This window comes from Oncorhynchus gorbuscha, linkage group LG19, assembly GCF_021184085.1.
Source record: "Oncorhynchus gorbuscha isolate QuinsamMale2020 ecotype Even-year linkage group LG19, OgorEven_v1.0, whole genome shotgun sequence".
Lineage (NCBI taxonomy): Eukaryota > Metazoa > Chordata > Actinopteri > Salmoniformes > Salmonidae > Oncorhynchus > Oncorhynchus gorbuscha.
In genome coordinates, this window is record NC_060191.1 from 75,603,135 (window position 1) to 75,675,223 (window position 72,089).

Here is a 72,089-nt window from a genome sequence, read left to right on the forward strand (position 1 = left end):
TCTATGCTACGTAGTTCCTCTATGCTACGTAGGTAGTGACATAGTTCCTTTATGCTACGTAGGTCCTATGCTATGTAGGTAGTGACATAATTTCTCTATGCTACGTAGGTAGTGACATAGTTCCTCTATGCTATGTAGGTAGTGACATAGTTCCTTTATGCTACGTAGGTCCTCTATGCTATGTAGGTAGTGACAGTTCCTCTATGCTACGTAGGTAGTGACAGTTCCTCTATGCTACGTAGGTAGTGACAGGTCCTCTATGCTACGTAGGTAGTGACATAGTTCCTCTATGCTACGTAGGTAGTGACATAGTTCCTCTATGCTATGTAGGTAGTGACATAGTTCCTTTATGCTACGTAGGTCCTCTATGCTATGTAGGTAGTGACAGTTCCTCTATGCTACGTAGGTAGTGACAGGTCCTCTATGCTACGTAAGTAGTGACATAGTACCTCTATGCTACGTAGGTAGTGACATAGTTCCTCTATGCTATGTAGGTAGTGACATAGTTCCTCTATGCTACGTAAGTCCTCTATGCTACGTAGGTAGTGACATAGTTCCTCTATGCTATGTAGGTAGTGACAGGTCCTCTATGCTACGTAGGTAGTGACATAGTTCCTCTATGCTACGTAGGTAGTGACAGGTCCTCTATGCTACGTAGGTAGTGACATAGTTCCTCTATGCTATGTAGGTAGTGACATAGTTCCTTTATGCTACGTAGGTCCTCTATGCTATGTAGGTAGTGACAGTTCCTCTATGCTACGTAGGTAGTGACAGGTCCTCTATGCTACGTAGGTAGTGACATAGTTCCTCTATGCTACACTACAGTTGATGTCAGAAGTTTACATACACCTTAGCCAAATACATTTAACTCACGTTTTTTCACAATTCCTGACATTTAATCCTAGTAAAAATCCCGTTTTAGGTCAGTTATGATCACCACTTTATTTTAAGAATGTGAAATGACAGAATAATAGTAGAGAGAAGGATTTATTTCAGCTTTTATTTCTTTCATCACATTCCCAGTGGGTCAGAAGTTTACATACACTCAATTAGTATTTGGTAGCATTGCCTTTAAATTGTTTAACTTGGGTCAAATGTTTTGGGTATCCTTCCACAAGCTTAAATCCACCCATTCCTCCTGACAGAGCTGGTGTAACTGAGTCAGGTTTGTATGTCTTCTTGCTCCCACACGCTTTTTAAGTTCTGCCCACAAATTATCTACAGGATATAGATATAGGACAACGGCTGTGTTGTCCCATGGTGTTCATACTTGCGTAATATTGTTTGTACAGTTGAGCATGGTACCCTTCAGGCGTTGGACCAGACTTGTGGAGGTCGACAATTTATATTCTGAGATCTTGGCTGATTTCTTTTGATTTTCCCATGATGTCAAGCAAAGTGGCACTGAGTTTGAAGGTAGGTATTGAAATACATCCACAGGTACACCTCCAATTGACTCAAATGATGTCAATTAGCCTATCAGGAGCTCCTAAAGCCATGCCATCAGCTTCTGGAATTTTCCAAGCTGTTTAAAGGCACAGTCAACTTAGTGTATGTAAACTTCTGACCCACTGGAATTGTGATACAGTGAATAATATGTGACATAATCTGTCTGTAAACAATTGTTGTAAAAATTACTTGTGTCATGCACAAATTAGATGTCCTAACCGACTTGCCAAAACTATAGTTTGTTAACAAGACATTTGCGGAGTGGTTGAAAAACAAGTTTTAATGACTCCAACCGAAGTGTATGTAAACTTCAACTGTAGATAGTGACGTGGATCCTCTATGCTACGTAGGTAGTGACATAGTTCCTCTATGCTACGTAGGTAGTGACATGGGTTTTCTATGCTACGTAGGTAGTGACATAGTTCCTCTATGCTACATAGGTAGTGACATAGGTTTTCTATGCTACGTAGGTAGTGACATAGGTCTTCTATGCTATGTAGGTAGTGACATAGGTTTTCTATGCTACGTAGGTAGTGACATAGGTCTTCTATGCTACGTAGGTAGTGACATAGGTCTTCTATGACTAAAGAGTCCATCATTGAAACCAAACCCTAGTCACGGTGTTACCTAGGCTCGGGTTTTCAAGACTATCTACTAGCCATACAAAGTAGGGGGCTCTGGTCACAACAATAATAACAATATATGCCATTTAGCAGACATTTTAAATGTATTTACCCAAAGCCACTTAGTCATGTGTGCGTACATTTTACATATGGGTGGTCCCGGGAATCGAACCCACTACCCTGGCGTTACATGTCTCTACCGACTAAGCTACAAAAGACCTGTTACGGAGTAGGAATATTCTAGACATATCCTATGGACTAGGGAAGCATTTGGGACGCACAGTACCAGCCGAGGTGAGATTACGACGGCTGGATACCCAAGACTATCTATGGACCGGACTGTGTGTGTTTTATTATGATTAATATTAAAAACAGTATCTTGGTGGTTTTTATGAAACATTATACGAGTGATTCGTTTATTAATTATGTTTGAAATACTGATTTACAAATAATACATAAAACTACTTCATTTCGTTTATGAATGGTTTTATTGTGTTGTGTTACCACTTACCGGACAGAAACACAGAATATAAACATGTGAATGTGAAACTAAATCGTTTACACTTCAGTAATGAAACAGACATCGTATAGGGGTTCATTCATCTGTTGTATTGTTGTCATATTGTTGTTGTTGTTGTTGTTGTCCAATAAAAACACATGCTGACAGGATTCAACACAAAGATAAACATTTTAACATTAAACTTTTTTTTACAACAATAAAAAAAAAGGTTTGTTGCAATAAACAAAACAACTGAGTGGCCAAACTAGTGGACTAACTAGTGGACAAACTAGTGGACTAACTAATGGACTAACTAGTGGACAAACTAGTGGACAAACTAGTGGACTAACCAGTGGACTAACCAGTGGACTAACTAGTGGACTAACTAGTGAACAAACTAGTGGACTAACTAGTGAACAAACTAGTGAACAAACTAGTGGACTAACTAGTGGACTAACTAGTGGACTAACTAGTGGACTAACTAGTGGACCAACATTCTGCTGTTAGTGGACAAACCAGTGGACTAACCAGTGGACTAACTAGTGGACAAACTAGTGGACAAACTAGTGGACAAACTAGTGGACTAACTAGTGGACCAACATTCTGCTGTTAGTGGACAAACCAGTGGACTAACTAGTGGACTAACTAGTGGACTAACTACTGGACAAACTAGTGGACAAACTAGTGGACTAACTAGTGGACTAACTAGTGGACAAACTAGTGGACAAACTAGTGGACTAACTAGTGGACTAACATTCTGCTTTTAGTGGACTAACTAGTGGACTAACTAGTGAACAAACTAGTGGACAAACCAGTGGACTAACTAGTGGACCAACATTCTGCTGTTAGTGGACAAACCAGTGGACTAACATTCTGCTTTTAGTGGACTAACTAGTGGACTAACATTCTGCTGTTAGTGGACTAACTAGTGGACTAACTAGTGAACAAACTAGTGAACAAACTAGTGGACAAACCAGTGGACTAACATTCTGCTTTTAGTGGACAAACTAGTGGACAAACCAGTTGACAAACCAGTGGACAAACCAGTGTACTAACTAGTGGACAAACCAGTGGACAAACCAGTGGACTAACTAGTGGACAAACCAGTGGACAAACTAGTTGACAAACCAGTGGACAAACCAGTGGACAAACCAGTGGACAAACCAGTTGACGAACCAGTGGACAAACCAGTTGACAAACCAGTGGACTAACTAGTGGACAAACCAGTGGACATACCAGTGGACAGACAGCAGAGGGGGGAACACACACAACAGGACAGCGATACAGGCAGAGATACAGACAGCAGAGGAGGGGGGGGACCACACACAACAGGACAGCGATACAGGCAGAGATACAGACAGCAGAGGAGGGGGGGACCACACACAACAGGACAGCGATACAGGCAGAGATACAGACAGCAGAGGAGGGGGGGACCACACACAACAGGACAGCGATACAGGCAGAGATACAGACAGCAGAGGAGGGGGGGACCACACACAACAGGACAGCGATACAGGCAGAGATACAGACAGCAGAGGAGGGGGGGACCACACACAACAGGACAGCGATACAGGAAAAGCCTGGTATTTTCCTCCTCTGTAAACAAACATGCTCTTATGTGTGTCTAGGGCTTTTAAATCTAAAACATTGAATGAACTAAAAAGGAAGTGGAGTTTGTGGACGGACGGACGGACGGACGGACGGACGGACGGACGGACGGACGGACAGACAGACACAGACAGACAGTACATCCACATTCAGGCATAGTTCAGAGGAAGATGTTTCTCTTACATGTCTGATCTACTCTACACGTTGGCACAGTCAATTAAAAAAGGACCCAGACACACTGGGTTGACGCTGGCTAGAAGTAAGCTGCTGTTAATGTGTGTGACATCGATGAGCTCCCCCGCCTCAAATAAATAAATAAAACATTTTTTGGTGGGAACAATAAATTTTATTGTGGGGCATAAACCGCCTTTCGTTGACCCCTGCTGTTAAGGTTAGAGGTCAGAGGTTACTGGGAGGAACCTGATGCCCCCTGACCTCCCTGCCCCTGTGAACCCTGACCTTGTTGACCCTGTCCCTGGCCGGCATAGTTCCCATACTGGCCGTAGTACTGGTTCCACTGAGACTGGTTCTGGTAGTACTGCTGCCACTGCTGGGCATACTGCGAGAGAGCGAGGGGGGCAATACAGTGATTAAATACCCTATCTCTCAGTGATTAAATACCCTATCTCTCAGTGATTACATACCCTATCTCTCAGTGACTAAATACCCTCTCAGTGATTAAATACCCTATCCCTCAGTGATTAAATACCCTATCCCTCAGTGATTAAATACCCTATCTCTCAGTGATTAAATACCCTCTCTCAGTGATTACATACCCTATCTCTCAGTGACTACATACCCTATCTCTCAGTGACTAAATACCCTATCTCTCAGTGACTAAATACCCTATCTCTCAGTGATTACATACCCTATCTCTCAGTGAATAAATACCCTATCTCTCAGTGAATAAATACCCTATCTCTTGGTGATTACATACCCTATCTCTCAGTGATTACATACCCTATCTCTCAGTGATTAAATACCCTATCTCTCAGTGACTAAATACCCTATCTCTCAGTGAATAAATACCCTATCTCTCAGTGAATAAATACCCCCTCTCTCAGTGATTACATACCCTATCTCTCGGTGATTACATACCCTATCTCTCGGTGATTACATACCCTATCTCTCAGTGAATAAATACCCTATCTCTCAGTGATTACATACCCTATCTCTCAGTGATTACATACCCTATCTCTCAGTGATTACATACCCTATCTCTCTGTGATTAAATACCCTATCTCTCAGTGAATAAATACCCTATCTCTCAGTGAATAAATACCCTATCTCTCAGTGAATAAATACCCTATCTCTCGGTGATTACATACCCTCTCTCAGTGATTACATACCCTCTCTCAGTGATTACATACCCTATCTCTCAGTGATTACATACCCTATCTCTCAGTGATTAAATACCCTATCCAGCTGAAGTTTCTAAAATGATTAAATACCCTATCTCTCAGTGAATAAATACCCTATCTCTCAGTGAATAAATACCCTATCTCTCAGTGAATAAATACCCTATCTCTCTGTGATTACATACCCTATCTCTCAGTGATTACATACCCTATCTCTCAGTGATTAAATACCCTATCTCTCAGTGAATAAATACCCTATCTCTCAGTGAATAAATACCCTATCTCTCAGTGAATAAATACCCTATCTCTCAGTGAATAAATACCCTATCTCTCGGTGATTACATACCCTCTCTCAGTGATTACATACCCTATCTCTCAGTGATTACATACCCTATCTCTCAGTGATTAAATACCCTATCCAGCTGAAGTTTCTAAAATTATTAAATACCCTATCTCTCAGTGATTAAATACCCTATCTCTCAGTGATTAAATACCCTATCTCTCAGTGATTACATACCCTATCTCTCGGTGATTACATACCCTATCTCTCGGTGATTACATACCCTATCTCTCAGTGATTACATACCCTATCTCTCAGTGATTACATACCCTATCTCTCAGTGATTACATACCCTATCTCTCAGTGATTACATACCCTATCTCTCAGTGATTACATACCCTATCTCTCAGTGATTACATACCCTATCTCTCAGTGATTACATACCCTCTCTCAGTGATTACATACCCTATCTCTCAGTGATTAAATACCCTATCCAGCTGAAGTTTCTAAAATGAATAAATACCCTATCTCTCAGTGAATAAATACCCTATCTCTCAGTGAATAAATACCCTATCTCTCAGTGATTACATACCCTATCTCTCAGTGATTACATACCCTATCTCTCAGTGATTAAATACCCTATCTCTCAGTGAATAAATACCCTATCTCTCAGTGAATAAATACCCTATCTCTTGGTGATTACATACCCTATCTCTCAGTGATTACATACCCTATCTCTCAGTGATTAAATACCCTATCTCTCAGTGATTAAATACCCTATCTCTCAGTGATTAAATACCCTATCTCTCAGTGATTACATACCCTATCTCTCGGTGATTACATACCCTATCTCTCAGTGATTAAATACCCTATCTCTCAGTGAATAAATACCCTATCTCTCGGTGATTACATACCCTATCTCTCAGTGATTACATACCCTATCTCTCAGTGATTACATACCCTATCTCTCAGTGATTACATACCCTATCTCTCAGTGATTACATACCCTATCTCTCAGTGATTACATACCCTATCTCTCAGTGATTACATACCCTATCTCTCAGTGATTAAATACCATATCTCTCAGTGATTAAATACCATATCTCTCGGTGATTAAATACCATATCTCTCAGTGATTACATACCCTATCTCTCAGTGATTAAATACCCTATCTCTCAGTGATTAAATACCCTATCTCTCGGTGATTACATACCCTATCTCTCTGTGATTAAATACCCCATCTCTCAGTGAATAAATACCCTATCTCTCAGTGAATAAATACCCTATCTCTCAGTGAATAAATACCCTATCTCTCAGTGAATAAATACCCTATCTCTCTGTGATTACATACCCTCTCTCAGTGATTACATACCCTATCTCTCAGTGATTAAATACCCTATCCAGCTGAAGTTTCTAAAATGAATAAATACCCTATCTCTCAGTGAATAAATACCCTATCTCTCAGTGATTAAATACCCTATCTCTCAGTGATTGAATACCCTCTCTCTCGGTGATTAAATACCCTATCTCTCGGTGATTAAATACCCTCTCTCTCGGTGATTACATACCCTATCTCTCAGTGATTACATACCCTATCTCTCAGTGATTAAATACCCTATCTCTCAGTGATTAAATACCCTATCCTATAACTTCAGGCTGATACTGGAGGTTAGCTGAAGCAGGGTTACCCAAGTTCACCTGAATCCTGGTATACTACCGTTGTTGCTACTATGGTAACCACCTGCTGGTACTGCTGGTTGCTATGGTAACTACCTGCTGGTAGCTATGGTAACTACCAGCTGGTACTGCGGGTTGCTATGGTAACTACCTGCTGGTACTGCTGGTTGCTATTGTAACTACCTGCTGGTACTGCTGATTGTAGTTCTGCTGTTGGCTGTAGGTCTGTCCTGCGGCAGCTGGCGTAGACTCGCTGTAACTCTGAGTTTGGCTGTATCCTGGGTACTGACTGTAGCTGCCATAGTTGTAACCCTGTTGGTAGTTGCCTTGATTATAGCTGCTGGGGTTGTAACTCTGAAGGAGAGAGAAAGAAAAGCATGTCGGATAACAAAAACAGACTCCATTACTACTTTTAAACTATTCGACGTTAACCAAAAATATGGGGTACATTAGGGTAATACAGTAGGGTCCTGGGGTAGTTTACTAATACAGTAGGGTCCTGGGGTAGTTCACTAATACAGTAGGGTCCTGGGGTAGTTCACTAATACAGTAGGGTCCTGGGGTAGTTTACTAATACAGTAGGGTCCTGGGGTAGTTCACTAATACAGTAGGGTCCTGGGGTAGTTCACTAATACAGTAGGGTCCTGGGGTAGTTCACTAATACAGTAGGGTCCTGGGGTAGTTTACTAATACAGTAGGGTCCTGGGGTTTACTAATAGTAGGGTCCTGGGGTAGTTCACTAATACAGTAGGGTCCTGGGGTAGTTTACTAATACAGTAGGGTCCTGGGGTAGTAGGGTCCTGGGGTAGTTCACTAATACAGTAGGGTCCTGGGGTAGTTCACTAATACAGTAGGGTCCTGGGGTAGTTCACTAATACAGTAGGGTCCTGGGGTAGTTCACTAATACAGTAGGGTCCTGGGGTAGTTCACTAATACAGTAGGGTCCTGGGGTAGTTCACTAATACAGTAGGGTCCTGGGGTAGTTCACTAATACAGTAGGGTCCTGGGGTAGGGTAGTTTACTAATACAGTAGGGTCCTGGGGTAGATTAGGGTAATACAGTAGGGTCCTGGGGTAGTTACAATACAGTAGGGTCCTGGGGTAGTTCACTAATACAGTAGGGTCCTGGGGTAGTTCACTAATACAGTAGGGTCCTGGGGTAGTTCACTAATACAGTAGGGTCCTGGGGTAGTTCACTAATACAGTAGGGTCCTGGGGTAGTTCACTAAAATAGTAGGGTCCTGGGGTAGTTTACTAATACAGTAGGGTCCTGGGGTAGTTTACTAATACAGTAGGGTCCTGGGGTAGTTTTTTAATACAGTAGGGTCCTATTGGTAGTTCACTAATACAGTAGGGTCCTGGGGTAAATCACTAATAAAGTAAATTACTAATAAAGGGTCTCAGTTTACTAATACAGATCCTGGGGTAGTTTACTAATACAGTAGGGTCCTGGGGTAGTTTACTAATACAGTAGGGTCCTGGGGTAGTTCACTAATACAGTAGGGTCCTGGGGTAGTTCACTAATACAGTAGGGTCCTGGGGTAGTTCACTAATACAGTAGGGTCCTGGGGTAGTTCACTAATACAGTAGGGTGAATCAAATTGACCAATGGGGTAGTTCACTAATACAGTTTAGGGTCCTGGGGTAGTTTTTCTAATACAGTAGGGTCCTGGGGTAGTTCACTAATACAGTAGGGTCCTGGGGTAGTTCACTAATACAGTAGGGTCTCTGGGTAGTTTGGGTAATACAGTAGGGTCTGGGGTTTTATATTCTAGGTTTTAGTGTTTGGCCTGGTACTAATACAGTAGGGTCCTGGGGTAGTTCACTAATACAGTAGGGTCCTGGGGTAGTTTACTAATACAGTAGGGTTGGGGTAGTTTACTAATACAGTAGGGTCCTGGGGTAGTTTACTAATACAGTAGGGTCCTGGGGTAGTTTACTAATACAGTAGGGTCCTGGGGTAGTTCACTAATACAGTAGGGTCCTGGGGTAGTTCACTAATACAGTAGGGTCCTGGGGTAGTGTATTAATACAGTCATTCACGTGTTTCTAAAATATTTAAATCTCAAAATAGGACGTTGCCCCTTTAAGAGAAATACTTTTCAAAATATATATAAATCTGGCTACAGTAGTCTAGCTAAGACGAATGCTAGGTGTATTTTTTGTAGCTTTCTTTTTGCAGACTATCAACAGTAGTCAGCATATTGCTAGTATGTTCACTATTGAAGGTTTACGTTTGTAAATCACTTTCCCTTAAAAAATAAATTAAAAATAAACTCAGCGAATAGATTGATGGGCGCTTCTTTTTCACTCTGGACTGCCCACTGTGTGGAGGCATCAACTCACATACTGCTCCGAGAAGTTGCGACTCGCGATGAGCGTAGTTGAATGAATGGCCAATCATATTACTCAAATACAAATAACATGACTTTTCTGACATTTAGTCTTCAATGGTTTTCAAATCGGTAGACTGCGACAGAGCAGGTAAATGTTGAACTGGATTGCCAAAATGCGCCGAGAAGCTACTTTTTTTATGTCTCTGTTTTAGTTTGGTCAGGGCGTGGGTTGGGGTGGGCATTCTATGTTTTTATATTCTAGGTTTTGTATTTCTGTGTTTGGCCTGGTATGGTTCCCAATCAGAGGCAGCTGTCAATCGTTGTCTCTGATTGAGAGCCATACTTAGGCAGCCTGTTTTCCCACTATGATTTGTGGGTAGTTGTTTTCTGTTTAGTGTGTTGTTTCACCTGACAGAACTGGTTCGTTTCTTTCATTCACTTTGTTATTTTGTGTTGTGTGTATATTGCTGCATATTGGTCCGATCCTTCCTGAGGACCATCGTTGCAAGCGAGCTATAATTTTAATATTTAATATTTAATTTATGTCGGACCCTGATTCGTAGTACAGTTTTTTCCTGACTATTTCACCTGACCAGGAAAACCTCTAGTTGATGGGCTATAACTATGACACAGAGTTTTTCCTGACTATTTCACCTGACCAGGAAAACCTCTAGTTGATGGGCTATAACTATGACACAGAGTTTTTCCTGACTATTTCACCTGACCAGGAAAACCTCTAGTTGATGGGCTCAGGTAAAACTCATATCCTCTCCATTAATGTGCAGACAGACAGACAGACGGGCGTATCCATGGTTACCTGGTTGTATCCCACTTTGCTGTAGGGCGCCGGGCGGTTGTAGCCTCCTGACTGTTGGTTACGGTTGTACCCTCCCCTCGGAGCCGACGACCCCCCCTCACGGTGGTTACCGTTCCCACCCCAGCGGTTGCCGGTGTAGCCGCCACGGTTGTTGCCTGAAACAGAGCGAGGAATACAGGCACATCTCTTAGAGCAGGGCCTAGCCCAGACACGGTGAAAAGCAGTGGATTGGTGTAAGCAACAACCACCTTAAATCAGTCCCTCCCTCTTAAACCCCCCCTGACGGGAGAGTGTACGAATGCACACTTCAGGAGAAAAGTGTGAGTGACTGACCTGGGGAGGAGTCTGTTCCTTCCTTACCCCTTCTGTATCCGCCTGCGTCTCTACTCTGGTATCCTACGCCGCCGCGAGGACCGCCACGGTCGTCATAGCGCTGGTAGCCTCCGCCGTTGCCACGGAACCCTCCCGGACGGTTGTCATGGCGTTTGTCGGGGGGTGGGCCGGCCTTGCGTCCCTCCTCGTTGTATTCCTTCACCAGATTGAAAGCCTCTTCCCGCTGTAGCTCCACAAAAATCACCTCTTCCAGGAAGTCACTGGGCTCAGGGAGCAGGAAGTTGGCTGGAAGCCAGGATGGAGAGATGACCCCCCGAGAGAGACAGATGGAGGAGACGGACCGGTCCAGGATGACAGGATAGAGAGAGAGAAAGAGAGAGAGAGAGAGAGAGAGAGAGAGAGAGAGGTTGTAGCGAAGGCCAGATCAGCCAACACCACCGGGAGACAAAATGAAAAGATAAATTATTATCACATAATGATGAGGGGAATCATAGAAAAGAGAAAGAACTGGGAGGAGGGAGGCTGAGGGTAGACTGTGAAGGCTGAGGGTAGGCTGTGAAGGCTGAGGGTATGCGGAGGCTGAGGGTATGTGAAGGCTAAGGGTATGCGGAGGCTGAGGGTAGACATTGTATGCTGTGTAAGCTGAGGGTGGACTGTACGCTGAGGTTAGGTGGGGGAAGACTGATTGTATGCAGTGTAGGCTGAGGGTAGGCTGAGGGTAGACTGTGAAGGCTGAGGGTATGCTGTGAAGGCTGAGGGTATGTGAAGGCTGAGGGTAGGCTGTGAAGGCTGAGGGTATGCGGAGGCTGAGGGTATGTGAAGGCTGAGGGTATGCGGAGGCTGAGGGTAGACATTGTATGCTGTGTAAGCTGAGGGTGGACTGTACGCTGAGGTTAGGTGGGGGAAGACTGATTGTATGCAGTGTAGGCTGAGGGTAGGCTGAGGGTAGACTGTGAAGGCTGAGGGTAGACTGTGAAGGCTGAGGGTAGGCTGAGGGTAGACTGTGAAGGCTGAGGGTAGGCTGTGAAGGCTGAGGGTATGCGGAGGCTGAGGGTATGCGGAGGCTGAGGGTAGACATTGTATGCTGTGTAAGCTGAGGGTGGACTGTACGCTGAGGTTAGGTGGGGGAAGACTGATTGTATGCAGTGTAAGCTGAGGGTAGGCTGAGGGTATGCTGTGAAGGCTGAGGGTGGGAGCGTTCTGTAGACTGAGGGTAGGAGGGGTTCTATAGACTGACGGTAGGAGGGGTTCTGTAGACTGAGGGTAGGAGGGGTTCTATATACTGAGGGTAGGAGGGGTTCTGTAGACTGAGGGTAGGAGGGGTTCTATAGACTGAGGGTAGGAGGGGTTCTGTAGACTGAGGGTAGGAGGGGTTCTGTAGACTGAGGGTAGGAGGGGTTCTATAGACTGAGGGTATGAGGGGTTCTGTAGACTGAGGGTAGGAGGGGTTCTGTAGACTGAGGGTAGGAGGGTTCTATATACTGAGGGTAGGAGGGGTTCTGTAGACTGAGGGTAGGAGGGGTTCTATACATTTACATTTAAGTCATTTAGCAGACGCTCTTATCCAGAGCGACTCTATAGACTGAGGGTAGGAGGGTTCTGTAGACTGAGGGTAGGAGGGTTCTATATACTGAGGGTAGGAGGGGTTCTATAGACTGAGGGTAGGAGGGGCAGGGAAGGAGGCAGGGGCTATAGACTGAGGGTAGGAGGGGGGCTGGGAGACTGGCAGGGAAGGAGGCAGGGGTTGGGTAGGAGGGGTTCTGTGGACTGAGGGTAGGAGGGGATCTGGGACTGAGGGTAGGGAGGGGTTCTAGGGGTACTGAGGGTAGGAGGCAGGGGAGGCAGACTGAGGGTAGGGGAGGGGGCTATATACTGAGGGTAGGAGGGGTTCTGGGCAGACTGAGGGTAGGAGGGGGGAGGGAAGGAGGCAGGGAAGGAGGCAGGGTAGGAGGCAGGGGGCAGAGAAGGAGGCAGGGGTTGGGGGAGCAGGGAAGGAGGCAGGGGTTGGGATGGGGGCAGGGGGGGCAGGGGTTGGGAGAGCATCTTCCAAGATTTGATTTTAGAGACAAAAACATAGAAAAAAGTAAAGTAGATCTGTTGTTTTTTTTGTTTTATTGGTTGGTTGGTTTTGTTTCCACGTGGTTGTTCCTACCTTTCATTTCTAACACAGCCTGATCTGGCACATCCTTCCCCTGTTCATCAGTTTGTCTTATCGTTCGCTCTTTAAAGTCCTCCTCCGTGGGACATATTACAATAGCCTTGCGCTGAAACCCCTCAAAAGGACGCATTTTTCGTCTCTGGGCTGATCCATATACATTTGTCTAGCAATGGTGACACAAGGAAAGAGGTAGAAGGCTGTTTGTTATTGTTTACTTGCTGTTGTTTACTTGTTGTGTTTATGGGCAGGCTTTGTTTTCCTCTGGCAGGGAAGCCGGGAACCCTGAAAGGTAGAGAGGTGTTTTACGGCTGGTTGGATTCTAGGTTTTTACTCTTTGGGTGGTTAACTAGCGGGTGTTATTTCACTCTTCTCTCCCCAAGCCACAGACCTACCTTCCCAGAATGCACCTCTCCACATCGTCTTCAAGATCCTGTTACTGTCACAGAGTGAAGGGGACCCTTTAAAAAACTAGCCTGGTTGTTATAAGGTGCCCTGTATCTTTAAAGGTAACATTTCTTGAGATTTGGGTAACGGTGTGGCGTGCGGACGATACCGTTGATCATGAATGCGGATATTTAACTCTTAAATTCTCATCTACAAGTGGCACTAAAACGACTACAGTCCTAAACGAGTTTCGTGGTTAACTTCGTGTCCTCAAACAGTCCTTCCCATGATTCAGTTATCTGGTTGATTCTGATTGAGAATGGGGCGGCAGTGTAGCCTAGTGGTTAGAGCGTTGGACTAATAACCGGAAGGTTGCGAGTTCAAACCCCCGAGCTGACAAGGTACAAATCTATCGTTCTGCCCCTGAACAGGCAGTTAACCCACTGTTCCTAGACCAGTTAACCCACTGTTCCCAGGCCGTCATTGAAAATAAGAATATGTTCTTAACTGACTTGCCTGGTTAAATAAAGGTAAAATAAAAAAATAAAAAATGATTGACTGGACACTAGTGTATCATGTGCATCTACACCTGCCAGGGTCCCCTTGACTTACCTGTGCCTACCTGGTTGTCACGGTCGTCCTCCTGTCCCGTAGACACACACACACACAGATACAACCTACCCGTTGCTACTCACGGTTTCCACGGTTACCGGCAGACACCTCTGTTAGACTGACTTACCGTTAGTAACCGCAGCAACGACATCTCACTGGAAAACTTTTTAAAAAATGGTTAAAGTCTCCTCACCTTTTTCACTTACCTTCAGGGGGTTAATTCATTTAACAACAGAAAACACGGTCTAATACTGTTTTATCACTAAGGCTATCAACGGTCGGTCTGTCTCGTTACAGTTACCATAGCAACAGAAGTTTTTTGTCTTTACTCACCAGGCAGAGTTCTACTGTTTGTAAACATCTTTACAAAGTCAACAGGACTACAGATGCATAAAAACACATAAAATACTGTAGTAATAATACAGTAAAATACTGTAGTAATAATACAGTAAAATACTGTAGTAATAATACAGTAAAATACTGTAGTAATAATACAGTAAAATACTGTAGTAATAATACAGTAAAATACTGTATTAATAATAATAATACAGTAAAATACTGTATTAATAATAATACAGTAAAATACTGTATTAATAATAATAATACAGTAAAATACTGTATTAATAATACAGTAAAATACTGTAGTAATAATACTGTAAAATACTGTAGTAATAATAATAATACAGTAAAATACTGTAGTAATAATACTGTAAAATACTGCATTAATAATACTGTGGTAATAATACTGTAAAATACTGTAGTAATAATACAGTAAAATACTATATTAATAATAATACAGTAAAATACTGTAGTAATAATACAGTAAAATACTGTAGTAATAATAATACAGTAAAATACTGTAGTAATAATACTGTAGTAATAATACAGTAAAATACTGTATTAATAATAATAATACAGTAAAATACTGTAGTAATAATACTGTAGTAATAATACTGTAAAATACTGCATTAATAATACTGTGGTAATAATACTGTAAAATACTGTAGTAATAATACTGCAAAATACTGTAGTAATAATACTGTAAAATATTGCAGTAATAATTCTGTAGTAATAATACTGTAAAATACTGTAGTAATAATACTGTAATAATAATACTGTAGTAATAATACAGTAAAATACTGTAGTAATAATACTGTAGTAATAATACAGTAAAATACTGTAAACGAACAACAAAAGGGTCGTAGCGGAATAATACTGAGACGGATGGAAGATAACATAAAGGACCTAATAAAAAGTTTTTCCTTTATAAAATAGAAAAAGACTGTATAAATGGAAACAAGATGGTCAACAACCATAGTTTCTTCTACTCTATCATCAACATGACCTGCAAGATAAATAAATAGTTCATTAGAGAGATCAGAGGTCAGCAGAGCCGTATCACACACACACACAGGAAGCAGAAAGTACTCAAGAGGAAGTGGTCCGTACCTGGTCCAGGATGTAGTTGCGTCTCTTGCGTGCGGCGATCTGGATGAGGCGGTTGAGACACTGAGTAGCCTGTTGGATCAGAACGTCCCAACGACCAGCGTAGTTCTTCTGGCGACGCAGACCCATCACCTGGTAGGAAGGACACACTAGAGAACTAGATAACACACTCAAGCCTCGCAGTAAACACACCTCATTCAGCTTCTAGTTGACTAAATTGACGATTGTGAACTACTGAATTAGTTGAATCAGTTGTGTAGCTCCACCTGTGACCTCAGAGAGCTGAAGGTTATGACAGGTTATCAGGGTCATGAAGGCTTACCTTCATCTTCTCCATGATGGCGTTGGTTCCCAGGGTGTTGTATTTCTTCTCAGGGTGACTCTCGGTATGTTTTGAGGCCCAGGTGGTCTTGCCACAGGCCGGCAGACCCACCATCATGAGGATCTAGACAGAGACAGGGATGAAAATGAAGATAGCCCGAGGCTAGTACTTTTCAGACACGGCTAGTAGTAAATAACTAGCCCGTAGCGTTGGGGGGGGTCGATACCGTTACATAGCATATGATTTTTTAGGACATTTTTGGATATTATATTGATACTTTGACTCCAATTGTTGATTCACTATATAGCATCAGCTAGCGCTAGTTGAAAAAATATCTATATTTTTAAAAAAAATGTTTAATTGTCTGTCCCTGAGCCAAAACTCTGGTATTGTTCCTCCTGCAGTTGGTTCTCCATCTTGTTTTTAAAACAGTGAACAACATGTTCTAAGCACTTTTATTTACATAACTGATCAAAACTCATTGTCTCGTTGCAGCAGACATATACATTTTGGTGGCGGCAGGGTAGCCTAGTGGTTAGAGTGTAGAGGCGGTAGGGTAGCCTAGTGGTTAGAGTGGAGGGGCGGCAGGGTAGCCTAGTGGTTAGAGTGGAGGGGCGGCAGGGTAGCCTAGTGGTTAGAGTGTAGAGGCGGTAGGGTAGCCTAGTGGTTAGAGCGTAGAGGCGGCAGGGTAGCCTAGTGGTTAGAGTGTTGGACTAGTAAGTGGTTAGAGTGTTGGACTAGTAACCGAAAGGTTGCAAGATTGAATCCCCGGAGCTGACAAGGTACAAATCTGTCGTTCTGCCCCTGAACAAGGCAGTTAACCCACTGTTCCCCGGTAGGCCGTCATTGTAAATAAGAATTTGTTCTTTAACTGACTTGCCTAGTTAAATAAAAAAAATTAAAAAATGTTTTAAATTCAGCAGATCCAGAGTGCCTTGTTCAAGGGTACATCAGATTTTTCATTTAGTCAGCTCTGGGATTCGAACAAGCAACCTTTCGATTACTGGCCCAACCGCTTAAGTGCTAAGCTACCTGCCGCCCCATATAGAGAGCAATATGTTTGGGACATCAACTCACAATAAAATCACGGTATCGAAACGCAAAAACACAAGAGAATCGTAATACCAATCAAATCGGGACCGAAGTATCGAGACAATGAAGTTTAAAGTTGTACTTTTTGAAGAATTGAGGACCCATGCCAAATCTTTTTAACCTCCTGAGGGGAAAGAGGTGCTGTCGTGCCTTCTTCACCACTGTGCGTGTGTGGACCATTTTAAGTCCTTAGTGATTTCGACAACAGAGGAACTTGAAGCTCTCGACCCGCTCCACTTCAGCCCCGTCGATGTGGACGGGGTCGTGCTCGCCCCCCTAGTTTCCTGTAGTCCACGATCAGCTCCTTGGTCTTACTGTCATTGAGGGAGAGGTTGTTGTCCCGGCACCACACTGCCAGGTCACTGACCTTCTCTGTGTAGGCTCATCGTTGCCGGTGGTTACCATCGTGTCGACAGCAAACTTGATGATGGTGTTTGAGTAGTGCGTGGCCACACAGTCGTGGGTGAACAGGGAGTACTTGAGGGGACTAAGCACACTCCCTTGTGGGGCCTCCGTGTTGAGGATCAGCGTGACGGAGGTGATGTTGCCTCCCCTTACTACCTGGGGTCGGCCCGTCAGGAAGTCCAGGATCCAGTTGCAGAGGGAGGTGTTTAGTCCCAGGGTCCTTAGCTCAGAGGCGAGCTTGGAGGGGACTATGGTGTTGAACGCTGAGTTGGAGTCAACGAACAGCATTGTGTTCCTCTTATCTCGGTAGGTGAGGACAGTGCGGAATGCAAATGAGATGACGTGGTCTATGGAATCTGTTAGAGTGATATGCAAATGAGATGACGTGGTCTATGGAATCTGTTAGGGCGGTATGCACATTGGAGTGGCTCTAGGGCAGGATTCCCCAACTTGCGGCCGAATTTGACTCGCAGGTATTCCCACGCATAATAGAGAGACTGGTGATCAAATGGAAAGAAGATTTGAAATTATAATGATTTGGTCAAATATTACATCTATTTGGGCTTCTTGCGGTCATTTTTGCAGTCTACAAATTATTTGTAATTTTGTTTTCGGTCCCCCTGTCCATCCATCCGCTGAAGAAAAGAATCGGCCCGCAGCTGATAAGTTGATGATCCCTGCTCTAGGCTGTCTGGGATGATGGGAGTTGATTATCCCTGCTCTAGGGTGTCTGGGATGATGGGAGTTGATGATCCCTGCTCTAGGGTGTCTGGGATGATGGGAGTTGATTATCCCTGCTCTAGGCTGTCTTGGATGATGGGAGTTGATTATCCCTGCTCTAGGCTGTCTGGGATGATGGGAGTTGATGATCCCTGCTCTAGGGTGTCTGGGATGATGGGAGTTGATTATCCCTGCTCTAGGGTGTCTGGGATGATGGGAGTTGATTATCCCTGCTCTAGGGTGTCTGGGATGATGGGAGTTGATTATCCCTGCTCTAGGGTGTCTGGGATGATGGGAGTTGATGATCCCTGCTCTAGGGTGTCTGGGATGATGGGAGTTGATGATCCCTGCTCTAGGCTGTCTGGGATGATGGGAGTTGATGATCCCTGCTCTAGGGTGTCTGGGTTGATGGGAGTTGATTATCCCTCCTCTAGGGTGTCTGGGATGATGGGAGTTGATTATCCCTGCTCTAGGGTGTCTGGGATGATGGGAGTTGATTATCCCTCCTCTAGGGTGTCTGGGATGATGGGAGTTGATTATCCCTGCTCTAGGGTGTCTGGGATGATGGGAGTTGATGTGTGCCCTAACCAGCCTTTTAAAAAGCATTTCATGACTATAGAGTGCTACAGGGTGGTAGTCATTCTGGCAGGTCGCCTCAGAGTTCTTGGGAACAGGAAGGACGGTGGTCAGCTCGAGACGTGGCGATTACAGACCGGAGGAGGAGCCTGAGGTTGGCCTGAGGTAGTTTTAACTGTGGGTTTCTCCCTCTCCAGGAGCCGACAGTAGGTTGGCCTGAGGTAGTTTTAACTGTGGGTTTGTCCCTCTCCAGGAGCCGACAGTAGGTTGGCCTGAGGTAGTTTTAACTGTGGGTTTCTCCCTCTCCAGGAGCCGACAGTAGGTTGGCCTGAGGTAGTTTTAAAACTGTGGGTTTCTCCCTCTCCAGGAGCCGACAGTAGGTTGGCCTGAGGTAGTTTTAACTGTGGGTTTCTCCCTCTCCAGGAGCCGACAGTAGGTTGGCCTGAGGTAGTTTTAACTGTGGGTTTCTCCCTCTCCAGGAGCCGACAGTAGGTTGGCCTGAGGTAGTTTTAAAACTGTGGGTTTCTCCCTCTCCAGGAGCCGACAGTAGGTTGGCCTGAGGTAGTTTTAACTGTGGGTTTGTCCCTCTCCAGGAGCCGACAGTAGGTTGGCCTGAGGTAGTTTTAACTGTGGGTTTGTCCCTCTCCAGGAGCCGACAGTAGGTTGGCCTGAGGTAGTTTTAACTGTGGGTTTGTCCCTCTCCAGGAGCCGACAGTAGGTTGGCCTGAGGTAGTTTTAACTGTGGGTTTGTCCCTCTCCAGGAGCCAACAGTAGGTTGGCCTGAGGTAGTTTGTTTTTAACAGATATTTCCCAATCCTCACTTGACCAGCAACACGTGCCAGTATTGTGGAAAAACTCAATAATTATACCAATTCCTAAAGCATCTAATCCCTCTGTGCTGAATGACTATCGCCCTGTCGCTTTGAAATCCTTAGTAATGAAACGCCTTGAGAAACTTAGGAAAAGTCATATTCTCAGCGTCACCCGGAAGCTTCTCGACCCATTTCAGTTTGCCGATCAGCCTAGCAGAGGAGTTGATGATGCCATTCTTACCCTCCTTAACATGGTCTATAGACATCTAGAGCCAAATCCCATGTCAGGGTCCTGTTTGTTGACTTTTCTTCTGCCTTCAACACAATCCAGCCTTACATTCTGGCACAGAGACTCATTTGGGACTTCTCCTTAGATGGGAGCTTGTTTTGTGGCTGTTGGACTTCCTGAGTCAATACTCACAGCGAGTCAAAAAAGGTCCCCACGTGTCGGACATACGCAATACCAACACAGTCTCTCCTCAGGGATGTGTTGTGTCTCCACTCCACCACCAACACAGTCTCTCCACAGGGATGTGTTGTGTCTCCACTCCACCACCAACACAGTCTCTGGATGTGTTGTGTCTCCACTCCACCACCAACACAGTCTCTCCACAGGGATGTGTTGTGTCTCCACTCCACCACCAACACAGTCTCTCCACAGGGATGTGTTGTGTCTCCACTCCACCACCAACACAGGGATGTGTTTTGTCTCCACTCCACCACCAACACAGTCTCTCCTCAGGGATGTGTTGTGTCTCCACTCCACCACCAACACAGTCTCTCCACAGGGATGTGTTGTGTCTCCACTCCACCACCAACACAGTCTCTCCTCAGGGATGTGTTGTGTCTCCACTCCACCACCAACACAGTCTCTCCACAGGGATGTGTTGCGTCTCCACTCCACCACCAACACAGTCTCTCCTCAGGGATGTGTTTCGTCTCCACTCCACCACCAACACAGGGATGAGTTTTGTCTCCACTCCACCACCAACACAGGGATGTGTTGTGTCTCCACTCCACCACCAACACAGTCTCTCCACAGGGATGTGTTTCGTCTCCACTCCACCACCAACACAGTCTCTCCTCAGGGATGTGTTTTGTCTCTGACCTTTGGTATCAAATCCACGATCAGAGGTCATCCATCTCATTATCAAGAGACTTGGCCAATAGAATGCAGGGAGGAGGTGGCCGGTGTTTCCTTTGCCTTAATCTCACCAGGACTCCTCCTCTCCTGCCTCAACGCCATTTACTCTTGGATAACCCCCCCCCAAAAAGTGTAAATAATTGTAAAACTGCAAATATGACTTTAATCTCAAGAGAAGATCGGTTTAATGAACTCCCTGACTGCCTACTTTTTAAAATATTTGTCTGGCTACTCCATGTACTTGTGGAAAACACTGATATAGTCCTGTACAATAGTAGTAGTGTATAGTATGGTAGTAGTAGTGTTTAGTATAGTAGTAGTATAATATAGTATAGTAGCAGCACTGCATAATATAAAAGCAGTATAGCATAATAGCAGTACTGCATAGTATATCCGTAGTACTGTGTAGTATGGTGGCAGTACTGTGTAGTATGGTGCTAGTAATGTGTAGTATGGTGGCAGTACTGTGCAGTATGGTGGCAGTACTGTGTAGTATGGTGGTAGCACTGTGTAGTATTGTGTAGTATGGCGGTAGTACTGTGTAGTATGGTGGTAGTACTGTGTAGTATGGTGGCAGTACTGTGTAGTATGGTGGCAGTACTGTGTAGTATGGTGGTAGTACTGTATAGTGTAGTAGTAATATATAGTACGGTATAATGGTAGTGTCGTATAGTATAGTGGTAATGTAGTACTGTATAGTATAGTAGTAGTAATATATAGTATGGTATAATGGTAGTGTCGTATAGTATAGTGGTAGTACTGTATAGTATAGTAGTAGTAATATATAGTATGGTATAATGGTAGTATTGTATAGTATAGTGGTAGTACGGTATAGTACGGTGGTAGTACTGTATAGTATAGTAGTAGTGATACATAGTACAGTATAATGGTAGTACTGTATAGTATAGTAGTAGTGATACATAGTACAGTATAATGGTAGTACTGTATAGTATAGTAGTAGTGATACATAGTACAGTATAATGGTAGTACTGTATAGTATAGCAGTAGTGATACATAGTACAGTATAATGGTAGTACTGTATAGTATAGAAGTAGGGATAAATAGTACAGTATAATGGTAGTACTGTATAGTACACATAGTACAGTATAATGGTAGTACTGTATAGTATAGCAGTAGTGATACATAGTACAGTATAATGGTAGTACTGTATAGTATAGTAGTAGTGCTGGGCGATAAGGCCAAAATATATCACGGTATTAAAAAACAATTGGACGGTATGACAATATTTTATGTTTTGAAATGATAAAACGTCTAAATGTGCTTTGTGCGTTCTGCATTTCCTGCACTCATTCCAGATCCACACTGCCATGTAGGGCCGCACAATATGGGCCAAATGTTGCAATAGCGGTTTGACTTATGATTTAGATCAAAACACTTTGAAAGGTTGGAATCATGGACATGTAATGATTATTCCAACTCTATAGTTAGAATGTAATAGTGGCCACTTTGAATAGTGTTGTTTGACATGAAAACGAACGAAAATGCCAGGGAGAAGTTATTGTGTTAGGGTAGGAACAAAAGTTTTTTTTCTTTTTACAGGAACCACAGTGTTGATAATTGTTTCCTAGGGGACTCTATAATCTTTGGCTACATTGTTTGTTTTCTCTTAGCTACTTCAAGTAGCTAACATATTAATGCTTCTTGTATTCCTCTTTGATTTAGAAGGTACTGTAACACAAACAACATGTTGATTTAGGTCTACACCATCACTGGTATTATCAATTATCTTTGCTCTGACTCAGTACATTTATTAGCTAGCTACCTAGCGATTAGCATTAGCGGCTAACAAGATTTAGGCCCAACTTGCTAGGAAAAGAACAAACTAGCTGTTTGCAGATTTGCAAACACAAACTAATAGTGTAATTATAGAACGCTAGTGGATTTATATTAAGAAGCAAAGTGAAAACAGCATCGTTGTCATCAACATTGTTACATGTGCTGCTGATTAGCATTAGCGACTAACAAGATTTAGGCCCAACTTGCTAGGAAAAGTGCTGCGTTGACCATTCAGACTGAACGCTAGTGTCGGGTGGTTATTAAGGAACTTCAAATGCGCTCCTTGAGTGACGAGGCGGGGGTCTGTGGAAAGCGGCACGGAGGGAGAGAGATGACTCAAGTAGCGATGTAAACTATAAAAAATAGATGTTAAACACGGTGTATCACATTTAACAAACCAAAACGTTCAAATACCGTCATAGAAGGTAAAGTAAAAACCCAAACCGGTCCCTGCATCAATACCAGTATATTGTAAAATACGGTATACCGCCCAGCCCTATAGTACTGTATAGTATAGCAGCAGTACTATGTAGTATAGTATAATTACTGTAGTAGTAGTACTTTATAGTAGTAGTACCATATAGTACAGTAGTAGTGCTGTATAGTATAGTGGTAATACTGCATAGTAGTAGTACTGTATAGTAGTACTGTATAGTAATAGTAGTACTGTATAGTAGTAGTACTGTATAGTAGTACTGCATAGTAGTAGTACTGTATAGTAGTACTGTATAGTAGCACAGTATAGTAGTACAGTATAGTAGTAGTACAGTATAGTAGTACTGTATAGTATAGTGGTAGTACTGTATAGTATAGTGGTAATACTGCATAGTAGTAGTACTGTATAGTAGTACAGTATAGTAGTACAGTATAGTAGTAGTCCAGTATAGTAGTACTGTATAGTGGTAGTACTGTATAGTAGTACTGTATAGTAGTACAGTATAGTAGTACTGTATAGTATAGTGGTAGTACTGAATAGTATAGTGGTAATACTGCATAGTAGTAGTACTGTATAGTAGTACAGTATAGTAGTAGTACTGTATAGTATAGTAGTAGTATAGTATAGTAGTACTGTATAGTATAGTGGTAGTACTGTATAGTATAGTGGTAATACTGCATAGTAGTAGTACTGTATAGTAGTACAGTATAGTAGTACTGTATAGTATAGTGGTAGTACTGTATAGTATAGTGGTAATACTGTATAGTAGTAGTACTGTATAGTAGTACTGTATAGTATAGTGGTAGTACTGTATAGTATAGTGGTAATACTGCATAGTAGTAGTACTGTATAGTAGTACAGTATAGTAGTAGTACTGTATAGTAGTAGTATAGTATAGTAGTACTGTATAGTATAGTGGTAGTACTGTATAGTATAGTGGTAATACTGCATAGTAGTAGTACTGTATAGTAGTACAGTATAGTAGTAGTACAGTATAGTAGTACTGTATAGTATAGTGGTAGTACTGTATAGTATAGTGGTAATACTGTATAGTAGTACTGTATAGTAGTACTGTATAGTAGTAGTACTGTATAGTAGTAGTACTGTATAGTAGTACTGTATAGTATAGTAGTAGTACTGTATAGTAGTAGTACTGTATAGTAGTACTGTATAGTAGTACTGTATAGTAGTAGTACTGTATAGTAGTACAGTATAGTAGTAGTACTGTATTGTAGTAGTACTGTATAGTAGTAGTACTGTATAGTAGTACAGTATAGTAGTAGTACTGTATAGTAGTACTGTATAGTATAGTGGTAGTACTGTATAGTAGTAGTACTGTATAGTAGTACTGTATAGTATAGTAGTAGTACTGTATAGTATAGTAGTAGTACTGTATAGTAGTAGTACAGTATAGTAGTAGTACAGTATAGTAGTAGTACTGTATAGTAGTACTGTAACGACCCTGGGTTTATAAGCGCGGAAATCGATTCTGCCGTTTGAGCATGCTTTTGTGGCACAGTCGCTAGGCCTCGCTGGACCTCGGGCTCGAAGGTCGAGGGTTGGAGACCGGCTCCCTGCCTGTTTCATTACAGTATAGTGGTAGTACTGAATAGTATAGTCATATTGCTGTACAGTGGTAGTACTGAATAGTATAGTCGTATTGCTGTACAGTGGTAGTACTGAATAGTATAGTAGTAGTACTGAATAGTATAGTCGTATTGCTGTACAGTGGTAGTACTGAATAGTATAGTCATATTGCTGTACAGTGGTAGTACTGAATAGTATAGTCATATTGCTGTACAGTGGTAGTACTGAATAGTATAGTAGTAGTACTGAATAGTATAGTCGTATTGCTGTACAGTGGTAGTACTGTATAGTATAGTCGTATTGCTGTACAGTGGTAGTACTGAATAGTATAGTCATATTGCTGTACAGTGGTAGTACTGAATAGTATAGTAGTAGTACTGAATAGTATAGTCGTATTGCTGTACAGTGGTAGTACTGAATTAGTATAGTCATATTGCTGTACAGTGGTAGTACTGAATAGTATAGTCATATTGCTGTACAGTGGTAGTACTGAATAGTATAGTCGTATTGCTGTACAGTGGTAGTACTGAATAGTATAGTCATATTGCTGTACAGTGGTAGTACTGAATAGTATAGTCGTATTGCTGTACAGTGGTAGTACTGAATAGTATAGTCGTATTGCTGTACAGTGGTAGTACTGAATAGTATAGTCATATTGCTGTACAGTGGTAGTACTGAATAGTATAGTCATATTGCTGTACAGTGGTAGTACTGAATAGTATAGTCGTATTGCTGTACAGTGGTAGTACTGAATAGTATAGTCATATTGCTGTACAGTGGTAGTACTGAATAGTATAGTCTGAATAGTATAGTCATATTGCTGTACAGTGGTAGTATTGAATAGTATAGTCGTATTGCTGTACAGTGGTAGTACTGAATAGTATAGTCATATTGCTGTACAGTGGTAGTACTGAATAGTATATAGTCGTATTGCTGTACAGTGGTAGTACTGAATAGTATAGTCATATTGCTGTACAGTGGTAGTACTGAATAGTATAGTCGTATTGCTGTACAGTGGTAGTACTGAATAGTATAGTCGTATTGCTGTACAGTGGTAGTACTGAATAGTATAGTCATATTGCTGTACAGTGGTAGTACTGAATAGTATAGTCGTATTGCTGTACAGTGGTAGTACTGAATAGTATAGTCATATTGCTGTACAGTGGTAGTACTGAATAGTATAGTAGTAGTACTGTATAGTATAGTGGTAGTACTGAATAGTATAGTCATATTGCTGTACAGTGGTAGTACTGAATAGTATAGTAGTAGTACTGTATAGTATAGTGGTAGTACTGAATAGTATAGTCGTATCGCTGTACAGTGGTAGTACTGAATAGTATAGTAGTAGTACTGTATAGTATAGTGGTAGTACTGAATAGTATAGTCGTATTGCTGTACAGTGGTAGTACTGAATAGTATAGTAGTAGTACTGTATAGTATAGTGGTAGTACTGAATAGTATAGTCGTATTGCTGTACAGTGGTAGTACTGAATAGTATAGTAGTAGTACTGTATAGTATAGTGGTAGTACTGAATAGTATAGTCGTATTGCTGTACAGTGGTAGTACTGAATAGTATAGTCATATTGCTGTACAGTGGTAGTACTGAATAGTATAGTCGTAGTACTGAATAGTATAGTCGTATCGCTGTACAGTGGTAGTACTGAATAGTATAGTCGTATTGCTGTACAGTGGTAGTACTGAATAGTATAGTCGTAGTACTGTATAGTATAGTTGTCGTACTGGTTTGTATTAGGGCTGGGACGATACCAGTATCACGATACTCATTAGGAAATTAAAAAAGAAGCATATTTAACTTCTTTAGGAAAACAGCCCTAATGTTGGTAACAATATATAAACGCAACATTGTAAAGTGTTGGTCCCGTGTTTCATGAGCTGAAATATAATATCCCAGAAATGTTCCATACTGCACAAAAAAACGTTTCTCTCAAATATTGTGCACAATTTTGTTTACATCCCTGTTAGTGAGCATTTCTCCTCTGCCAAGATAATCCATCCTCCTGACAGGTGTGGCATATCCAGAAGCTGATTAAACAGCATGATCATTACACAGGTGCACCTTGTGCTGGGGACAATAAAAACCTGTGCCCTCCCAGGCCCACCCACGGCTGCGCCCCTGCCCAGTCATGTGATATCCATAGATTAGGGACTAATTTATTTATTTCAATTGAACTGTAACTCAGTAAAATCATTGAAATTGTTGCATGTTGCATTTATATTTTTGTTCAGTATATTTGTGTAGTGTAGTAGTAGTACTATAAAGTATAGCAGTACTGTACAGTTTAGTAATACTGCATATATTTTTGTTCAGTATATTTTCTAAGCTATATCACACAATATGTTATATACAGCAGGTTTTTAAAGGACCAAAGACTTTTGTCTGCTTCGTACTTTTTGCCGCGGAAAAAAATACTGCGATACTGGTATCATCCTGGCCCTATATAGTATAGCAGTACTATATAGTACTCTATAGTAGTACTGTATAGTATATTAGTAGTATTGCATAGTGTAGTAGTAGTACTATATAGTATAGCAGCACTGCATAGTATAGTAGTATTGTATGGTATATTAGTAGTATTGCACAGTGTAGTAGTAGTACTATAAAGTATAGCAGTACTGTACAGTTTAGTAATACTGCATAGTGTAGTATTTGTACTGTATACTATAGTAGTACTGAATAGTAGTAGTACCGTATAGTATATTAGTAGCATTAGTAGTATAGTGGTACTGTATAGTATATTAGCAGTATTGCATAGTGTAGTAGTAGTACTATATAGTATAGCAGCACTGCATAGTTTTTTAAATTTTTTATTTTACCTTTATTAATTTTATTATTAACGAGGCAAGTCAGTTAAGAACAAATTCTTATTTTCAATGACGGCCTAGGAACAGTGGGTTAACTGCCTGTTCAGGAGCAGAACAACATATTTGTACCTTGTCAGCTCGGGGATTTGAACTTGCAACCTTTCGGTTACTAGTCCAACACTCTAACCACTAGGCTACCCTGTAGTACTGGATAGTATATTAGTAGTATTGCATAGTGTAGTAGTAGTACTATATAGTATAGCAGTACTGTACAGTATAGTAATACTGTATAGTAGTGGTACTGTATAGTATATTAGTAGTATTGCATAGTGTAGTAGTAGATCTATATAGTACAGCATTACTGGAAAGTAGTAGTACTGTATAGTAGTGTATAGTAGTAGTACTGTATAGTAGTGTATAGTAGTAGTACTGTATAGTAGTGTATAGTAGTAGTACTGTATAGTAGTAGTACAGTAGTGTATAGTAGTAGTACAGTATAGTAGTAGTACTGTATCGTGGTAGTACTGTATAGTAGTAGTACTGTATTGTGGTAGTACTGTATAGTAGTAGTACTGTATAGTAGTAGTACTGTATAGTATAGTAGTAGTACAGTATATTAGTAGTACTGTATAGTAGTAGTAATGTATCGTGGTAGTACTGTATAGTAGTAGTACTGTATAGTATAGTAGTAGTACAGTATATTAGTAGTACTGTATAGTAGTAGTAGTACTGTATCGTAGTAGAAATGTATAGCAGTACAGTATATTAGTACTACTGTATAGTAGTAGTACTGTATCGTGGTAGTACTGTATAGTAGTAGTACTGTATAGTAGTAGTACTGTATAGTATAGTAGTAGTACAGTATATTAGTAGTACTGTATAGTAGTAGTAGTACTGTATCGTAGTAGAAATGTATAGTAGTACAGTATATTAGTAGTACTGTATAGTAGTAGTAGTACTGTATAGTAGTAGTACTGTATAGTAGTAGTAGTAGTACTGTATAGTAGTAGTAGTACTGTATAGTAGTAGTACTGTATAGTAGTAGTAGTAGTACTGTATAGTAGTAGTACTGTATAGTAGTAGTAGTACTGTATAGTAGTAGTAGTACTGTATAGTAGTAGTAGTACTGTATAGTAGTAGTAGTTCTGTATAGTAGTGTATAGTATCCATACCTCACAGTCAGCCTTGCTGGCTGGTCCTACAGCCCCCCTGGTCCTGTCTCCAATACCAAGAGTCTGGATGAACCTGTACCCCTCCGGAGGGGGGTGGAAGGGTTCCTCCTTCTGGCCAAAGTTAAACTCGATGGCACAGTTCTTCACAAGGACGTGGGGGAACAGGGGGCGCCCCGCCAGCTCCTCCCTCGACACCTGGAACCCCACGTCTAGCCACACCCCGTTCTTAGAGAACGCTATCTTCACCTCTTCACCACCAGCGTCAAAGTCCTGTGGGAATAATAAAGTTATGTTAAACTAACTAACAAAGTCAACTAACTATACTAATAAAGTTATGTTTAAAGGCTCTCCGCTGAACTATGTAACAAACAAACTCTACTAACTAACTAACTCTACTAACTAACTAACTCTACCATACTAAGTCTACTAACTAACTAACTCTACCATACTAACTCTACTAACTAACTAACTCTACCATACTAACTCTACCATACTAACTCTACTAACTAACTAACTCTACCATACTAACTCTACTAACTAACTAACTCTACCATACTAACTCTACTAACTAACTAACTCTACCATACTAACTCTACTAACTAACTAACTCTACCATACTAACTCTACTAACTAACTAACTCTACCATACTAACTCTACTAACTAACTAACTCTACCATACTAACTCTACTAACTAACTAACTCTACCATACTAACTCTACTAACTAACTAACTCTACTAACTAACTAACTCTACCATACTAACTCTAACTAACTAACTAACTCTACCATACTAACTCTACTAACTAACTAACTCTACCATACTAACTCTACTACCTAACTAACTCTACTAACTCTACCATACTAACTCACGAACTCTACCATACTAACTCACGAACTCTACCATACTAACTCCAACTATACTAACTAACTAACTCTACTAACTGTACCATACTAACTAACTCTACCATACTAACTCTACCATACTAACTCTACCATACTAACTAACTAACTCTACTAACTAACTCTACTAACTAACTCTACTAACTAACTCTACTAACTAACTCTACTAACTAACTCTAAGATAAATATTACTGAATGATATGAGTATAGTCTCCCTATAGCTAGTAATGGGACGATCACTAACTAACTAACTAACTAACTAACTAACTAACTATACTAACTAACTAACTGACTAGTAATGGGACAATCACTGTAGACAATACAACAACACAGTATTACTCACAATGAAACAGCCGATGACATCATTCTCTCCAAACTTCTCTCCGTAGTCTTCAAACTTACAGTCAGAGGATTTTTTCCCTGTTCCTCCGTATCCAAACGAAAATGCTTCCTCACCTGGAATATACCGAAGCTACGTGTCAAACAGTGTCTCCGTCCGTCCGCGCGCGTGTGTGTGTGGCGGGAGTGCGTGTCCGTGCGTGTGTGGCGGGAGTGCGTGTGTGTGCGTGCCTGTATGTGTGTGTGTGTGGCGGGAGTGCGTGCGTGCGGGAGTGCGTGCGTGTGTGTGCCTGTATGCGTGCTTGTGCGTGCGTGTGTGGCGGGAGTGCGTGCGTGTGCGTGCCTGTATGTGTGTGTGTGTGGCGGGAGTGCGTGCGTGTGTGGCGGGAGTGCGTGTCTGTTGTGCGTGCCTGTATGTGTGTGTTCGTCCACATGTGTTCATGTGTGTGCTGTCCTTACCCAGCTGTGTGCTGCAGGAGTCCAGGGACCATCCAATCCGGACCACATGGGGATCAGGCTCAGAGGACGGGAGGTGCTTCACAGCTATCTCCTCTAAGATCTACAGCAGAGAGACAGACAGGTCAGTAGGAGAGACAGACAAGTCAGTAGAGAGACAGACAGGTCAGTAGAGAGACAGACAGGTCAGTAGAGAGACAGACAGGTCAGTAGAGAGACAGACAGGTCAGTAGAGAGACAGACAGATCAGGAGGAGAGACAGACAGGTCAGAAGGAGAGACAGACAGGTCAGGAGAGAGACAGGTCAGTAGGAGAGACAGACAGGTCAACAGGTCAGAAGGAGAGACAGACAGGTCAGAAGGAGAGACAGACAGGTCAACAGGTCAGTAGGAGAGACAGACAGGTCATTAGGAGAGACAGGCAGGTCATTAGGAGAGACAGACAGGTCAGTAGGAGAGACAGACAGGTCAACAGGTCAGTAGAGAGACCGACAGGTCAGTAGGAGAGACAGACAGGTCAGTAGGAGAGACAGACAGGTCAGTAGGAGAGACAGACAGGTCAGTAGGAGAGACAGACAGGTCAGTAGGAGAGAGAGACAGGTTAGTAGGAGAGACAGACAGGTCAGTAGAAGAGACAGACAGGTCAGTTGGAGAGACAGACAGGTTAGTAGGAGAGACAGACAGGTCAGTAGGAGAGACAGACAGGTCAGTAGGAGAGAGAGACAGGTCAGGAGGAGAGACAGACAGGTCAGTAGGAGAGAGAGACAGGTCAGTAGGAGAGACAGACAGGTTAGTAGGAGAGACAGACAGGTCAGTAGGAGAGACAGACAGGTCAAATGGCACCCTATTCCCTATTCAGACACCCTATTCCCTATATACAGTGGGGCTCATGTACACTATTAAAGGACTAGGGAGCCGTTGGGGAGGCCAAACGGAGGCTCCGCGAGCCAAGGGCTCGACAAGTCACATGGCAGTGTATCGTGAAGTGAATTTAAATTTTTATCCCTCATCAAATATATCCTGTTAATGTGTATGTCTACATCCTGTTGTGAGAAGCAGATACTATCGTTCTACTCTATGGTGTGATGGAATGTTTACTCGTTATTTACATAGTGATTGGTCCTTATCGTAACTTGCAAAGTGATTGGTCAGTAATATATCCTGTTAATGTGTATGTGTACATTACATTTTACATTTACATTTAAGTCATTTAGCAGACGCTCTTATCCAGAGCGACTTACAAATTGGTGCATTCACCTTATGACATCCAGTAGAACAGTCACTTTACAATAGTGCATCTAAATCTTAAAGGGGGGGGGGGGGTGAGAAGGATTACTTATCCTACCCTGTTCAAAGTGATTGGTCGGTACCATTATTGTGACTAACACAGTGATTGGTCAGTGTCATTGTCGTGACTTACACAGTGATCAGTCATTTACTAAAAGGGATCACAGCCGATACATCACGACACCTGGTCAAAACTAGTGCACTATATAGGGAATAGGCTGTAATTTGGGACGCGACCTATGGTTTTGTTTCTCTCTCCGTTACCTTCATCTCGTAGCAGACTTTGCCCTTGTCGACTCCGTAGGATGCTCTAGCTCCGGCCCAGAGGTAGGCAAAGCCCTCGATGGTCAGAGGATAGCCGCTGTAATGATCACGGGACACCTTGAAGTGGAGGTCACAGTTATCTGTGGGACACAAGAGAGATAAATACACTACATGACCAAATGTATGTGGAAACCTGCTCGACGAACATCTCATTACATCTCATTACATCACAGGCATTAATATGGAGTTGGTCCCCCCCTTTGCTGCTACAACAATCCTCCACTCTTCTGGGAAGGCTTTCCACTAGATGTTGGAACATTGCTGCTATAACAGCCTCCACTCTTCTGGGAAGGCTTTCCTCTAGATGTTGGAACATTGCTGCTATAACAGCCTCCACTCTTCTGGGAAGGTTTTCCACTAGATGTTGGAACATTGCTGCGGGGACTTGCTTCCATTCAGCCACAAGAGCATTAGTGAAGTCGAGCACTGATGTTGGGCGATTTAGGCCTGGCTCAGTCGGCATTCCAATTCATCCCAAAGGTGTTCGATGGGGTTGAGGTCAGGGCTCTGTGCAGGCCAGTCAAGTTCTTCCACAATGATCTCGACAAACCATTTCTGTACGGACCTCGTATCACGCCTCAGGATATGACCCAGACACAGGAGGCGGATAGTTTTGATACTCACAACATTTTTTAAATATTTTTTATATGCCATTTAGCAGACGCTTTTATCCAAAGCGACTTACAGTCATGTGTGCATACATTCTACGTATGGGTGGTCCCGGGGATCGAACCCACTACCCTGGCGTTACAAGCGCCATGCTCTACCAACTGAGCTACAGAAGGACCCATTTATTATACAAAGGGGAGGCAGCGGCACGTAAATCCAAGGCAGGGACAGAACGGCAGGCAGGGTCAAACAGGGACAGAACGTCATGCAGGGTCAAACAGGGACAGAACATCATGCAGGGTCAAACAGGGACAGAACGGCAGGCAGGGTCAAACAGGGACAGAACGGCAGGCAGGGTCAAACAGGGACAGAACGGCAGGCAGGGTCAGGACAGGCAGAAAGGTCAGATCTGGAGAAGACTAGAAAGACACAGTTGAGAGCAAGAGAAACAGGAAAACATGGTAAGATTTGACAAGACGAGACAAACAGGCAACTGATAAGAAGACGCTGGGTATACATACACCGGGGATAATGGGGGAAATAGAAGACACCAGGTGGGGGCGGAGGAGACCAGCGCATCACAGGTGAAGCAGATTAGGGTGTGAGACCTCGCTTTATGCACGGGGGGTGGCATTGTCATGTTGAAACAGGAAAGAGCCTTCCTCAAACTGTTGCCACAAAGTTGGGATGGAATCATCTAGAATGTCATTGTATGCTGTAGCGTTTAGATCTCCCTTCACTGGAACTAAGGAGCCCGAACCATTAAAAACAGCCCCAGAAAATTATTCCTCTTCCACCAAACTTTACAGTTGGTACTATGCATTGGGGCAGGTAGCGTTCTCCTAGCATCCGCCAAACCCATATTCCTCCGTCGGACTGCCAGATGGTGAAACGTGATTCATCACTCCAGAGAACGTGTTTCCACTGCTCCAGAGTCCAATGGCGGCGAGCTTCACACCACTCCAGCCGACGCTTGGCATTATACCTGGTGATCTTAGGCTTGTGTGCGGCTGCTCGACCATGGAAACCCATTTCATGAAGCTCCAGACGAACAGCTCTTGTGCTGATGTTGCTTCCAGAGGTAGTTAGGAACTCGGTAGTGAGTGTTGCAACCGAGGACAGACGATTTCTACATGCTTCAGCACTCGACGGTCCCGTTCTGTGAGCTTGTGTGGCCTATCACTTCGCGGCTGAGCCGTTGTTGCTCCTAGACATTTCTACTTCAAAATGACTTGTTGGAAAGGTGGCATCCTATGACGGTGCCACCTTGAAAGTCACTGAGCTCTTCAGTACAGGCCATTCTACTGCCAATGTTTGTCTATGGAGATTGCATGGCTGTGTGCTCGTTTTAATACACCTGTCAGCAACACGTGTGGTTGAAATAGCCGAATCCCCTCATTTGAAGGGGGGTCCACATTATTTTGTGTATATAGGCAGCAGCAGGCTCGTAAGCTTTCATTCAAACAGCACTTTCCTGCGTTTGCCAGCAGCTCTTAGCTCTTAGCTTGAAGCACAGCGCTGTTTATGACCTCAAGCCTATCAACTCCTGAGATTAGGCTGGCAATACCAAAGTGCCTATTAGAACACCCAATAGTCAAAGGTTAATGAAATACAAATCGTAGAGAGAGAAATAGTCCTATAATTCCTATAATAACTACAACCTAAAACTTCTTACCTGGGAATATTGAAGACTCATGTTAAAAGGAACCACCAGCTTTCATATGTTCTCATGTTCTGAGGAACTGAAACGTTAGCTTTCTTACATGGCACATATTGCACTTTTACTTTCTTCTCCAACACTTTGTTTTTTAATTATTTAAACCAAATTGAACATCTTTCATTATTTATTTCAGACTAAATAGATTTTTATTTATGTATTAAGTTCAAATAAAAAAGTGTTCATTCAGTATTGTTGTAATTGTCATTATTACAAATATATATAAATGGCATATATTATTATATATAAAAATCGGCCGATTAATCGGTATCGGCTTTTTTTGGGGGTCAACTGGAGTTCTCAGATGTTACTCACATGTGTCCAGAGCCACCAAAGTGTCATCAAAGTCCTCCTCCTCCTCGTCTTCAGCAGGGGGCTGGGGCGACCGGGACCTGTACAAGACTGACAGGTTAGTCTTCCAATCACAGCAGTGGAAAGAAGAATGACATGTTAGTCCACCAATCACAGCAAAGGACAGAAAAATGACAGGTTAGACCTTCCAATCACAGCACTGGACCAAGCTAATCGTTTAGAACTGTGTTTTAGTTAGGGACATAACTAACCTTTACCAAACGACCAAGAACAGGGCATGAAATGATACCGGAATCAATTTTTATAGCAGCAAAGGTAGTACCAACTATCTGTTTTCCTCATTTACTATCTACTGAACAGGACCCAGGTGAGGTGGTCCTTCTGTAGCTCAGTAGTCCAGGGTAGTGGGTTCGATCCCCGGGACCACCCATACGTAGAATGTATGCACACATGACTGTAAGTCGCTTTGGATAAAAGCGTCTGCTAAATGGCATATATTATTATTATTATTAGATGGAGACCAAGGCAGAGATTTTAGTAGTAGTATAAGTATTCATATTTGTAGTAGAATTAAGAGTATTAGTAGCAGTAGTAGTAATAGTAGTAGTCTTTAGTTTTCCACAAGTACATAAGAATAGTCAGCCAATTAGAAAAAGTAGTCAGTCCTTTTATGAGGTTGGAGACATCACAAAACGGGAACTTTTCATTTCTAACACGAGGGCCCAGAACTTAATTACGCAGCTGACCAAATTAAACAGCATTTTAGTTCTGCAACAATTTAGTGACTGCAATCCACACTGTACGCCAATCAACACACAGTAAATAGTCTACTGTACGCCAATCAACACACAGTAAATAGTCTACTGTACGCCAATCAACACACAGTAAATAGTCTACTGTATGCCAATCAACACACAGTAAATAGTCTACTGTACGCCAATCAACACACAGTAAATAGTCTACTGTACGCCAATCAACACACAGTAAATAGTCTACTGTATGCCAATCAACACACAGTAAATAGTCTACTGTACGCCAATCAACACACAGTAAATAGTCTACTTTACGCCACGACTCCGTAGCTGGCTATGTGAAACACGCGAAAGAAAATCAATGGACGTATCAGAAAACAATAATTAGGATTGAGGACAATTAATAATAATTAAGAGGATTGCCTCATTACCACTTACATTACATCTGACATGCAAATTCACCAGCATCCTGCTCTCTCCCTCCGTGTAAAGACATTTCAGAATCAGTAGAAAGGCCTCTTTAGTGTCCTAAGTTTTCATAACTGTGACCTTAATTGCCTGCCATCTGTAAGTTGTTAGTGTCTTAAGGATCTTTCCGATGGTGCATGTTCATTAATTGTTTATGGTTCATTGGACTTTGAAAGACCTGAAAAATGGGTGTTTCTTTTTTTGCTGAGTTTAGTAGCAGTAGTAGTAGTATCAATAGTAGTAGTAGTGGTAGTAGTAGTAGTAGTAGTAGTAGCAGTAGTAGTAGTAGCAGTAGTACTGGTAATAGCAGTAGTAGTAGTAGTCGTAGTAGCAGCGGTAGTAGTAGTAGTAGCAGAAGTAGTAGCAGTAGCAGTAGTAATTGTAGTTGTAGCAGCGGTAGTAGTAGTAGCAGCATTATTAGTAGCAGCAGTAGCAGTAGTTGCAGCAGTAGTAGTAGCAGCAGTAGTAGTAGCAGCAGTAGTAACAGTAACAGTAGTAGTAGCAGTAGTAGTAGCAGCAGCAGTAGTAGTAGTATTAGTAGCAGCAGTAGTAGTAGTAACAGTAGTACCAGTAGTATTAGTAGCAGCAGTAGTAGTAACAGTAGTAGTAGTAGCAGTAGTAGTAACAGTAGTATTAGTAGCAGCAGTAGTAGTAGTAACAGTAGTATTAGTAGCAGCAGTAACACTAGTAGTAACAGTAGTAACAGTAGTATTAGTAGCAGCAGTAGTAGTAACAGTAGTATTAGTAGCAGCAGTAACAGTAGTAACAGTTAGTAGCAGCAGTAGTAGTAGTAGCAGCAGTAGTAGTAACAGTAGTATTAGTAGCAGCAGTAGTAGTAGTAGTAACAGTAGTATTAGTGGCAGCAGTAGTAGTAGTAACAGTAGTAGTAGTAACAGTAGTAGTAACAGTAGTAACAGTAGTATTAGTAGCAGCAGTAGTAGTAACAGTAGTATTAGTAGCAGCAGTAGTAGTAACAGTAACAGTAGCATTAGTAGCAGTAGTAGTAACAGTAGTATTAGTAGTAACAGTAACAGTAGTAACAGTAGTATTAGTAGCAGCAGTAGTAGTAACAGTAGTATTAGTAGCAGCAGTAGTAGTAACAGTAGTATTAGTAGCAGCAGTAGTAGTAGTAACAGTAGTAGTGTTAGTAGCAGCAGTAGTAGTAGTAGTAGTAGTAGCAGTAGTAACAGTAGTAGTAGTAGCAGCAGTAGCAGTAACAGCAGTATTAGTAGCAGCAGTAGTAGTAGTATTAGTAGCAGCAGTAGTAGTAGTAACAGTAGTATTAGTAGCAGCACTAGTAGTAACACTAGTATTAGTAGCAGCAGTAGTAGTAGTAACAGTAGTATTAGTAGCAGCAGTAGTAGTAACAGTAGTATTAATAGCAGCAGTAGTAGTAGTAACAGCAGTAGTAGTAGTAACAGTAGTATTAATAGCAGCAGTAGTAGTAGTAACAGCAGTAGTAACAGTAGTAGTAACAGTAGTAACAGTAGTAGTAACAGTAGTAACAGTAGTAACAGTAGTATTACTAGCAGTAGTAGTAGTAACAGTAGTAGTAACAGTAGTAACAGTAGTATTAATAGCAGCAGTAGTAGTAACAGTAGTAGTAAAAGTAGTAACAGTAGTAACAGTAGCAACAGTAGCATTAGTAGTAGCAGTAGTAGTAACAGTAGTAACAGTAGTATTAGTAGCAGCAGTAGTAGTAACAGTAGTATTAATAGCAGCAGTAGTAGTAACAGTAGTAGTAACAGTAGTAACAGTAGCATTAGTAGTAGCAGTAGTAGTAACAGTAGCATTAGTAGTAGCATTAGTAGTAACAGTAGTATTAGTAGCAGCAGTAGTAGTAACAGTAGTATTAGTAGCAGCAGTAGTAGTAGTAACAGTAGTAACAGTAGCATTAGTAGCAGTAGTAGTAACAGTAGTAACAGTAGCATTAGTAGTAGCAGTAGTAGTAACAGTAGTAACAGTAGTATTAGTAGCAGCAGTAGTAGTAACAGTAGTATTAGTAGCAACAGTAGTAGTAGTAACAGTAGCATTAGTAGTAACAGTAGTAACAGTAGCATTAGTAGTAGCAGTAACAGTAGTATTAGTAGCAGCAGTAGTAGTAACAGTAGTATTAGTAGTAGTAGTAGTAACAGTAGTATTAGTAGTAGTAACAGTAGTATTAGTAGTAGTAGTAGTAACAGTAGCATTAGTAGCAGCAGTAGTAGTAACAGTAGTATTAGTAGTAGTAGTAGTAACAGTAGCATTAGTAGCAGCAGTAGTAGTAACAGTAGTATTAGTAGCAGCAGTAGTAGTAACAGTAGTATTAGTAGTAGTAGTAACAGTAGCAGTAGTAGTAGCAGTAGCATTAGTAGCAGCAGTAGTAGTAACAGTAGTATTAGTAGCAGCAGTAGTAGTAACAGTAGCATTAGTAGCAGCAGTAGTAGTAACAGTAGCATTAGTAGCAGCAGTAGTAGTAACAGTAGCATTAGTAGCAGCAGTAGTAGCTGAGCTTTCCTTCTCCTTACCTCTTGTCGTCACGGTGCTCGTAGTGGCCATCGCCCCGGTCCTCCTCATGTGGTCTCTTGCGTCCCTGTCTCTCTCCCTCCTGCCTGTCTCCCTCCTGCCTGTCCCCCTCCTGTCTGTCCCCTCCTGCCTGTCCCCTCCTGCCTGTCTCCCTCCTGCCTGTCTCCCTCCTGCCTGTCTCCCTCCTGCCTGTCTCCCTCCTGCCTGTCTCCCTCCTGCCTGTCTCCCTCCTGCCTGTCTCCCTCCTGCCTGTCTCCCTCCTGCCTGTCTCCCTCCTGCCTGTGTCCCTCCTGCCTGTCCCCTCCTGCCTGTCCCCCTCCTGCCTGTCCCCCTCCTGCCTGTCCCCCTCCTGCCTGTCTCCCTCCTGCCTGTCTCCCTCCTGCCTGTCTCCCTCCTGCCTGTCTCCCTCCTGCCTGTCTCCCTCCTGCCTGTCTCCCTCCTCCATCTTGGTTTGCTCCGCCTTCTGCTCCTTCATCTCCTCGCATTTGTCGGTTGGCCCCACCCCTGGCTGCGGCTGCAGGTCTGGCTGCTCCTGATCACGTTGCTGCTCTTCCTCCTTTTTCTCCTCATCCTCTTTCTTCACCTCCACCTTCCCTTCATACTCTGGGAAAACAGATAAAGAAGAGTGATTGACATGCGATCCTAACGGGAATAGTCTGTCGGAGGAACTTGTGGAGAGACTGTATGGAAAAATGTCCATGATGTCGGCTGTGAGAGTGAAAGCCATAGGACATTTAGGCTGCATTTAGACCCCCCCCCCCCACTAATCCCCATTAATTAGTATTTTGACCAATCAGATCGTCTCTTTTGCCAATAATTGGGAAAAAAATACCACAATTGGGCTGCCTGTGTAAACACAGCCTTGTTTTCATTTAGGAAAGACCTTAGCCAGGGATCTTACCTTGCTTCCTCTCAGACTGCCCCTGCTGCTGCTCTGCCAGGGATAATTCGGTCTTGTGGTACTCAGGGGTCTCCTCTGTCTTGAAAACAGGGACAGGGAGAGGGACGTCTGCAGTGAAGTCAGGCATGCTGAAGCCCAGATTAGAATCAGACGACTCTTCTCTCTCCATCCCCATGCTCTCCTCCTCAGGGGCTCCTCCTGCACCAATGTCTAGAGGATCTATTTACACACAAGAAATCAAAGACCATTTCAGCTTTCAACAAGTTACTGAAGTTCAAGGTAGCTAATATTGCAATGTAAAATAATGCATATAATTGCCTAATAATCAAATCAAATCAAATGTATTTATAAAGCCCTTCATACATCAGCTGATGTCTCAAAGTGCTGTACAGAAACCCAGCCTAAAAACCCCAAACAGCAAGCAATGCAGGTGTAGAAGCACGGTGGCTAGGAAAAACTCCCTAGAAAGGCCAAAACCTAGGAAGAAGCCTAGAGAAGGCCTAGAGAAGCCTCAGGCTATGAGGGGTGGTGTAACGTCGTTCGTCTGTTGAATGAAGAGAGTCGGACCGAAATGCAGCGTGTAGGTTACTCATGACTTTAATGAAAATAATCGCGGTACATGAAAATAACTGTATATGAAAACAACAAACGAAACGTGAAACCTATTACAGCCTATCTGGTGACTACAACACTAAGACAGGAACAAACACCCACAAAATACAACGCGAAAGTCAGGCTGTCTAAATACGGTTCTCAATCAGAGACAACGACAAGCACCTGACTCTGATTGAGAATCGTCTCAGGCAGCCAAGCCTAACTAGACACACCCCTAATCATACACAATCCCAATTACTACAAACCCCAATACGAAACACAACATATAAACCCATATCACACCCCGGCTTACCCAAACATATACCAAAAACACAAAATATAATGACCAAGGCGTGACAGGTGGCCAGTCCTCTTCTGGCTGTACTGGGTAGAGGAACCAGGCTATGAGGGGTGGCCAGTCCTCTTCTGGCTGTACTGGGTAGAGGAACCAGGCTATGAGGGGTGGCCAGTCCTCTTCTGGCTGTACTGGGTAGAGAGGAACCAGGCTATGTGGGGTGGCCAGTCCTCTTCTGGCTGTGCCGGGTGGAGATTATAACAGAACATGGCCAAGATGTTCAATTGTTCATAAATGACCAGCATGGTCCAATAATAATAATCACAGTGGTTGTCGAGGGTGCAGCAAGTCAGTACCTCAGGAGTAAATGCCAGGTTGCTTTTCATAGCCGAGCATTAAGAGTATCTCTACCGCTCCTGCTGTCTCTAGAGAGTTGAAAACAGCAGGTCTGGGACAGGTAGCACCTCCGGTGAACAGGTCTGGGTTCCATGACCGCAGGCAGAACAGTTGAATATGATCATGCACTACTTTCATGTACTGTTATCGTGCACTGTCATCATGCACTGTCATCATGCACTGTTATCATGCACTGTTATCATGTACTGTCATCATGCACTGGCATCATGCACTGTCATCGTGTACTGTCATCATGCACTGTTATCATGCACTGTTATCATGTACTGTCATCATGCACTGTCATCATGCACTGTCATCATGTACTGTCATCATGCACTGTTATCGTGTACTGTCATCATGCACTGTCATCATGCACTGTCATCATGCACTGTCATCGTGTACTGTCATCATGCACTGTCATCATGCACTGTCATCGTTCAATGTTGTCATGTACTGTCATCGTGCACTGTCATCATGCACTGTCATCATGCACTGTCATCGTTCACTGTTGTCATGTACTGTCATCGTCCACTGTTATCATGTACTGTTGTCATGTACTCAACAATATACAGTACCCAGAGGTTAAAGCATAATGAAATTCCATATGACTGAATCATATGTTGTTCTCAGATCTTATTGTCAGGGGCTATGTTAACCTCCCCTTTAATGTAACAAAGTCATGTCAGGGGCTATGTTAACCTCCCCTTTAATGTAACAAAGTCATGTCAGGGGCTATGTTAACCTCCCCTTTAATGTAACAAAGTCATGTCAGGGGCTATGTTAACCTCCCCTTTAATGTAACAAAGTCATGTTAGGGGCTATGTTAACCTCCCCTTTAATGTAACAAAGTCATGTCAGGGGCTATGTTAACCTCCCCTTTAATGTAACAAAGTCATGTCAGGGGCTATGTTAACCTCCCCTTTAATGTAACAAAGTCGTGTCAGGGGCTATGTTAACCTCCCCTTTAATGTAACAAAGTCATGTCAGGGGCCATGTTAACCTCCCCTTTAATGTAACAAAGTCATGTCAGGGGCTATGTTAACCTCCCCTTTAATGTAACAAAGTCATGTCAGGGCCTATGTTAACCTCCCCTTTAATGTAACAAAGTCATGTCAGGGGCTATGCTAACCTCCCCTTTAATGTAACAAAGTCATGTCAGGGCCTATGTTAACCTCCCCTTTAATGTAACAAAGTCATGTCAGGGGCTATGTTAACCTCCCCTTTAATGTAACAAAGTCATGTCAGGGGCTATGTTAACCTCCCCTTTAATGTAACAAAGTCATGTCAGGGCCTATGTTAACCTCCCCTTTAATGTAACAAAGTCATGTCAGGGGCTATGTTAACCTCCCCTTTAATGTAACAAAGTCATGTCAGGGCTATGTTAACCTCCCCTTTAATGTAACAAAGGCATTCCCATCATGCCTTTGGGGAAAATGTTAAACTGCGAGTTTGACCAATTCCAGTCCTCTTGCTCAGGGGCTCCGGGGTCCCCGGGATAATATTTATGTAGAAGGACTGAGAAGCTGGTGACTTTTTTCAAAAGGGTAATTCTACTTCAAAATGTATGAAAATAAAATCATGCTGACACACTCTAAAATATAATTTCCACTTCCAGAAGTGGGTCCCAAAACATATAGTTAAAAATTATATTAACCTTTTAACATATTGGATCATGTATATGTGCTTTTAGCCATAATAAGCATTATCACCTGTATCCCAACTGATGATGCAGAATGGTCTATAAAATGTACATAGGCTGAAGGATGGGGTTTGTCCATCGGCATTTATCCCACTGGACACAACATCCGGATTATTCTTAATAATTATATAATTTTATTATAAATATGAATATATAAATAATTACTTTATTTATCATAGATCCCCCTCACACAACAACAGCCGACTAGGTAAATAGGTCAACTACTGTCTGATTTTGTTTTTAATAACAACATATCAAAACTACTTGAAAGTTACATCCGGAGCGAAGGCTTTGCATGACTTTGCCAGCAGCTACAGTAGACTAGACACCGCTGTCCACAGACATTTGACTGCGGATCTAAACTGATCTCAGAAACGACCTCTCCAGAATCCATATGACGGAAATCGGTCGATGTGGCGAAGAACTTTACCCCCCCCCCCGCAGAAACATGATTATATTTCAAAGGAAATGTCCCCTGGTTGACATTCCATGTACACAGATAGGAAGTCTGTCTAGTTCTACCTTTGTTCGGGAATCCTTCATCCCCAAATCCCTCCTCTCCATCTCCCCGCTGCTCCTCCTCCGGCTCGTGCTCCGGTGTCCCCCTTGCAGCTCCACCGGGCTCCGCAGCTTCCGCCTCCAGAGCCGCATTGAGCCGCTCCACCAGGTCCGCCTTCAGCCCCTTGGTGTCCAGGGATCGCCGACGCAGCTCCTCTTTCAGCTCGTTCACTTTCAGTTTCTTCACCTCAGCACTCCTCATGGTACATGTGGAGATCTATGCAACTATTAAAGAATTCTGCATAGATAAACAAACAAAACTCAATGAATAAAAGTCATTGCACAGAATGCACCCTGGAGTTTAATTCTGTATAGCATTGTTTAGCTCTGTCCACTATGAAACTGGCGCCAACTTCAATAATAGCACCATGCACTGTTGTTAGCCAACTGGCTAGGTGGATGATGCACTGTAAAACACTGCTTATTCAATTATTATGATGGCCAATGATGCAAACCCATGCGCAAATATAAACTGAAAGTCTGCCTCGATAACATAATCCATGGATAGCAGTAATTTTACCTTATCTGAATGACATTAAAGTTGCTAAATGTAGCTACAGGACCGCTAGCTTTAATGCTAACGCTAGCTGCATAACAGTTGGTTTGTGCAACGGTGGAGAAAAAGCTTCACTGCGCAGGAGGAGAGTTCCGCTAAAGTTACAAATAAATCGTCGTGCAAACACAAATATTCACATGCAAATATGAAATAGAGCGAAATAGCAAATATATTTATATATATTTTTTTTAAACATTCGTTTTGTACCTTTGCTCGATGCCCCTGCTTCAAAATGGCCTATAAATACAGACCGACGCTTGTTCGAATGGGATTTATGATTAAAACAGGTTGCCAGGTCGAGCACATATTTCTAGCACAATGACCACACAAAACCCGCCCCAAAGGCCTGGAAACTGCAACAAATGTTGTTGTTTTTTAGCAAGCGAAGAGTTGCCATATTTATACAATAAAGTCACTTTTCCATAATGTTATCGTTGCATCGACATTAGAAACTAAATGTGTGTTTCCTCAAGATAATAATTATTGTTGAGCTATGACATGACATAATAAATGCATTTGAATATGCCGGAAGAGAAAATATAATTTGTCCTTATTTATTTTATGTATTTATTTCACCTTTATTTAACCTGGTAGGCAAGTTGAGAACAAGTTCTCATTTACAATTGCGACCTGGCCAAGATAAAGCAAAGCAGTTCGACAGATACAACGACACAGAGTTACACATGGATTAAAACAAACATACAGTCAATAATACAGTATAAACAAGTCTATATACAATGTGAGCAAATTAGGTGAGATAAGGGAGGTAAAGGCAAAAAAGGCCATGGTGGCAAAGTAAATACAATATAGCAAGTAAAACACTGGAATGGTAGTTTTGTAGTGGGAAGAAGATTGGGGAGATTGAGTGATGAAAGTTGGACATAGGATCACAAAATCTCTGAGCAAGAACCACTTGAACGGACGTGACTGAACTCATGTTAGGCTTAATTCCGGAAATTGTGCTGTTATTATCCGCCAGATGTTAAGACTGCAAACCGTTATAAATGGTCCATTTGAGAGATTGACTTGTCATTTCAATAGGCTGCAGACTAAAATCTGGGTTTATGATTGTAATTCAATTTTGCTTGGATAAAGGAAGGTAGCCTATAGTCCCTGATTGGCCTACATATCATTTCAGATAGACTACAGTAGACTAGACAAGATGTAGTCAAGATATAAACTGAACGATTTAGCAGCTCACTTAGTTCAAACAGACGAATGTATTCAACATGAATAGCGAGGCGATTTCGAGGTAACAGTAATTGTTTCCCCAATAGACTGCTTGAATAGGCTACTGAGGATGGGCTCATAATTTCAATCATTGAATGAAATATGAATAATATGTATATATCCTGAATATGCTTGTCAACAACAGGCAGTGTTTACTGTTTTGAATTTGTTTCACCTGTAGCCTCATCTGACTGTCACCGGCAATCTAATGCGTTCTAACTGATCAGCAATTGCGATAGAGTTTAAATAACTTCAAATTAATTAACGAAACATGTCCATTAATAATTGCATACTAACATAAGGCTAAATTATAGCATATTTATTAAATAGGTTCGACAGCTCCATTAATAATTGCACACTAACATAAAGATAAATTATAGCATATTTATTAAATAGGTTCGACAGCTCCAGGTAGACTACACAAGGTGGCACATTGATTTGCAATGACTCCGCCATTTCAACATATTTATTGTATCAAATAGTAGCCTACCATGGTATATTTACTAATTGGCTACTTGATGGCCAACGGAGGCAAATTGATCATTCTCCACATTTAATATCCGTTTCATTGAGGACTTTCCCCCATAAAAAGAACTACGTGAGGGAGTTCCATAACTTCTATGTTATACCGTTTTCTTTAAGCAAAGTCAACATTATAATGTAGTTTAAACCACCTCCTAGGGGCTCTAGTGCGCCCAAAGTCAACAATATAATGTAGTTTAAACCACCTCCTAGGGGCTCTAGTGCGCCCAAAGTCAACATTATAATGTAGTTTAAACCACCTCCTAGGGGCTCTAGTGCGCCCAAAGTCAACATTATAATGTAGTTTAAACCACCTCCTAGGGGCTCTAGTGCGCCCAAAGTCAACAATATAATGTAGTTTAAACCACCTCCTAGGGGCTCTAGTGCGCCCAAAGTCAACAATATAATGTAGTTTAAACCACCTCCTAGGGGCTCTAGTGCGCCCAAAGTCAACAATATAATGTAGTTTAAACCACCTCCTAGGGGCTCTAGTGCGCCCAAAGTCAACAATATAATGTAGTTTAAACCACCTCCTAGGGGCTCTAGTGCGCCCAAAGTCAACAATATAATGTAGTTTAAACCACCTCCTAGGGGCTCTAGTGAGCCCAAAGTCAACAATATAATGTAGTTTAAACCATCTCCTAGGGGCTCTAGTGCGCCCAAAGTCAACAATATAATGTAGTTTAAACCACCTCCTAGGGGCTCTAGTGCGCCCAAAGTCAACAATATAATGTAGTTTAAACCACCTCCTCGGGGCTCTAGTGCGCCCAAAGTCAACAATATAATGTAGTTTAAACCACCTCCTAGGGGCTCTAGTGCTCCCAAAGTCAACATTATAATGTAGTTTAAACCACCTCCTAGGGGCTCTAGTGCGCCCAAAGTCAACAATATAATGTAGTTTAAACCACCTCCTAGGGGCTCTAGTGCGCCCAAAGTCAACAATATAATTTAGTTTAAACCACTTCCTAGGGGCTCTAGTGCGCCCAAAGTCAACATTATAATGTAGTTTAAACCACCTCCTAGGGGCTCTAGTGCGCTCAAAGTCAACATTATAATGTAGTTTAAACCACCTCCTAGGGGCTCTAGTGCGCCCAAAGTCAACATTATAATGTAGTTTAAACCACCTCCTAGGGGCTCTAGTGCGCCCAAAGTCAACATTATAATGTAGTTTAAAGCACCTCCTAGGGGCTCTAGTGCGCCCAATGTCAACAATATAATGTAGTTTAAACCACCTCCTAGGGGCTCTAGTGCGCCCAAAGTCAACAATATAATGTAGTTTAAACCACCTCCTAGGGGCTCTAGTGCGCCCAAAGTCAACAATATAATGTAGTTTAAACCACCTCCTAGGGGCTCTAGTGCGCCCAAAGTCAACATTATAATGTAGTTTAAACCACCTCCTAGGGGCTCTAGTGCGCCCAATGTCAACAATATAATGTAGTTTAAACCACCTCCTAGGGGCTCTAGTGCGCCCAAAGTCAACAATATAATGTAGTTTAAACCACCTACTAGGGGCTCTAGTGCGCCCAAAGTCAACAATATAATGTAGTTTAAACCACCTCCTAGGGGCTCTAGTGCGCCCAAAGTCAACAATATAATGTAGTTTAAACCACCTCCTAGGGGCTCTAGTGCGCCCAAAGTCAACATTATAATGTAGTTTAAAGCACCTCCTAGGGGCTCTAGTGCGCCCAATGTCAACAATATAATGTAGTTTAAACCACCTCCTAGGGGCTCTAGTGCGCCCAATGTCAACATTATAATGTAGTTTAAACCACCTCCTAGGGGCTCTAGTGTGCCCAAAGTCAACAATATAATGTAGTTTAAACCACCTCCTAGGGGCTCTAGTGCGCCCAAAGTCAACATTATAATGTAGTTTACACCACCTCCTAGGGGCTCTAGTGCGCCCAAAGTCAACAATATAATGTAGTTTAAACCACCTCCTAGGGGCTCTAGTGCGCCCAAAGTCAACAATATAATGTAGTTTAAACCACCTCCTAGGGGCTCTAGTGCGCCCAAAGTCAACAATATAATGTAGTTTAAACCACCTCCTAGGGGCTCTAGTGCGCCCAAAGTCAACAATATAATGTAGTTTAAACCACCTCCTAGGGGCTCTAGTGCGCCCAAAGTCAACAATATAATGTAGTTTAAACCACCTCCTAGGGGCTCTAGTGCGCCCAATGTCAACAATATAATGTAGTTTAAACCACCTCCTAGGGGCTCTAGTGCGCCCAAAGTCAACAATATAATGTAGTTTAAAGCACCTCCTAGGGGCTCTAGTGCGCCCAAAGTCAACAATATAATGTAGTTTAAACCACCTCCTAGGGGCTCTAGTGCGCCCAAAGTCAACAATATAATGTAGTTTAAACCACCTCCTAGGGGCTCTAGTGCGCCCAAAGTCAACAATATAATGTAGTTTAAACCACCTCCTAGGGGCTCTAGTGCGCCCAAAGTCAACATTATAATGTAGTTTAAAGCACCTCCTAGGGGCTCTAGTGCGCCCAAAGTCAACAATATAATGTAGTTTAAACCACCTCCTAGGGGCTCTAGTGCGCCCAAAGTCAACAATATAATGTAGTTTAAACCACCTCCTAGGGGCTCTAGTGCGCCCAATGTCTACAATATAATGTAGTTTAAACCACCTCCTAGGGGCTCTAGTGCGCCCAAAGTCAACATTATAATGTAGTTTAAAGCACCTCCTAGGGGCTCTAGTGCGCCCAAAGTCAACAATATAATGTAGTTTAAACCACCTCCTAGGGGCTCTAGTGCGCCCAAAGTCAACAATATAATGTAGTTTAAACCACCTCCTAGGGGCTCTAGTGCGCCCAAAGTCAACATTATAATGTAGTTTAAACCACCTCCTAGGGGCTCTAGTGCGCCCAATGTCAACAATATAATGTAGTTTAAACCACCTCCTAGGGGCTCTAGTGCGCCCAAAGTCAACAATATAATGTAGTTTAAACCACCTACTAGGGGCTCTAGTGCGCCCAAAGTCAACAATATAATGTAGTTTAAACCACCTCCTAGGGGCTCTAGTGCGCCCAAAGTCAACAATATAATGTAGTTTAAACCACCTCCTAGGGGCTCTAGTGCGCCCAAAGTCAACATTATAATGTAGTTTAAAGCACCTCCTAGGGGCTCTAGTGCGCCCAATGTCAACAATATAATGTAGTTTAAACCACCTCCTAGGGGCTCTAGTGCGCCCAATGTCAACATTATAATGTAGTTTAAACCACCTCCTAGGGGCTCTAGTGTGCCCAAAGTCAACAATATAATGTAGTTTAAACCACCTCCTAGGGGCTCTAGTGCGCCCAAAGTCAACATTATAATGTAGTTTACACCACCTCCTAGGGGCTCTAGTGCGCCCAAAGTCAACAATATAATGTAGTTTAAACCACCTCCTAGGGGCTCTAGTGCGCCCAAAGTCAACAATATAATGTAGTTTAAACCACCTCCTAGGGGCTCTAGTGCGCCCAAAGTCAACAATATAATGTAGTTTAAACCACCTCCTAGGGGCTCTAGTGCGCCCAAAGTCAACAATATAATGTAGTTTAAACCACCTCCTAGGGGCTCTAGTGCGCCCAAAGTCAACAATATAATGTAGTTTAAACCACCTCCTAGGGGCTCTAGTGCGCCCAATGTCAACAATATAATGTAGTTTAAACCACCTCCTAGGGGCTCTAGTGCGCCCAAAGTCAACAATATAATGTAGTTTAAAGCACCTCCTAGGGGCTCTAGTGCGCCCAAAGTCAACAATATAATGTAGTTTAAACCACCTCCTAGGGGCTCTAGTGCGCCCAAAGTCAACAATATAATGTAGTTTAAACCACCTCCTAGGGGCTCTAGTGCGCCCAAAGTCAACAATATAATGTAGTTTAAACCACCTCCTAGGGGCTCTAGTGCGCCCAAAGTCAACATTATAATGTAGTTTAAAGCACCTCCTAGGGGCTCTAGTGCGCCCAAAGTCAACAATATAATGTAGTTTAAACCACCTCCTAGGGGCTCTAGTGCGCCCAAAGTCAACAATATAATGTAGTTTAAACCACCTCCTAGGGGCTCTAGTGCGCCCAATGTCTACAATATAATGTAGTTTAAACCACCTCCTAGGGGCTCTAGTGCGCCCAAAGTCAACATTATAATGTAGTTTAAAGCACCTCCTAGGGGCTCTAGTGCGCCCAAAGTCAACAATATAATGTAGTTTAAACCACCTCCTAGGGGCTCTAGTGCGCCCAAAGTCAACAATATAATGTAGTTTAAACCACCTCCTAGGGGCTCTAGTGCGACCAAAGTCAACAATATAATGTAGTTTAAACCACCTCCTAGGGGCTCTAGTGCGCCCAAAGTCAACAATATAATGTAGTTTAAACCACCTCCTAGGGGCTCTAGTGCGCCCAAAGTCAACAATATAATGTAGTTTAAACCACCTCCTAGGGGCTCTAGTGCGCTCAAAGTCAACAATATAATGTAGTTTAAACCACCTCCTAGGGGCTCTAGTGCGCCCAAAGTCAACAATATAATGTAGTTTAAACCACCTCCTAGGGGCTCTAGTGCGCCCAAAGTCAACAATATAATGTAGTTTAAACCACCTCCTAGGGGCTCTAGTGCGCCCAAAGTCAACAATATAATGTAGTTTAAACCACTTCCTAGGGGCTCTAGTGCGCTCAAAGTCAACAATATAATGTAGTTTAAACCACCTCCTAGGGGCTCTAGTGCGCCCAAAGTCAACAATATAATGTAGTTTAAACCACCTCCTAGGGGCTCTAGTGCGCCCAAAGTCAACAATATAATGTAGTTTAAACCACCTCCTAGGGGCTCTAGTGCGCTCAAAGTCAACAATATAATGTAGTTTACACCACCTCCTAGGGGCTCTAGTGCGCCCAAAGTCAACAATATAATGTAGTTTAAACCACCTGCTAGGGGCTCTAGTGCGCCCAATGTCAACAATATAATGTAGTTTAAACCACCTCCTAGGGGCTCTAGTGCGCCCAAAGTCAACATTATAATGTAGTTTAAAGCACCTCCTAGGGGCTCTAGTGCGCCCAAAGTCAACAATATAATGTAGTTTAAACCACCTCCTAGGGGCTCTAGTGCGCCCAAAGTCAACAATATAATGTAGTTTAAACCACTTCCTAGGGGCTCTAGTGCGCTCAAAGTCAACAATATAATGTAGTTTAAACCACCTCCTAGGGGCTCTAGTGCGCCCAAAGTCAACAATATAATGTAGTTTAAACCACCTCCTAGGGGCTCTAGTGCGCCCAAAGTCAACAATATAATGTAGTTTAAACCACCTCCTAGGGGCTCTAGTGCGCTCAAAGTCAACAATATAATGTAGTTTAAACCACCTCCTAGGGGCTCTAGTGCGCCCAAAGTCAACAATATAATGTAGTTTAAACCACCTCCTAGGGGCTCTAGTGCGCCCAAAGTCAACAATATAATGTAGTTTAAACCACCTCCTAGGGGCTCTAGTGCGCCCAAAGTCAACATTATAATGTAGTTTAAAGCACCTCCTAGGGGCTCTAGTGCCCCCAAAGTCAACAATATAATGTAGTTTAAACCACCTCCTAGGGGCTCTAGTGCGCCCAAAGTCAACAATATAATGTAGTTTAAACCACCTCCTAGGGGCTCTAGTGCGCCCAAAGTCAACAATATAATGTAGTTTAAACCACCTCCTAGGGGCTCTAGTGCGCCCAAAGTCAACATTATAATGTAGTTTAAACCACCTCCTAGGGGCTCTAGTGCGCCCAAAGTCAACATTATAATGTAGTTTAAACCACCTCCTAGGGGCTCTAGTGCGCCCAAAGTCAACAATATAATGTAGTTTAAACCACCTCCTAGGGGCTCTAGTGCGCCCAATGTCAACAATATAATGTAGTTTAAACCACCTCCTAGGGGCTCTAGTGCGCCCAAAGTCAACATTATAATGTAGTTTAAAGCACCTCCTAGGGGCTCTAGTGCGCCCAAAGTCAACAATATAATGTAGTTTAAACCACCTCCTAGGGGCTCTAGTGCGCCCAAAGTCAACAATATAATGTAGTTTAAACCACCTCCTAGGGGCTCTAGTGCGCCCAAAGTCAACAATATAATGTAGTTTAAACCACCTCCTAGGGGCTCTAGTGCGCCCAAAGTCAACAATATAATGTAGTTTAAACCACCTCCTAGGGGCTCTAGTGCGCCCAAAGTCAACAATATAATGTAGTTTAAACCACCTCCTAGGGGCTCTAGTGCGCCCAAAGTCAACAATATAATGTAGTTTAAACCACCTCCTAGGGGCTCTAGTGCGCCCAAAGTCAACATTATAATGTAGTTTAAAGCACCTCCTAGGGGCTCTAGTGCGCCCAAAGTCAACAATATAATGTAGTTTAAACCACCTCCTAGGGGCTCTAGTGCGCCCAAAGTCAACAATATAATGTAGTTTAAACCACCTCCTAGGGGCTCTAGTGCGCCCAAAGTCAACAATATAATGTAGTTTAAACCACCTCCTAGGGGCTCTAGTGCGCCCAAAGTCAACAATATAATGTAGTTTAAACCACCTCCTAGGGGCTCTAGTGCGCCCAATGTCTACAATATAATGTAGTTTAAACCACCTCCTAGGGGCTCTAGTGCGCCCAAAGTCAACATTATAATGTAGTTTAAAGCACCTCCTAGGGGCTCTAGTGCGCCCAAAGTCAACAATATAATGTAGTTTAAACCACCTCCTAGGGGCTCTAGTGCGCCCAAAGTCAACAATATAATGTAGTTTAAACCACCTCCTAGGGGCTCTAGTGCGACCAAAGTCAACAATATAATGTAGTTTAAACCACCTCCTAGGGGCTCTAGTGCGCCCAAAGTCAACAATATAATGTAGTTTAAACCACCTCCTAGGGGCTCTAGTGCGCCCAAAGTCAACAATATAATGTAGTTTAAACCACCTCCTAGGGGCTCTAGTGCGCTCAAAGTCAACAATATAATGTAGTTTAAACCACCTCCTAGGGGCTCTAGTGCGCCCAAAGTCAACAATATAATGTAGTTTAAACCACCTCCTAGGGGCTCTAGTGCGCCCAAAGTCAACAATATAATGTAGTTTACACCACCTCCTAGGGGCTCTAGTGCGCCCAAAGTCAACAATATAATGTAGTTTAAACCACTTCCTAGGGGCTCTAGTGCGCTCAAAGTCAACAATATAATGTAGTTTAAACCACCTCCTAGGGGCTCTAGTGCGCCCAAAGTCAACAATATAATGTAGTTTAAACCACCTCCTAGGGGCTCTAGTGCGCCCAAAGTCAACAATATAATGTAGTTTAAACCACCTCCTAGGGGCTCTAGTGCGCCCAAAGTCAACAATATAATGTAGTTTACACCACCTCCTAGGGGCTCTAGTGCGCCCAAAGTCAACAATATAATGTAGTTTAAACCACCTGCTAGGGGCTCTAGTGCGCCCAATGTCAACAATATAATGTAGTTTAAACCACCTCCTAGGGGCTCTAGTGCGCCCAAAGTCAACATTATAATGTAGTTTAAAGCACCTCCTAGGGGCTCTAGTGCGCCCAAAGTCAACAATATAATGTAGTTTAAACCACCTCCTAGGGGCTCTAGTGCGCCCAAAGTCAACAATATAATGTAGTTTAAACCACTTCCTAGGGGCTCTAGTGCGCTCAAAGTCAACAATATAATGTAGTTTAAACCACCTCCTAGGGGCTCTAGTGCGCCCAAAGTCAACAATATAATGTAGTTTAAACCACCTCCTAGGGGCTCTAGTGCGCCCAAAGTCAACAATATAATGTAGTTTAAAGCACCTCCTAGGGGCTCTAGTGCGCCCAAAGTCAACAATATAATGTAGTTTAAACCACCTCCTAGGGGCTCTAGTGCGCCCAAAGTCAACAATATAATGTAGTTTAAACCACCTCCTAGGGGCTCTAGTGCGCCCAAAGTCAACAATATAATGTAGTTTAAACCACCTCCTAGGGGCTCTAGTGCGACCAAAGTCAACAATATAATGTAGTTTAAACCACCTCCTAGGGGCTCTAGTGCGCCCAAAGTCAACAATATAATGTAGTTTAAACCACCTCCTAGGGGCTCTAGTGCGCCCAAAGTCAACAATATAATGTAGTTTAAACCACCTCCTAGGGGCTCTAGTGCGCCAAAGTCAACAATATAATGTAGTTTAAACCACCTCCTAGGGGCTCTAGTGCGCCCAAAGTCAACAATATAATGTAGTTTAAACCACCTCCTAGGGGCTCTAGTGCGCCCAAAGTCAACATTATAATGTAGTTTAAAGCACCTCCTAGGGGCTCTAGTGCCCCCAAAGTCAACAATATAATGTAGTTTAAACCACCTCCTAGGGGCTCTAGTGCGCCCAAAGTCAACAATATAATGTAGTTTAAACCACCTCCTAGGGGCTCTAGTGCGCCCAAAGTCAACAATATAATGTAGTTATAGTGCGCCCAAAGTCAACAATATAATGTAGTTTAAACCACCTGCTAGGGGCTCTAGTGCGCCCAATGTCAACAATATAATGTAGTTTAAACCACCTCCTAGGGGCTCTAGTGCGCCCAAAGTCAACATTATAATGTAGTTTAAAGCACCTCCTAGGGGCTCTAGTGCGCCCAAAGTCAACAATATAATGTAGTTTAAACCACCTCCTAGGGGCTCTAGTGCGCCCAAAGTCAACAATATAATGTAGTTTAAACCACTTCCTAGGGGCTCTAGTGCGCTCAAAGTCAACAATATAATGTAGTTTAAACCACCTCCTAGGGGCTCTAGTGCGCCCAAAGTCAACAATATAATGTAGTTTAAACCACCTCCTAGGGGCTCTAGTGCGCCCAAAGTCAACAATATAATGTAGTTTAAACCACCTCCTAGGGGCTCTAGTGCGCTCAAAGTCAACAATATAATGTAGTTTAAACCACCTCCTAGGGGCTCTAGTGCGCCCAAAGTCAACAATATAATGTAGTTTAAACCACCTCCTAGGGGCTCTAGTGCGCCCAAAGTCAACAATATAATGTAGTTTAAACCACCTCCTAGGGGCTCTAGTGCGCCCAAAGTCAACATTATAATGTAGTTTAAAGCACCTCCTAGGGGCTCTAGTGCCCCCAAAGTCAACAATATAATGTAGTTTAAACCACCTCCTAGGGGCTCTAGTGCGCCCAAAGTCAACAATATAATGTAGTTTAAACCACCTCCTAGGGGCTCTAGTGCGCCCAAAGTCAACAATATAATGTAGTTTAAACCACCTCCTAGGGGCTCTAGTGCGCCCAAAGTCAACATTATAATGTAGTTTAAACCACCTCCTAGGGGCTCTAGTGCGCCCAAAGTCAACATTATAATGTAGTTTAAACCACCTCCTAGGGGCTCTAGTGCGCCCAAAGTCAACAATATAATGTAGTTTAAACCACCTCCTAGGGGCTCTAGTGCGCCCAATGTCAACAATATAATGTAGTTTAAACCACCTCCTAGGGGCTCTAGTGCGCCCAAAGTCAACATTATAATGTAGTTTAAAGCACCTCCTAGGGGCTCTAGTGCGCCCAAAGTCAACAATATAATGTAGTTTAAACCACCTCCTAGGGGCTCTAGTGCGCCCAAAGTCAACAATATAATGTAGTTTAAACCACCTCCTAGGGGCTCTAGTGCGCCCAAAGTCAACAATATAATGTAGTTTAAACCACCTCCTAGGGGCTCTAGTGCGCCCAAAGTCAACAATATAATGTAGTTTAAACCACCTCCTAGGGGCTCTAGTGCGCCCAAAGTCAACAATATAATGTAGTTTAAACCACCTCCTAGGGGCTCTAGTGCGCCCAAAGTCAACAATATAATGTAGTTTAAACCACCTCCTAGGGGCTCTAGTGCGCCCAAAGTCAACATTATAATGTAGTTTAAAGCACCTCCTAGGGGCTCTAGTGCGCCCAAAGTCAACAATATAATGTAGTTTAAACCACCTCCTAGGGGCTCTAGTGCGCCCAAAGTCAACAATATAATGTAGTTTAAACCACCTCCTAGGGGCTCTAGTGCGCCCAAAGTCAACAATATAATGTAGTTTAAACCACCTCCTAGGGGCTCTAGTGCGCCCAAAGTCAACAATATAATGTAGTTTAAACCACCTCCTAGGGGCTCTAGTGCGCCCAATGTCTACAATATAATGTAGTTTAAACCACCTCCTAGGGGCTCTAGTGCGCCCAAAGTCAACATTATAATGTAGTTTAAAGCACCTCCTAGGGGCTCTAGTGCGCCCAAAGTCAACAATATAATGTAGTTTAAACCACCTCCTAGGGGCTCTAGTGCGCCCAAAGTCAACAATATAATGTAGTTTAAACCACCTCCTAGGGGCTCTAGTGCGACCAAAGTCAACAATATAATGTAGTTTAAACCACCTCCTAGGGGCTCTAGTGCGCCCAAAGTCAACAATATAATGTAGTTTAAACCACCTCCTAGGGGCTCTAGTGCGCCCAAAGTCAACAATATAATGTAGTTTAAACCACCTCCTAGGGGCTCTAGTGCGCTCAAAGTCAACAATATAATGTAGTTTAAACCACCTCCTAGGGGCTCTAGTGCGCCCAAAGTCAACAATATAATGTAGTTTAAACCACCTCCTAGGGGCTCTAGTGCGCCCAAAGTCAACAATATAATGTAGTTTACACCACCTCCTAGGGGCTCTAGTGCGCCCAAAGTCAACAATATAATGTAGTTTAAACCACCTGCTAGGGGCTCTAGTGCGCCCAATGTCAACAATATAATGTAGTTTAAACCACCTCCTAGGGGCTCTAGTGCGCCCAAAGTCAACATTATAATGTAGTTTAAAGCACCTCCTAGGGGCTCTAGTGCGCCCAAAGTCAACAATATAATGTAGTTTAAACCACCTCCTAGGGGCTCTAGTGCGCCCAAAGTCAACAATATAATGTAGTTTAAACCACTTCCTAGGGGCTCTAGTGCGCTCAAAGTCAACAATATAATGTAGTTTAAACCACCTCCTAGGGGCTCTAGTGCGCCCAAAGTCAACAATATAATGTAGTTTAAACCACCTCCTAGGGGCTCTAGTGCGCCCAAAGTCAACAATATAATGTAGTTTAAACCACCTCCTAGGGGCTCTAGTGCGCTCAAAGTCAACAATATAATGTAGTTTAAACCACCTCCTAGGGGCTCTAGTGCGCCCAAAGTCAACAATATAATGTAGTTTAAACCACCTCCTAGGGGCTCTAGTGCGCCCAAAGTCAACAATATAATGTAGTTTAAACCACCTCCTAGGGGCTCTAGTGCGCCCAAAGTCAACATTATAATGTAGTTTAAACCACCTCCTAGGGGCTCTAGTGCTCCCAAAGTCAACAATATAATGTAGTTTAAACCACCTCCTAGGGGCTCTAGTGCGCCCAAAGTCAACAATATAATGTAGTTTAAACCACCTCCTAGGGGCTCTAGTGCGCCCAAAGTCAACAATATAATGTAGTTTAAACCACCTCCTAGGGGCTCTAGTGCGCCCAAAGTCAACAATATAATGTAGTTTAAACCACCTCCTAGGGGCTCTAGTGCGCTCAAAGTCAACAATATAATGTAGTTTAAACCACCTCCTAGGGGCTCTAGTGCGCCCAAAGTCAACATTATAATGTAGTTTAAACCACCTCCTAGGGGCTCTAGTGCGCCCAAAGTCAACATTATAATGTAGTTTAAAGCACCTCCTAGGGGCTCTAGTGCGCCCAATGTCAACAATATAATGTAGTTTAAACCACCTCCTAGGGGCTCTAGTGCGCCCAAAGTCAACAATATAATGTAGTTTAAACCACCTCCTAGGGGCTCTAGTGCGCCCAAAGTCAACATTATAATGTAGTTTAAACCACCTCCTAGGGGCTCTAGTGCGCCCAATGTCAACAATATAATGTAGTTTAAACCACCTCCTAGGGGCTCTAGTGCGCCCAAAGTCAACAATATAATGTAGTTTAAACCACCTCCTAGGGGCTCTAGTGCGCCCAAAGTCAACAATATAATGTAGTTTAAACCACCTCCTAGGGGCTCTAGTGCGCCCAAAGTCAACAATATAATAATAATAATAATAATATATGCCATTTAGCAGACGCTTTTATCCAAAGCGACTTACAGTCATGTGTGCATACATTCTAGTTTAAACCACCTCCTAGGGGCTCTAGTGCGCCCAAAGTCAACATTATAATGTAGTTTAAAGCACCTCCTAGGGGCTCTAGTGCGCCCAATGTCAACAATATAATGTAGTTTAAACCACCTCCTAGGGGCTCTAGTGCGCCCAATGTCAACATTATAATGTAGTTTAAACCACCTCCTAGGGGCTCTAGTGTGCCCAAAGTCAACAATATAATGTAGTTTAAACCACCTCCTAGGGGCTCTAGTGCGCCCAAAGTCAACATTATAATGTAGTTTACACCACCTCCTAGGGGCTCTAGTGCGCCCAAAGTCAACAATATAATGTAGTTTAAACCACCTCCTAGGGGCTCTAGTGCGCCCAAAGTCAACAATATAATGTAGTTTAAACCACCTCCTAGGGGCTCTAGTGCGCCCAAAGTCAACAATATAATGTAGTTTAAACCACCTCCTAGGGGCTCTAGTGCGCCCAAAGTCAACAATATAATGTAGTTTAAACCACCTCCTAGGGGCTCTAGTGCGCCCAAAGTCAACAATATAATGTAGTTTAAACCACCTCCTAGGGGCTCTAGTGCGCCCAATGTCAACAATATAATGTAGTTTAAACCACCTCCTAGGGGCTCTAGTGCGCCCAAAGTCAACAATATAATGTAGTTTAAAGCACCTCCTAGGGGCTCTAGTGCGCCCAAAGTCAACAATATAATGTAGTTTAAACCACCTCCTAGGGGCTCTAGTGCGCCCAAAGTCAACAATATAATGTAGTTTAAACCACCTCCTAGGGGCTCTAGTGCGCCCAATGTCAACAATATAATGTAGTTTAAACCACCTCCTAGGGGCTCTAGTGCGCCCAAAGTCAACATTATAATGTAGTTTAAAGCACCTCCTAGGGGCTCTAGTGCGCCCAAAGTCAACAATATAATGTAGTTTAAACCACCTCCTAGGGGCTCTAGTGCGCCCAAAGTCAACAATATAATGTAGTTTAAACCACCTCCTAGGGGCTCTAGTGCGCCCAATGTCTACAATATAATGTAGTTTAAACCACCTCCTAGGGGCTCTAGTGCGCCCAAAGTCAACATTATAATGTAGTTTAAAGCACCTCCTAGGGGCTCTAGTGCGCCCAAAGTCAACAATATAATGTAGTTTAAACCACCTCCTAGGGGCTCTAGTGCGCCCAAAGTCAACAATATAATGTAGTTTAAACCACCTCCTAGGGGCTCTAGTGCGACCAAAGTCAACAATATAATGTAGTTTAAACCACCTCCTAGGGGCTCTAGTGCGCCCAAAGTCAACAATATAATGTAGTTTAAACCACCTCCTAGGGGCTCTAGTGCGCCCAAAGTCAACAATATAATGTAGTTTAAACCACCTCCTAGGGGCTCTAGTGCGCTCAAAGTCAACAATATAATGTAGTTTAAACCACCTCCTAGGGGCTCTAGTGCGCCCAAAGTCAACAATATAATGTAGTTTAAACCACCTCCTAGGGGCTCTAGTGCGCCCAAAGTCAACAATATAATGTAGTTTACACCACCTCCTAGGGGCTCTAGTGCGCCCAAAGTCAACAATATAATGTAGTTTAAACCACCTGCTAGGGGCTCTAGTGCGCCCAATGTCAACAATATAATGTAGTTTAAACCACCTCCTAGGGGCTCTAGTGCGCCCAAAGTCAACATTATAATGTAGTTTAAAGCACCTCCTAGGGGCTCTAGTGCGCCCAAAGTCAACAATATAATGTAGTTTAAACCACCTCCTAGGGGCTCTAGTGCGCCCAAAGTCAACAATATAATGTAGTTTAAACCACTTCCTAGGGGCTCTAGTGCGCTCAAAGTCAACAATATAATGTAGTTTAAACCACCTCCTAGGGGCTCTAGTGCGCCCAAAGTCAACAATATAATGTAGTTTAAACCACCTCCTAGGGGCTCTAGTGCGCCCAAAGTCAACAATATAATGTAGTTTAAACCACCTCCTAGGGGCTCTAGTGCGCTCAAAGTCAACAATATAATGTAGTTTAAACCACCTCCTAGGGGCTCTAGTGCGCCCAAAGTCAACAATATAATGTAGTTTAAACCACCTCCTAGGGGCTCTAGTGCGCCCAAAGTCAACAATATAATGTAGTTTAAACCACCTCCTAGGGGCTCTAGTGCGCCCAAAGTCAACATTATAATGTAGTTTAAAGCACCTCCTAGGGGCTCTAGTGCCCCCAAAGTCAACAATATAATGTAGTTTAAACCACCTCCTAGGGGCTCTAGTGCGCCCAAAGTCAACAATATAATGTAGTTTAAACCACCTCCTAGGGGCTCTAGTGCGCCCAAAGTCAACAATATAATGTAGTTTAAACCACCTCCTAGGGGCTCTAGTGCGCCCAAAGTCAACAATATAATTTAGTTTAAACCACCTCCTAGGGGCTCTAGTGCACCCAAAGTCAACAATATAATGTAGTTTAAACCACCTCCTAGGGGCTCTAGTGCGCCCAAAGTCAACATTATAATGTAGTTTAAACCACCTCCTAGGGGCTCTAGTGCGCTCAAAGTCAACATTATAATGTAGTTTAAACCACCTCCTAGGGGCTCTAGTGCGCCCAAAGTCAACATTATAATGTAGTTTAAACCACCTCCTAGGGGCTCTAGTGCGCCCAAAGTCAACAATATAATGTAGTTTAAACCACCTCCTAGGGGCTCTAGTGCGCCCAATGTCAACAATATAATGTAGTTTAAACCACCTCCTAGGGGCTCTAGTGCGCCCAAAGTCAACATTATAATGTAGTTTAAAGCACCTCCTAGGGGCTCTAGTGCGCCCAAAGTCAACAATATAATGTAGTTTAAACCACCTCCTAGGGGCTCTAGTGCGCCCAAAGTCAACAATATAATGTAGTTTAAACCACCTCCTAGGGGCTCTAGTGCGCCCAAAGTCAACAATATAATGTAGTTTAAACCACCTCCTAGGGGCTCTAGTGCGCCCAAAGTCAACAATATAATGTAGTTTAAACCACCTCCTAGGAGCTCTAGTGCGCCCAAAGTCAACAATATAATGTAGTTTAAACCACCTCCTAGGGGCTCTAGTGCGCCCAAAGTCAACATTATAATGTAGTTTAAAGCACCTCCTAGGGGCTCTAGTGCGCCCAATGTCAACAATATAATGTAGTTTAAACCACCTCCTAGGGGCTCTAGTGCGCCCAAAGTCAACAATATAATGTAGTTTAAACCACCTCCTAGGGGCTCTAGTGCGCCCAAAGTCAACAATATAATGTAGTTTAAACCACCTCCTAGGGGCTCTAGTGCGCCCAAAGTCAACATTATAATGTAGTTTAAAGCACCTCCTAGGGGCTCTAGTGCGCCCAATGTCAACAATATAATGTAGTTTAAACCACCTCCTAGGGGCTCTAGTGCGCTCAAAGTCAACAATATAATGTAGTTTACACCACCTCCTAGGGGCTCTAGTGCGCCCAAAGTCAACAATATAATGTAGTTTAAACCACCTCCTAGGGGCTCTAGTGCGCCCAATGTCAACAATATAATGTAGTTTAAAGCACCTCCTAGGGGCTCTAGTGCGCCCAAAGTCAACAATATAATGTAGTTTAAACCACCTCCTAGGGGCTCTAGTGCGCCCAAAGTCAACAATATAATGTAGTTTAAACCACCTCCTAGGGGCTCTAGTGCGCCCAAAGTCAACAATATAATGTAGTTTAAACCACCTCCTAGGGGCTCTAGTGCGCCCAAAGTCAACAATATAATGTAGTTTAAACCACCTCCTAGGGGCTCTAGTGAGCCCAAAGTCAACATTATAATGTAGTTTAAAGCACCTCCTAGGGGCTCTAGTGCGCCCAAAGTCAACAATATAATGTAGTTTAAACCACCTCCTAGGAGCTCTAGTGCGCCCAAAGTCAACAATATAATGTAGTTTAAACCACCTCCTAGGGGCTCTAGTGCGCCCAAAGTCAACAATATAATGTAGTTTAAACCACCTCCTAGGGGCTCTAGTGCGCCCAAAGTCAACATTATAATGTAGTTTAAAGCACCTCCTAGGGGCTCTAGTGCGCCCAAAGTCAACAATATAATGTAGTTTAAACCACCTCCTAGGGGCTCTAGTGCGCCCAAAGTCAACAATATAATGTAGTTTAAACCACCTCCTAGGGGCTCTAGTGCGCCCAAAGTCAACAATATAATGTAGTTTAAACCACCTCCTAGGGGCTCTAGTGCGCCCAAAGTCAACAATATAATGTAGTTTAAACCACCTCCTAGGGGCTCTAGTGCGCCCAAAGTCAACAATATAATGTAGTTTAAACCACCTCCTAGGGGCTCTAGTGCGCCCAAAGTCAACAATATAATGTAGTTTACACCACCTCCTAGGGGCTCTAGTGCGCCCAAAGTGAACAATATAATGTAGTTTAAACCACCTCCTAGGGGCTCTAGTGCGCCCAATGTCAACAATATAATGTAGTTTAAACCACCTCCTAGGGGCTCTAGTGCGCCCAAGTCAACATTATAATGTAGTTTAAAGCACCTCCTAGGGGCTCTAGTGCGCCCAAAGTCAACAATATAATGTAGTTTAAACCACCTCCTAGGGGCTCTAGTGCGCCCAAAGTCAACAATATAATGTAGTTTAAACCACCTCCTAGGGGCTCTAGTGCGCCCAATGTCAACAATATAATGTAGTTTAAACCACCTCCTAGGGGCTCTAGTGCGCTCAAAGTCAACAATATAATGTAGTTTAAAGCACCTCCTAGGGGCTCTAGTGCGCCCAAAGTCAACAATATAATGTAGTTTAAACCACCTCCTAGGGGCTCTAGTGCGCCCAAAGTCAACAATATAATGTAGTTTAAACCACCTCCTAGGGGCTCTAGTGCGCCCAAAGTCAACAATATAATGTAGTTTAAACCACCTCCTAGGGGCTCTAGTGCGCCCAAAGTCAACAATATAATGTAGTTTAAACCACCTACTAGGGGCTCTAGTGCGCCCAAAGTCAACAATATAATGTAGTTTAAACCACCTCCTAGGGGCTCTAGTGCGCCCAAAGTCAACAATATAATGTAGTTTACACCACCTCCTAGGGGCTCTAGTGCGCCCAAAGTGAACAATATAATGTAGTTTAAACCACCTCCTAGGGGCTCTAGTGCGCCCAATGTCAACAATATAATGTAGTTTAAAGCACCTCCTAGGGGCTCTAGTGCGCCCAAAGTCAACAATATAATGTAGTTTAAACCACCTCCTAGGGGCTCTAGTGCGCCCAAAGTCAACAATATAATGTAGTTTAAACCACCTCCTAGGGGCTCTAGTGCGCCCAAAGTCAACAATATAATGTAGTTTAAACCACCTCCTAGGGGCTCTAGTGCGCCCAAAGTCAACAATATAATGTAGTTTAAACCACCTCCTAGGGGCTCTAGTGAGCCCAAAGTCAACATTATAATGTAGTTTAAAGCACCTCCTAGGGGCTCTAGTGCGCCCAAAGTGAACAATATAATGGAGTTTAAACCACCTCCTAGGGCTCTAGTGCGCCCAATGTCAACAATATAATGTAGTTTAAACCACCTCCTAGGGGCTCTAGTGCGCCCAAAGTCAACATTATAATGTAGTTTAAAGCACCTCCTAGGGGCTCTAGTGCGCCCAAAGTCAACAATATAATGTAGTTTAAACCACCTCCTAGGGGCTCTAGTGCGCCCAAAGTCAACAATATAATGTAGTTTAAACCACCTCCTAGGGGCTCTAGTGCGCCCAAAGTCAACAATATAATGTAGTTTAAACCACCTCCTAGGGGCTCTAGTGCGCCCAAGTCAACATTATAATGTAGTTTAAAGCACCTCCTAGGGGCTCTAGTGCGCCCAAAGTCAACAATATAATGTAGTTTAAACCACCTCCTAGGGGCTCTAGTGCGCCCAAAGTCAACAATATAATGTAGTTTAAACCACCTCCTAGGGGCTCTAGTGCGCTCAAAGTCAACAATATAATGTAGTTTAAACCACCTCCTAGGGGCTCTAGTGCGCCCAAAGTCAACAATATAATGTAGTTTAAACCACCTCCTAGGGGCTCTAGTGCGCCCAAAGTCAACAATATAATGTAGTTTAAACCACCTCCTAGGGGCTCTAGTGAGCCCAAAGTCAACAATATAATGTAGTTTAAACCACCTCCTAGGGGCTCTAGTGCGCCCAAAGTCAACATTATAATGTAGTTTAAAGCACCTCCTAGGGGCTCTAGTGCGCCCAATGTCAACAATATAATGTAGTTTAAACCACCTCCTAGGGGCTCTAGTGCGCTCAAAGTCAACAATATAATGTAGTTTACACCACCTCCTAGGGGCTCTAGTGCGCCCAAAGTCAACAATATAATGTAGTTTAAACCACCTCCTAGGGGCTCTAGTGCGCCCAATGTCAACAATATAATGTAGTTTAAAGCACCTCCTAGGGGCTCTAGTGCGCCCAAAGTCAACAATATAATGTAGTTTAAACCACCTCCTAGGGGCTCTAGTGCGCCCAAAGTCAACAATATAATGTAGTTTAAACCACCTCCTAGGGGCTCTAGTGCGCCCAAAGTCAACAATATAATGTAGTTTAAACCACCTCCTAGGGGCTCTAGTGCGCCCAAAGTCAACAATATAATGTAGTTTAAACCACCTCCTAGGGGCTCTAGTGAGCCCAAAGTCAACATTATAATGTAGTTTAAAGCACCTCCTAGGGGCTCTAGTGCGCCCAAAGTGAACAATATAATGGAGTTTAAACCACCTCCTAGGGGCTCTAGTGCGCCCAATGTCAACAATATAATGTAGTTTAAACCACCTCCTAGGGGCTCTAGTGCGCCCAAAGTCAACATTATAATGTAGTTTAAAGCACCTCCTAGGGGCTCTAGTGCGCCCAAAGTCAACAATATAATGTAGTTTAAACCACCTCCTAGGGGCTCTAGTGCGCCCAAAGTCAACAATATAATGTAGTTTAAACCACCTCCTAGGGGCTCTAGTGCGCCCAAAGTCAACAATATAATGTAGTTTAAACCACCTCCTAGGGGCTCTAGTGCGCCCAAAGTCAACAATATAATGTAGTTTAAACCACCTCCTAGGGGCTCTAGTGAGCCCAAAGTCAACATTATAATGTAGTTTAAAGCACCTCCTAGGGGCTCTAGTGCGCCCAAAGTCAACAATATAATGTAGTTTAAACCACCTCCTAGGAGCTCTAGTGCGCCCAAAGTCAACAATATAATGTAGTTTAAACCACCTCCTAGGGGCTCTAGTGCGCCCAAAGTCAACAATATAATGTAGTTTAAACCACCTCCTAGGGGCTCTAGTGCGCCCAAAGTCAACATTATAATGTAGTTTAAAGCACCTCCTAGGGGCTCTAGTGCGCCCAAAGTCAACAATATAATGTAGTTTAAACCACCTCCTAGGGGCTCTAGTGCGCCCAAAGTCAACAATATAATGTAGTTTAAACCACCTCCTAGGGGCTCTAGTGCGCCCAAAGTCAACAATATAATGTAGTTTAAACCACCTCCTAGGGGCTCTAGTGCGCCCAAAGTCAACAATATAATGTAGTTTAAACCACCTCCTAGGGGCTCTAGTGCGCCCAAAGTCAACAATATAATGTAGTTTAAACCACCTCCTAGGGGCTCTAGTGCGCCCAAAGTCAACAATATAATGTAGTTTACACCACCTCCTAGGGGCTCTAGTGCGCCCAAAGTGAACAATATAATGTAGTTTAAACCACCTCCTAGGGGCTCTAGTGCGCCCAATGTCAACAATATAATGTAGTTTAAACCACCTCCTAGGGGCTCTAGTGCGCCCCAAGTCAACATTATAATGTAGTTTAAAGCACCTCCTAGGGGCTCTAGTGCGCCCAAAGTCAACAATATAATGTAGTTTAAACCACCTCCTAGGGGCTCTAGTGCGCCCAAAGTCAACAATATAATGTAGTTTAAACCACCTCCTAGGGGCTCTAGTGCGCCCAATGTCAACAATATAATGTAGTTTAAACCACCTCCTAGGGGCTCTAGTGCGCTCAAAGTCAACAATATAATGTAGTTTAAAGCACCTCCTAGGGGCTCTAGTGCGCCCAAAGTCAACAATATAATGTAGTTTAAACCACCTCCTAGGGGCTCTAGTGCGCCCAAAGTCAACAATATAATGTAGTTTAAACCACCTCCTAGGGGCTCTAGTGCGCCCAAAGTCAACAATATAATGTAGTTTAAACCACCTCCTAGGGGCTCTAGTGCGCCCAAAGTCAACAATATAATGTAGTTTAAACCACCTACTAGGGGCTCTAGTGCGCCCAAAGTCAACAATATAATGTAGTTTAAACCACCTCCTAGGGGCTCTAGTGCGCCCAAAGTCAACAATATAATGTAGTTTACACCACCTCCTAGGGGCTCTAGTGCGCCCAAAGTGAACAATATAATGTAGTTTAAACCACCTCCTAGGGGCTCTAGTGCGCCCAATGTCAACAATATAATGTAGTTTAAAGCACCTCCTAGGGGCTCTAGTGCGCCCAAAGTCAACAATATAATGTAGTTTAAACCACCTCCTAGGGGCTCTAGTAGGGGCTCTAGTGCCCAAAGTCAACAATATAATGTAGTTTAAACCACCTCCTAGGGGCTCTAGTGCGCCCAAAGTCAACAATATAATGTAGTTTAAACCACCTCCTAGGGGCTCTAGTGCGCCCAAAGTCAACAATATAATGTAGTTTAAACCACCTCCTAGGGGCTCTAGTGAGCCCAAAGTCAACATTATAATGTAGTTTAAAGCACCTCCTAGGGGCTCTAGTGCGCCCAAAGTGAACAATATAATGGAGTTTAAACCACCTCCTAGGGGCTCTAGTGCGCCCAATGTCAACAATATAATGTAGTTTAAACCACCTCCTAGGGGCTCTAGTGCGCCCAAAGTCAACATTATAATGTAGTTTAAAGCACCTCCTAGGGGCTCTAGTGCGCCCAAAGTCAACAATATAATGTAGTTTAAACCACCTCCTAGGGGCTCTAGTGCGCCCAAAGTCAACAATATAATGTAGTTTAAACCACCTCCTAGGGGCTCTAGTGCGCCCAAAGTCAACAATATAATGTAGTTTAAACCACCTCCTAGGGGCTCTAGTGCGCCCCAAGTCAACATTATAATGTAGTTTAAAGCACCTCCTAGGGGCTCTAGTGCGCCCAAAGTCAACAATATAATGTAGTTTAAACCACCTCCTAGGGGCTCTAGTGCGCCCAAAGTCAACAATATAATGTAGTTTAAACCACCTCCTAGGGGCTCTAGTGCGCTCAAAGTCAACAATATAATGTAGTTTAAACCACCTCCTAGGGGCTCTAGTGCGCCCAAAGTCAACAATATAATGTAGTTTAAACCACCTCCTAGGGGCTCTAGTGCGCCCAAAGTCAACAATATAATGTAGTTTAAACCACCTCCTAGGGGCTCTAGTGAGCCCAAAGTCAACAATATAATGTAGTTTAAACCACCTCCTAGGGGCTCTAGTGCGCCCAAAGTCAACATTATAATGTAGTTTAAAGCACCTCCTAGGGGCTCTAGTGCGCCCAATGTCAACAATATAATGTAGTTTAAACCACCTCCTAGGGGCTCTAGTGCGCTCAAAGTCAACAATATAATGTAGTTTACACCACCTCCTAGGGGCTCTAGTGCGCCCAATGTCAACAATATAATGTAGTTTAAAGCACCTCCTAGGGGCTCTAGTGCGCCCAAAGTCAACAATATAATGTAGTTTAAACCACCTCCTAGGGGCTCTAGTGCGCCCAAAGTCAACAATATAATGTAGTTTAAACCACCTCCTAGGGGCTCTAGTGCTAAAGTCAACAATATAATGTAGTTTAAACCACCTCCTAGGGGCTCTAGTGCGCCCAATGTCAACAATATAATGTAGTTTAAAGCACCTCCTAGGGGCTCTAGTGCGCCCAAAGTCAACAATATAATGTAGTTTAAACCACCTCCTAGGGGCTCTAGTGCGCCCAAAGTCAACAATATAATGTAGTTTAAACCACCTCCTAGGGGCTCTAGTGCGCCCAAAGTCAACAATATAATGTAGTTTAAACCACCTCCTAGGGGCTCTAGTGAGCCCAAAGTCAACATTATAATGTAGTTTAAAGCACCTCCTAGGGGCTCTAGTGCGCCCAAAGTGAACAATATAATGGAGTTTAAACCACCTCCTAGGGGCTCTAGTGCGCCCAATGTCAACAATATAATGTAGTTTAAACCACCTCCTAGGGGCTCTAGTGCGCCCAAAGTCAACATTATAATGTAGTTTAAAGCACCTCCTAGGGGCTCTAGTGCGCCCAAAGTCAACAATATAATGTAGTTTAAACCACCTCCTAGGGGCTCTAGTGCGCCCAAAGTCAACAATATAATGTAGTTTAAACCACCTCCTAGGGGCTCTAGTGCGCCCAAAGTCAACAATATAATGTAGTTTAAACCACCTCCTAGGGGCTCTAGTGCGCCCAAAGTCAACATTATAATGTAGTTTAAAGCACCTCCTAGGGGCTCTAGTGCGCCCAAAGTGAACAATATAATGGAGTTTAAACCACCTCCTAGGGGCTCTAGTGCGCCCAATGTCAACAATATAATGTAGTTTAAACCACCTCCTAGGGGCTCTAGTGCGCCCAAAGTCAACATTATAATGTAGTTTAAAGCACCTCCTAGGGGCTCTAGTGCGCCCAAAGTCAACAATATAATGTAGTTTAAACCACCTCCTAGGGGCTCTAGTGCGCCCAAAGTCAACAATATAATGTAGTTTAAACCACCTCCTAGGGGCTCTAGTGCGCCCAAAGTCAACAATATAATGTAGTTTAAACCACCTCCTAGGGGCTCTAGTGCGCCCCAAGTCAACATTATAATGTAGTTTAAAGCACCTCCTAGGGGCTCTAGTGCGCCCAAAGTCAACAATATAATGTAGTTTAAACCACCTCCTAGGGGCTCTAGTGCGCCCAAAGTCAACATTATAATGTAGTTTAAAGCACCTCCTAGGGGCTCTAGTGCGCCCAATGTCAACAATATAATGTAGTTTAAACCACCTCCTAGGGGCTCTAGTGCGCTCAAAGTCAACAATATAATGTAGTTTAAACCACCTCCTAGGGGCTCTAGTGCGCCCAAAGTCAACAATATAATGTAGTTTAAACCACCTCCTAGGGGCTCTAGTGCGCCCAATGTCAACAATATAATGTAGTTTAAAGCACCTCCTAGGGGCTCTAGTGCGCCCAAAGTCAACAATATAATGTAGTTTAAACCACCTCCTAGGGGCTCTAGTGCGCCCAAAGTCAACAATATAATGTAGTTTAAACCACCTCCTAGGGGCTCTAGTGCGCCCAAAGTCAACAATATAATGTAGTTTAAACCACCTCCTAGGGGCTCTAGTGCGCCCAAAGTCAACAATATAATGTAGTTTAAACCACCTCCTAGGGGCTCTAGTGAGCCCAAAGTCAACATTATAATGTAGTTTAAAGCACCTCCTAGGGGCTCTAGTGCGCCCAAAGTGAACAATATAATGGAGTTTAAACCACCTCCTAGGGGCTCTAGTGCGCCCAATGTCAACAATATAATGTAGTTTAAACCACCTCCTAGGGGCTCTAGTGCGCCCAAAGTCAACATTATAATGTAGTTTAAAGCACCTCCTAGGGGCTCTAGTGCGCCCAAAGTCAACAATATAATGTAGTTTAAACCACCTCCTAGGGGCTCTAGTGCGCCCAAAGTCAACAATATAATGTAGTTTAAACCACCTCCTAGGGGCTCTAGTGCGCCCAAAGTCAACAATATAATGTAGTTTAAACCACCTCCTAGGGGCTCTAGTGCGCCCCAAGTCAACATTATAATGTAGTTTAAAGCACCTCCTAGGGGCTCTAGTGCGCCCAAAGTCAACAATATAATGTAGTTTAAACCACCTCCTAGGGGCTCTAGTGCGCCCAAAGTCAACAATATAATGTAGTTTAAACCACCTCCTAGGGGCTCTAGTGCGCTCAAAGTCAACAATATAATGTAGTTTAAACCACCTCCTAGGGGCTCTAGTGCGCCCAAAGTCAACAATATAATGTAGTTTAAACCACCTCCTAGGGGCTCTAGTGCGCCCAAAGTCAACAATATAATGTAGTTTAAACCACCTCCTAGGGGCTCTAGTGAGCCCAAAGTCAACAATATAATGTAGTTTAAACCACCTCCTAGGGGCTCTAGTGCGCCCAAAGTCAACATTATAATGTAGTTTAAAGCACCTCCTAGGGGCTCTAGTGCGCCCAATGTCAACAATATAATGTAGTTTAAACCACCTCCTAGGGGCTCTAGTGCGCCCAAAGTCAACAATATAATGTAGTTTACACCACCTCCTAGGGGCTCTAGTGCGCCCAAAGTCAACAATATAATGTAGTTTAAACCACCTCCTAGGGGCTCTAGTGCGCCCAATGTCAACAATATAATGTAGTTTAAAGCACCTCCTAGGGGCTCTAGTGCGCCCAAAGTCAACAATATAATGTAGTTTAAACCACCTCCTAGGGGCTCTAGTGCGCCCAAAGTCAACAATATAATGTAGTTTAAACCACCTCCTAGGGGCTCTAGTGAGCCCAAAGTCAACAATATAATGTAGTTTAAACCACCTCCTAGGGGCTCTAGTGCGCCCAAAGTCAACATTATAATGTAGTTTAAAGCACCTCCTAGGGGCTCTAGTGCGCCCAATGTCAACAATATAATGTAGTTTAAACCACCTCCTAGGGGCTCTAGTGCGCTCAAAGTCAACAATATAATGTAGTTTACACCACCTCCTAGGGGCTCTAGTGCGCCCAAAGTCAACAATATAATGTAGTTTAAACCACCTCCTAGGGGCTCTAGTGCGCCCAATGTCAACAATATAATGTAGTTTAAAGCACCTCCTAGGGGCTCTAGTGCGCCCAAAGTCAACAATATAATGTAGTTTAAACCACCTCCTAGGGGCTCTAGTGCGCCCAAAGTCAACAATATAATGTAGTTTAAACCACCTCCTAGGGGCTCTAGTGCGCCCAAAGTCAACAATATAATGTAGTTTAAACCACCTCCTAGGGGCTCTAGTGCGCCCAAAGTCAACAATATAATGTAGTTTAAACCACCTCCTAGGGGCTCTAGTGAGCCCAAAGTCAACATTATAATGTAGTTTAAAGCACCTCCTAGGGGCTCTAGTGCGCCCAAAGTGAACAATATAATGGAGTTTAAACCACCTCCTAGGGGCTCTAGTGCGCCCAATGTCAACAATATAATGTAGTTTAAACCACCTCCTAGGGGCTCTAGTGCGCCCAAAGTCAACATTATAATGTAGTTTAAAGCACCTCCTAGGGGCTCTAGTGCGCCCAAAGTCAACAATATAATGTAGTTTAAACCACCTCCTAGGGGCTCTAGTGCGCCCAAAGTCAACAATATAATGTAGTTTAAACCACCTCCTAGGGGCTCTAGTGCGCCCAAAGTCAACAATATAATGTAGTTTAAACCACCTCCTAGGGGCTCTAGTGCGCCCAAAGTCAACATTATAATGTAGTTTAAAGCACCTCCTAGGGGCTCTAGTGCGCCCAAAGTGAACAATATAATGGAGTTTAAACCACCTCCTAGGGGCTCTAGTGCGCCCAATGTCAACAATATAATGTAGTTTAAACCACCTCCTAGGGGCTCTAGTGCGCCCAAAGTCAACATTATAATGTAGTTTAAAGCACCTCCTAGGGGCTCTAGTGCGCCCAAAGTCAACAATATAATGTAGTTTAAACCACCTCCTAGGGGCTCTAGTGCGCCCAAAGTCAACAATATAATGTAGTTTAAACCACCTCCTAGGGGCTCTAGTGCGCCCAAAGTCAACAATATAATGTAGTTTAAACCACCTCCTAGGGGCTCTAGTGCGCCCCAAGTCAACATTATAATGTAGTTTAAAGCACCTCCTAGGGGCTCTAGTGCGCCCAAAGTCAACAATATAATGTAGTTTAAACCACCTCCTAGGGGCTCTAGTGCGCCCAAAGTCAACAATATAATGTAGTTTAAACCACCTCCTAGGGGCTCTAGTGCGCTCAAAGTCAACAATATAATGTAGTTTAAACCACCTCCTAGGGGCTCTAGTGCGCCCAAAGTCAACAATATAATGTAGTTTAAACCACCTCCTAGGGCTCTAGTGCGCCCAAAGTCAACAATATAATGTAGTTTAAACCACCTCCTAGGGGCTCTAGTGAGCCCAAAGTCAACAATATAATGTAGTTTAAACCACCTCCTAGGGGCTCTAGTGCGCCCAAAGTCAACATTATAATGTAGTTTAAAGCACCTCCTAGGGGCTCTAGTGCGCCCAATGTCAACAATATAATGTAGTTTAAACCACCTCCTAGGGGCTCTAGTGCGCTCAAAGTCAACAATATAATGTAGTTTACACCACCTCCTAGGGGCTCTAGTGCGCCCAAAGTCAACAATATAATGTAGTTTAAACCACCTCCTAGGGGCTCTAGTGCGCCCAATGTCAACAATATAATGTAGTTTAAAGCACCTCCTAGGGGCTCTAGTGCGCCCAAAGTCAACAATATAATGTAGTTTAAACCACCTCCTAGGGGCTCTAGTGCGCCCAAAGTCAACAATATAATGTAGTTTAAACCACCTCCTAGGGGCTCTAGTGCGCCCAAAGTCAACAATATAATGTAGTTTAAACCACCTCCTAGGGGCTCTAGTGCGCCCAAAGTCAACAATATAATGTAGTTTAAACCACCTCCTAGGGGCTCTAGTGAGCCCAAAGTCAACATTATAATGTAGTTTAAAGCACCTCCTAGGGGCTCTAGTGCGCCCAAAGTGAACAATATAATGGAGTTTAAACCACCTCCTAGGGGCTCTAGTGCGCCCAATGTCAACAATATAATGTAGTTTAAACCACCTCCTAGGGGCTCTAGTGCGCCCAAAGTCAACATTATAATGTAGTTTAAAGCACCTCCTAGGGGCTCTAGTGCGCCCAAAGTCAACAATATAATGTAGTTTAAACCACCTCCTAGGGGCTCTAGTGCGCCCAAAGTCAACAATATAATGTAGTTTAAACCACCTCCTAGGGGCTCTAGTGCGCCCAAAGTCAACAATATAATGTAGTTTAAACCACCTCCTAGGGGCTCTAGTGCGCCCAAAGTCAACATTATAATGTAGTTTAAACCACCTCCTAGGGGCTCTAGTGCGCCCAAAGTCAACAATATAATGTAGTTTAAA

At 43.0% G+C, this 72,089-nt stretch overlaps 1 protein-coding gene across 1 annotated transcript; it reads right to left on the reverse strand.

Annotated features, from left to right (window-relative positions):
• Positions 1-4,502: 4,502 nt before the first annotated feature.
• On the reverse strand, positions 4,503-43,482 carry hnrnpul1 (heterogeneous nuclear ribonucleoprotein U-like 1). The gene is made up of 17 exons (XM_046313778.1): positions 43,341-43,482; positions 42,542-42,815; positions 39,036-39,254; positions 38,443-38,737; positions 38,137-38,301; positions 34,413-34,489; positions 31,712-31,851; positions 30,165-30,264; positions 29,710-29,822; positions 28,467-28,736; positions 15,902-16,024; positions 15,583-15,711; positions 13,132-13,300; positions 10,980-11,264; positions 10,647-10,801; positions 7,678-7,848; positions 4,503-4,738 (listed from the first exon to the last, which is right to left on the reverse strand). The coding sequence occupies exons 2-17, from the start codon at positions 42,777-42,779 to the stop codon at positions 4,586-4,588; spliced, it is 2,802 nt and encodes a 933-aa protein (XP_046169734.1). The 5' UTR covers positions 42,780-42,815; positions 43,341-43,482; the 3' UTR covers positions 4,503-4,585.
• Positions 43,483-72,089: the final 28,607 nt, after the last annotated feature.

Bases quoted from the DNA above. Each gene is read 5' to 3' on its own strand.
- hnrnpul1 (XM_046313778.1), bottom strand. From the start codon at position 42,779: ATGAGGAGTGCTGAGGTGAAGAAACTGAAAGTGAACGAGCTGAAAGAG. The intron at 29,823-30,164 runs GTAAGGACAGCA...GGTATATTCCAG, and splicing joins CTCCTGCAGCACACAGCTGG to GTGAGGAAGCATTTTCGTTT. The intron at 10,802-10,979 runs GTCAGTCACTCA...GCTCTGTTTCAG, and splicing joins AGGAACAGACTCCTCCCCAG to GCAACAACCGTGGCGGCTAC.